The 55,748-nt window shown below is 37.0% G+C and overlaps 2 protein-coding genes across 2 annotated transcripts; one reads left to right on the top strand and one right to left on the bottom strand.

Annotated features, from left to right (window-relative positions):
* The first annotated feature begins 2,624 nt into the window (after positions 1-2,624).
* LOC135083199 (photoreceptor-specific nuclear receptor-like) lies at positions 2,625-42,768 on the top strand. Its single transcript, XM_063977933.1, has 11 exons — positions 2,625-2,812; positions 14,746-14,871; positions 16,046-16,160; positions 20,898-21,001; positions 34,669-34,783; positions 37,809-37,948; positions 38,982-39,072; positions 39,730-39,838; positions 40,395-40,509; positions 41,096-41,215; positions 41,755-42,768. The coding sequence occupies exons 1-11, from the start codon at positions 2,752-2,754 to the stop codon at positions 41,991-41,993; spliced, it is 1,335 nt and encodes a 444-aa protein (XP_063834003.1). The 5' UTR covers positions 2,625-2,751; the 3' UTR covers positions 41,994-42,768.
* A 1,885-nt stretch (positions 42,769-44,653) lies between these two features.
* On the bottom strand, positions 44,654-48,520 carry LOC135083339 (serine protease inhibitor 77Ba-like). The gene has a single exon (XM_063978073.1). It carries the CDS (start codon positions 48,258-48,260, stop codon positions 47,019-47,021), a length of 1,242 nt encoding a protein of 413 aa, XP_063834143.1. The 5' UTR covers positions 48,261-48,520; the 3' UTR covers positions 44,654-47,018.
* Between the last annotated feature and the right edge of the window lie 7,228 nt (positions 48,521-55,748).

The following is a 55,748-nucleotide window of genomic DNA, read 5'->3' as shown; positions in this document are numbered from 1 at the left end:
GTCGTGCTTTATTGAACTGTCACTGAAGACCGCGGTTCAGGGGGTGAGCGGTAATTCGGGGGCAAACGGGGGGAGACTGGGGGTGGGGGGTGGCGGGTGGAAATCCGTTTCACGGAACGGAGTTTGGCGATTGACTTGTGGGTAGTTTTTGGGTTCCCTTTGAAAGGATTACGTGGAATAAACTCGTTTTGATTATGTGACGTATTTCTTTTTTGTCATGAAAAATAAAGCTGACAAAATCCAATAGGTTAAAAAGCGACTCTACATAGTACATCAGTATTAAAAATGCAATCGTTATTTAATCACGCTATTAATTTAAACACCTGCATTATTGTCGATATAATTCTAGGCAGCGACTTTTTTATCCTTACTTGACAAAATCATGTTTTTTTATAATAAAAAAAAAATGTTTTCGTAGCTAATATAAAAGCAACAAAAAATCATTTTTATGAACACGCGTGGAGCGCCACGAAGTCAATTTTTGGAGAATGTACGTGAAAATTTAAAACTATTAAACATGATGAACTTCACTCGTGAATTAAAATAGTTAAATGTGAAACTTGTGGGCACTTTTACGCCTAAAATGCTTATTATCAATGAATGAATAAAAAATGCACTGCAGGTAGGTAAGAATATAATTTCCCCTCTCGACAGCTTATACCTACGACAAAATTACCTAAACAGTGAAATAACAAAACGCTACGTGATCTCGCGCCAAAATCACCGTCTGGCCAATGACAGCGCGGGAAATATGTTGACTTTTCCTCTCTGACGTCAGTTTTCGCGGGAGAGAGTGTAACGCCACGCCCTACGCGTTCTTATTGGGTGAGATATCAAATGTCATTGGTACTGAGCTTTTCCGACGAGAGATAAAGACCGGTGGGTATGTATTTCTGTAATATCAGCCTATGTAAGCCATGTACAAAAGATGATATAAATAGCTGTAATTTTTTTATGGCGTGGATCAAACTGAAGAAACTTTTGCGTTATGTTTTTGCAATAAAATTGACATTTTTCTTCCAGAGAATCGACACTGGTTCATATAAACTGTTAGGTTTTGCAAAATGATCATTATAAATTGGGGAAAAGCCAGCAATACACTCATTACTAAAACTATACAAGCTACACATAATTACTAAAATAGTTTTTCACAAATTGCATGGGCACTTAAAGTATACATACACAACAGGGATCCTGTTGAGTACGAAATTAAATTGAATGTTTAGCAAAAGTGCACAGGTTGATGTGTGCGAAAACCAGACTGAACTACCCCAACTTGCCAATTAAAGTTAAGTCAATTGATGCGTAAGTAGATGCAGTCTGATTAAATTAAACTAAATTTTCTCCAGCCATTACCGTGTAGTGCCCATCGAACATGGTGCCAATCCCCGTCCTGTAATTGGAAAGCGAAATATCTATTCAATTTCGCGTAAAATCTACGGCGTCATTATTCTAAATGGCGGCCGAGGCAACACCGCCGTAATGCCACAAATTAAAGCTTAAAACGGCCGCTTAACAGCTGACCCAGAAACTGTCCCCCTGTATCACCCCCCAGTAGGGTGGGACACTTTTCGATCTGTTCTAGGACACCCTTATTCGCTTTACAATAATTTTATTGACATGTTCACTGTCCAGTCCCATATATTTTTGTTGAACATCCTAAGTCCTAAAAATATTCTTACAAATTCGTTTTTATTAGCTACGTCACACGAACAATGATTAAAAAAATAAGATACAGAAAAAATATTACCGTTTTCTAGAAAATGAAAGAGAAATATTTCCCGTCATAGCACATAATCATAATTATACAGAATAAAATAATTATGATCTATCAAAGTCTACATCTATGATTCTACGCATAAAAAGGTGAAATCTCATAAAAATATCTTCTTACTTAGTCATGTAAAAAGTTGTCCACAAATTGCTCGTCTCAAAATAATATGAGTTGATAAATTTTCCCCGCGTTATACAAATATTTATTTTATCCAAAATCAGTCCACGAAAAGGCACAAAAAGAAAACCAATCTGCTGGCCACCCTAAACTCTCCCAGTCGCGTCAGACGCGAAAAGCAACGGGGCGGGGCCGCCACGCCTTCACCCAAGCTTACACCAGCGAGACCGCGTCAAAAGTGCCCCGGTCGCCGCGACGGCGATACCTTCGCCCGTTTAAAAAAATAAACGTCAAACGTGAACGCGCGCTCGCTAACCAACTGTCAAAATTTGCCGCGAAAATTGTTTTTTAAATTCAAAAAGTTTGCGTTTTGATTGAAAAAAATATTTTGGTTTTTTGAGGTGACATTGGAATGGATTGGGGTTAGTTATTAATTATTATAATTTAGCAATATCATAATAAATTGTTGCTTAAAACAGTGATTGTTAATTTAATATTAGTATTTGATGACTGACAGTCTTGAAAACATTCTATCTTTTCTATTTCCTTCCATATGATAATTAGGTTTGTTCAACTCTTTCATTTTTCACTTTAGCCTTATGTTGTTTGAACACTTGATCAAATAGTACTTTATATAATAATGCGGATAATATTCCTACCATATGCCTATTAAAAGTAATTTATGGTAAAGTAAAAATTAATAGCTTTTAATTTTATTTACTTAGAAGAATTTCGTATTTAACTCATTCGTGGAATCAAACTCGCAGTGTTAAACAATTTGTAATGGACAGTTAAAAAGTACTTACTGAAACAAGTGAATAGTGAAAAATATATAAAAAATCACTTTAAATTGAGAAATAATGGAAATAGCACAAACTCCTCTGCAGTTAACACAAGATCATCAGGATGGGAGAATGGCAGGTAGGTAATAATCTAATTATCTTAAGTTTAGGCCAGTAGAATTAAACACAAAAATTGATTAAATCGGAAATAATTCCTACAAAAGATTTTTTTGCTTTAATGGCTTCATTGGTTGCCCATTAAGACTCTCCTAAGTTTTCGACTTCGACGGAGTTGTGCTTAAGTGGTGGGGGCCCCCGAAAGGGGCGTTTTTTCGGTTTTCCGGTTATACCGCGTAAAGGACTTACCCTATCGAAAAGTGGTCTTCATGACGGTTAAAGAGCACTTAATCCTGCATTGAATAAGACCAAATTCATATGTTTTGGACAAACCATTCTCGCGCTAAAGTTCGGCAAAGTAGAAAATATACGTATAATTAATGACCCTCTCCACGTCCAATGGCTTGTTACCCACATGCTTCCAAGCCTTGTAAAGGGTCGCCTTAACCAGTGTAACCCTAACAAGGCTCACGAGTTTGATTCACTTATCCTTGTTCGTCCCAGCCGTTCCTTAACTGCGGTTGCTGCACCTCTTCCTGGCACTCTCCTGAACGACTCTGTGTTACCTAATGTGGCTGCCCCTCTTCCTTGTACCCTCCTGTACGATTTCATTGCTTAGCCATATGCCTGGTCCAAGGTTCGACGCCACAAAATCAACTTCGTACGAGTGAAAATAGTTTAAATACTATTTCCCGTGCTTGCAACATTTTTCTTTACTGCTTCGCCTCTATTAGTCGTAGAGTGATTGTATATATCCTATAGCCTTCCTCAATGTATGAGCTATTCAACACAAAAATAATGATTTCAAACTAGTAATTCTTAAGATAAGCGCGTTCAAACAAACAAACAAAAAACTCTTCAGCGTTTTAATATGAACTTGTTGTTGTTGATTTTTGGCGTCGAACCTTAGACCAGGCATACGGCTAGGCAACGTAGTCATGCAGGAGGATACAAGGAAGAGGGGCAGCCACAGTAGGTAACACAGAGTCGTTCAGGTGAGTGCCAGGAAGAGGTGCAGCAACCGCAGTTAAGGAACGGCTGGGACGAACAAGGATAGGCGCATCAAGCTCGTAAGCCTTGATAGGGTTACACTGGTTGAGGTGGCCCTTTTCAAGACTTGGAAGCCTGTGGTTAACAAACCATTGGACATGGAGAGGGTCATTAATTGTACGTATATTTTCTACTTTGCCGAACTTTAGCGCAAGAACGGTTTTTCCAAAACATATGAATTTGGTCTTATTCAATGCAGGATTAAGTGCCCTTCAACCGTCACGAAGACCACTTTTTGATAGGGTAAGTCCTTTACGCGGTATAACCGGAAAACCGAAAAAATGCCCGTTTCGGGGGCCCCCACCACTTAAGCACAACTCCGTCGAAGTCGAAAACTTAAGAGAGTCTTAATGGGCAACCAATGAAGCCATTAAAACAATAAACTCTTTTGTAGGAATTATTTCCGATTTAAAAGCTAATTCTACTGGACTAGTTATCTAACTAAAAAATATTGAAAGATTTTAAATAGATGGTTTTCTGTCACTCCTTCGGCCTTCACGCAAAATATGAACCACGGAAAACCCTGGTTTTAAATAAATAAATAAAATATACTGGACGGATGTTGATGAAACTCACAACATAATAGTAATCGCCCGTGACGCCCGTTAGTTTCTTAATTGAATATAAAGATTGAAGGATTTAATTAAGGATGGATGTTTGTTACTCTTTCGGTCTACACACAAAATATACTGGGACGGTTGTTGATGAAACTGTAAGATACGAGTATAATAGTATCGGCTGTCGCCACATATCCGAATCTACCTAGATAAGGCAAAGGGCGATGGAGCGTGCTATGCTCGGAGTTTCCCTGCGTGACCGATCAGAAATGAGGAGATCCGTAGAAGAACCAGAGTGACTAACATAGCCCGCAGAATCGCTAAAATCAAGTGGCAGGGGGCGGGGTACATAGTTTGTAGAGCTGATGGCCGTTGGGGCAGACAAGTTCTTGAGTGGCGACCACGAGCCGGAAGACGTAGCGTGGGCAGTCCTCCCACTAGGTGGAACGACGATCTGGTGAGGGTCGCGGAAGGTGCCTGGAGGCGAGCGGCGCAGGACCGGTCTTTGTGGAAATCCTTCGGGGAGGCCTTTGTCCAGCAGTGGACGTCTTTCGGCTGAAACGAACGAACAAACGAAGGTATCGGGAAAAAGCCAGAATAAAATACACTGAACCGCAAAGAAACAGAGTCAGTTAGTCTATATCTTCAAAAGAACCTGACTTAGAGCTTTTTTTTGCGCTCCAGTGTCACTAGTAATTTATTTGATTTGCAGGGGTTCGGAAGGGTAAAAATAATTTTATAAACATTCACGCATAGCAGGTGTCCATTTACGGAACTATTCCTACTTCTAGGTCCTACCACAGAATAATAATAAGTTGAACCTACTAACTACAACTAGGTACCTACTACCAAACATACTTAATTATTTACAATACAAAACTTTGTAAAAACCTTATTTGCGTAGCTGTTAGTTTTATGTTTGTTTTTTAATTCTTCACTCAGTAAATACAAGTTTTTACTTGAAAGAGAAATTAAAGCAAAAGTAATTAACATTTAAAACAAGAGGTTTAATGTCAAAATTTTAACATTAGGCGAACTTAATGCCTTAGGGCATTCTCATCCAGTTTACCTTCGGGTTATGCAGAAAAATTAGTTTTAAATGCCGTTTAAATTATTACAACAGAAAATATTTGAAGATTGAACTCATATGGCGCCCAACGTGTTAAGGATGAGCTATACATCTTAGCACTGATATAAAGTCCCATGCAGTGGCAGAGTTAAAGTAATACAAGGATTTGTAAAAGCTATTTTAAAAAGCCTATTTGCTGAAAATTATTACTTTTTAATTACTATTTTAATAACCAAGCAAATAACTACACGTTTAGCGGCAGTTTTCAAGCTACCAGCGCGGTCTGTCCGAAATGAACAGTGAAGTAATAGAACGCGAAATCTCAGAAACTGTTAGACCGATTTAAAAAAATCTAGGTGTTGGGCACCGGGTGTGCCCGTTACTATACCTATATAAATTTAATTGATTTGGAGATATTCACTTTTACTATATTGAAACACGTCTTTGTCTAATGGTGTTTAATGAACAACTGAAGTAAAAAAGTAAAAAAACAAAGCGTCAAAATATAAAAAACATTCCAAAAGAAAAAAATACAAAAAACGCATATAAAAAAGGTCTGTCGCCAACACTAGGTATTTGTGTTAGATATCCCATTGCCCCATTTATCGAGTAAGGCTATGTGCCATCACGTTACGAATAATAGGAGCAGAGTAACGGCCGGTTCACACATGTCTCCGTTTTACTGTTCCGTTTTATCGTGTACGTTTTTTTTTTCGTCGATGGCGTATGTAGTTGTATGAGCGACTTCACACATGACACAGTATTCTGTATTCAGTAAAACAGTAATACCTACATACATCGACGAATAAAAAAACGTACACGATAAAACGGAACAGTAAAACGAAGACATGTGTGAATCGGCCGTAACAATGAAAGATAATGCGAAAACGGGAAAAAATATTCAAACTATTTTTACACGTTGTACGAAGACGCGGGCATAGCTAGTCTTTTACCATTTCGTCTGTGTGTCAAAATATAAGGCAGAAAACCCAGCCTTTTAATGGAGTAGCTGGAATTACTGGAATATTCCAGAATCAGTACATTAAATTCAGTAATTACTCACAAACATTTACAAACATTCTAATTTTGCCTAACATTAGCACACAAAACGCAGCCCCAATAATATCGTAGCTAATAATTCAACTAAAATGCAATCCCAACTAACTACGTCTATCAACCACTCTACCAAACTGAGTTTATTTAAAATAGCCGATTCCACATTCCACTCACGTTCTGCGTACCTCGAGGTCTATTTGACTGATTTTCAGCCTCTCCATGATTTGCCACTTTGCCCGGTCAGAACGCGCTCTGAATTTTAAACAAGCAATAGACTGGGAATTTCATTTTCATTGGGTATAATGCGATTCGCACTTTGAATATTAGCTTTTTAGGTGCTAGGTATGTTTTTGGCGTGATTTGATTTTCTTTAATTGGTGGGAAGGGGCGTTATTTGTTTGGCAAGTTTAGACAATAATTATTATAGTTGATTTGATCAAATTAGATCAATATAATTAACTAATCAGGTTAAGATTAGAGCTTTCGCAATCGAAAGTTTACTAATGAAATGCCTGGATATCTTTAAGGGTATAAGTGTCTACTTACTTTGTCTATGTCTATAGACAATGATTGGTGATTAGTTTCTTTGTCATCTAAATAGAATAGGATCATATGGCCTAGCATGGCACCCCTCAGCTCTTTAATACCCTACCTTTAAGAGCTTCAAGCGAAAGTGAATTGACACCTACCACAGGTCACAGAAATTATAAAATGGTAACGCGGGATGCGAGATGCGATAGCCTGGCCAACGAAGTTAAAGCGGGCTCACTGGACCTCCGAACAGCCGTCTGTCAAAGGGTGCCGGCACTCCTGAGCCCTCCTTGTTGGCTGGATAGGATGCGAGACTGAGTCCGTTTTCACCATCAATCCCTAATTTTTAAGTGACCCCTATAGTAACACATAACAGGAATTTTGTTTTCATAGGGGTCACTTAAAAATTAGGGATTGATGGTGAAAACGGACATGATTTCTTCAAATAATGGCACCTACAGAGCAGATTATGACCACCTTAGACTGCATCTTAATCTTAACATCAGGTGTGATTGCAGTCAAATACCTGCTTTGTTCTGCATAAAAAAACTAACCATACTTAGGTATTACTTAGGTAGAGTTCGATGGTTAAAAGTTCTTGGTATTTTTGCAAATTCATTGCTACATTTTGATGACAAGTTGTGTGATGTGTGTGACGAGCCCTAGATAAATATAGCTTTGTTTTAAGATTCATGGAATTTGAACGTGGACCAGTGGTTTCTACAGATATATTGTTTGATTCCAAATATAGAGTGATTCTGAGTTTAGCGACAGTGCCTCAAATGGCGAAATCCTCCTTCTCCTCTTAATGGGTCATTCCACCGGCCAAGAAAATCACGTGTCCGGGGCCAAAAAGTACCCGAATATCATAATATTTTAGTAACAAATATTTTTATCTAATAGTATAACTTTGGTTCTTGTTGTTAAACTACAGAGATAGTTAATAATAGTTAATTAAGTAATTTAAAAAAAATCGTAAGTCGTCAAAAATTGATTACCACGACGTGTCCGCGCTCCCGATTTCAGAACAAATTTGCTCGTATAAATTAATCCGTTATTATTACCGCTTTCAATGCTTATGTAATCGATTACTGATTAAATAAACATTGATAAATTAAATACGATATAACTATATGAGTAAAAGGTTTTGTAAAATAACAATTTGAAGTTGTGTCCGGGCGTTAACCGTGATTACCCCGACACGTCACTAATGTGCGCCTACGTCCCTAGCTACGCAATTTAGAAACGAGCTCTATCCTCCCCCGTGAACCTTTAGTGGTGGCCTGCGTGCCGAGGTGATCGGTAATGCAACTCGTCGCAGGATTTCGGAGTTATCGAGATAAGAATATGATTACCCCGACCTTGGTTCAGTGCACGATTGATTTACTCTATCCTGTTTTTTTAGGTTTCTTTACATGGAAAGTTCTTGAGAATGTACAGGAATAATGGTCCATGTAACCGCATTTTTGTGTATTAAAACATATGGGATTCAACTTACAGATTGGGCAGGGCTCAAGATAAACCTTAATTTTTTGACTACCCCGACCTTGATTACCCCGACTTTTGTCACCGAGTAATCAATAATACTGTAATTTTACTAATGAATGATTAACTAAATAACGTTTAATAAGCAAAATTAACCTTTACTAAAATGAAATCCTATCTCCTATAATACAAAATATTATCCCTCAAAATTGGCAAGACCCCTGGACTCGACCTTATCACCGCTGAAATGCTGTAAGCCGATGTAAACTCCGCCGTTAACGTCCTGACACCTGTCTTCGAAAACATCTGAATGGAAGAGGAACTCCCAGACGACTGGCATAAGGGGCTTCTAATTATTGTGCCGAAAAAAGGGTAAAGCAAGGGTATCAGTACCGGAAGACCCAAGAGATGCGATCTGGAATGAGGAATTGCACACCGTTGGTGCAGAGGATGTCCAACGAGTCCACAATTTCACTTACCTCGGGAGCATCGTTTCAGAGCCTGGAGGTACCGAAGAGGACATCACTTCGCGCATTGCCAAGGCCAGAGCTACCTTTGCACAACTTCGAGCCGTATGGCAGTCACGGAAATTGACACAAGCAAGAACAAAATATTCGGGTCCAACGTCAAACCAGTTCTGCTCTATGGGCGTGAAACGTGGAAGGTCACTAAGGTTATCTCGCACCAGCTGCAGATCTTCTTCAGCCGCTGTCTTCACCGAATTCTCCAAAATCTTCAAACGACGAACTTTTGGAACGCTGCCACGAAATACCGATCTTTCAGCAGAATAAACGCTGCAAGTGGAACTGGATCGGCCACACTCTCCGAAGGGACCCCGATCACATCCCCAAGCAGGCTCTAGATTGGAACCCCCAGGGAAAATGCAAACGTGGTCGCGCCAAAAAACATAGCGGCGCACTGTTAAGACTTGGAGCGAGATCAAACACGAAGCTCAAGACCGAATGCGATGGAGGACTGTAGACGCCTTCTGTCCCATATAGGAGACATAGGACATTAAGTCACTAATATTATTATGTATAATGTATATGTATGTTTTTTACTCTTTTACGCAACAACTACTTAACAGATTTTGTTGAAACTTTACAATATTGTCGTTTAACATCAAAATAACAAATGGCTAGTTATAATAACATTTATTTTACCATAACTTAAAAAAAACCTTAGAAAATAAAATATTTTGTTTTATTTTTGATTACTCTGACCCCCAACTTTGATTACCCCGACCATGAAAATTTTGATGTCGCATAACTTTTTATTCCTGCTTGCTACAGATGGGCCAATATAAAAAATATGCTCGTAATAATGTCTATTTTGAAATGTTTTACCTAAACTTACTCTAAATTAAAAAATAAAAAAGGTCGGGGTAATCAACAAAATAATCCAGATCCGGAGAATGACCGTAATATTCCTCTGATTAAGAGGTCTTTTAAGGGCTTACAGCGTCAAAAGGAAAACGATGCCAAAATGAAATGGAAAACTTTGGGTTCTATTGAATTTTTAGGCACAAAATGGTCTTAGATCAATACTGGAAGGTTTATTTGGATACATATTGTTTGATTCTAAATGTAGAGTGATTCTGGGTTTAGCGGCTGTACCACGGAGGGCGAAATTAATCAGAGGAGCTCAAGGGCTCAACGCGTCAAAAGAAAAGCGAATAAAACGGCAAGCGACAAAGTTTCCCGCTTGTGATGCTGGCTACAAGTGCTGTGGAGTCACTCTACATGAGTTTATTTGGTGCTATTTGTTGCCAAAGATAATGCCGGAGATTTTTATAGGCCTAAAAAGTGTTCAATGAAGAATGTTCACTAATTTTGTTTTTTAACTTTCTGTATTCTCTGGTAAAAATAACAAATACACGTGAAAGAATTATTTCGATACGTCAATTAGTTTCCAAGATATTGAATTTTAAAGGTGCGGGCGGCGGCCGGCCCGCCATTTTCTGCGCGTGACGTCATATTACAGTGACTGGCTCAAATTTGTATGGGTGGAATCTTGCAAGCTGAATTAAGACCCACTTCCGGACAACCGATTAAGCTGAAATTTCGCATACACATGTAATTTGGATGACTATGCAATATTATGATGACATGGAGCTGATCTGATGATGGAGCTGGAAGGTGGCCATAGGAACTCCATTATAAAACGACTTAACTCCATCGAGTTTGGGCTCGTTCGTTTTGTATTGACGAGTACTTCAATTCTAAATAGTAATCAGGGACTGATGATGGAGCTGGAAGGTACTTCGCAATAAAACGACACAATCGCATCAAGTTTGGGTTTGGTTCAATTTTAATTTCTGTGATGGGTCTGGGTGTTAATATGTATGTATTTACAAAAAAAAATGTATTTAAGTATGTTTATATCCGTTGTCTAGTGAGCGGACACTGTGAATGTACGTCACGCGGGGTCACGTGACCGTCGGCGGCACTCGATATTTAAGTGAACTTTGAATGCCTATAAAATCATAACTACTTGATATTTTTGAATGAAATAAAAACCAATGTATTTGTATATGTTAAAGCTTAACTGTAACAAAGGTTTCAAGTGATTTTGCATACCTAGTAACATTCTCAATTGTTTTGTGTCAAAATCGGTTTTCCAAGATTATCTACTTGAAACCTTATTAAACAACCAACAAAGATCCAATAAGGATTTCTACAACCTAACTACCGAGGCTACAATTTTTTCGTAGAAATTGTAAAAACATTGATGTTAAACATAATTATTTCGATTATAATTTTTCAGGTTTCTATTAAACATATTCCACTAAATTGTCTGACGTTTTTGATAGGATAATAAAGCTTCAAAAAACTTCGTCGCCAGCACCGGGTAGAAACTAGTACTCAATACTCAATACGTTCATTGCTTCCATATTCCATATTTTAATAAACAAAAAAACTCTACATGAAATGCTCAGGATCACAACCGGCGACTCCACCCCACCCCTGTTCCTTTAAGTACCATCCTCTCACAGAGACAAACATTGATTTATCTTGATACCGGGATTTACTCCGCCCTGCCTGACTTCCAATTTCCCCGGAAAGTTTTTATGTGCCTTATAAAATTCCCTTTTTACGTCCTTCCCGGATTCCCGTTTCCACGTCTGAAATGTATTGGGCTGTTATTCTGATGTTATGTAACGAAATGGTGGTGGAATCTTTTCTATTTGGAGACACGGTTTTATCGATTCCCATGTCGCGTTGAAATCGAATAGCATTTGAGTTGATGGGCGTCTTAGCACTGTGATCAAAGTAAGCTTGAAACTTGATTCGAACTTAAGAATACATTTAAGTTCAGGGTGTGATGGGCTTAAATATTGAATGAATTGTAACATCAAAATCAGGTATTTGCTGGCTTGATTTCAGACATCATTTCATAATGCGAGTTGGTATAGTTTTTATCAACCATAGAAAATATTACTTTACATTAACGGTAACTAATTCTTCAACTATTTGAGTTTGTGGGATAATAATATTAATGGTCAATCAGCAGTCAACACATCATTTGGGAAAATTATGGGAATCTGGAAAAAACAATCTGAAAATACATACGAGTATTTTTGAAAAGGCAGTTGTATACAGTTAACATAACAGTCCCATGTTTTATCAGAAGCGTTACTTTATTTTAGGAGCCAATTTTCTGTCTCTACCTACATTCTATCTTCTGTTCTTCACAAATTTTATTTTGCAAACCCATCGCCGGGTCGTCACAGCCAGTTAGTAATAATTGTGAATCACAAATGTGTTCATTATTTACCTATATTGAGTGTCAGGGGCAGTGCAGTCACAACGCAGGGGGCGGTAGAGCTATGAATGGTGTAGACGTGGATTTATTTGACGTTTTATGCAAAAATGCTACTAGTATGTTCGCGGTTTGATGATAATAGCTTGGTAGACTTTTTCCAGGCATTTCTGAACTTGATTCAGAGCTGAAAGAATAGTTAAGCCGTCGATTTTATTAAGACAATAGGTATTAAAAACCAAAAAAATATTTTGAAAATGGATATTCTTGTGTGTGTGCATATTGATATAGTCGTAGAGTGGTTACGATAGAGTATAACAGAACTAGGATCTCTTGCCATGGATGTCGTAAAAGGTGACAAAGGGACATTTACAGAGAACATCATATTTGGGCAGTGTGAGGAGTGTAGCTCTAATACTCCATTTGCCTCTGGTAAATTAGAGAGTCGTGTTTTTGCAGTGGATGGATCAATAAATTAATGACGTGATAATCATGACAAAATAAGATTACCTGATAAAGGTGATGTTGTAACGTTAATTTTGTCAATGTCTACTAGAGTCGCGACTCTATCAATAAGATAATTCGATGAGGGCAGCCAGTTGTCGCCGGCAGCGATTGTACAAATTCAATTGTGCGCTATCTGCTCGCTTTTGGGTAGCAAAAAGGTTATTGTTTGATTGAACGTAATTACATTTGGTTTCATTTAATGATGGGATGAAATAATTAATAGACCTACAATTGCAATTTGGTTTTGTAAGCCTTACAAAGTTTTGGCTGTATATTTCTGCTGCTTTAAAGTAAAGCAGAGATAGGTAGATAAGATATTGAAACAGGCATTATAAAAGAACAACTAAAAAGCTTGAATAAAGGGCATAAGCTAGAATAAGACAAAATTGAGTTTGAAATCACATAAAAAATATTGTCCGATTTTGCTTACCTTTTTAATTTCTGAGATAGGTACTTATTATAAATTCGATTGTTTAAAAGATTGTAGTAGTTAGATTATTAGAGATTCCAAAAGTAACATTCTAAAGCATAGCAAAACAAACGAACACTTGTCATACCTTAAACCCATGGAAACAAAACCCAATGAAATTCCATAAATTACAAATCAATTGGCCTTTCCAACAATAATATCCCGGACCGAATCGAGCCCTCGTAAAATCGACAGCACATTAAACTATAAATTTTTGCTGCAAAATAGCCTGTATTACAAAGACATAAGAACCCACAAAGTTTAGCTTAATGTGCTGCCGTCCGTACAATCGATACTCCATTGGTCCCTGGAGACAGCACATAGGTATGCGGTGCGTTTGCTATGATTTACGGATTAACCGATGCTGTGTTTGTAAAGATTCTGACTGTAATGAGGGATCAAATAAATCGAATTTATTAAAAACATATTTTAAGGGCACTGAAGAATCCATTTTCCAAAGATTTTTTAGATAAATCGAAAAGATTGTTTGGGAAATGAGAATCAATTAATAATCCTACCTATTTAAATATTTTAATAGTAGCACTAAAACTCTCGGATTGTCGACATCTTTTTCTTGTAAAAAAATTCTCCTTTAATGTTCAAAGTTGGCGCTGCTTGAACCACAAGCTATTATAAGAATCAGTTTTAGTTATTTGGGTAATATTAGATTTTAGTATTAAAAAGTCACTTTTTATTGCTAAGAGATTTACTTCGGAAAACATTAAATGGTATTTCGAATACCGATACCCTTAAAACCACATTTATTACCACCACATTACTTAATTTGTAAGCGTCTACCAATCACTTAATTGATTTGTCACATTACTCAAAACGACTCTGCAATCACATCTCTTTGATACCTTGAAACCATGACGCTAAAGTTCAAAATCCTGCAATTATTATTTCCAAAATCATTTGAGGGGTCGCTCAGGGACCCATACTGGAACCCTTGCTTTATTTCATAATGGGAATGCTATTAGAAGGGGTGTGATTTGCAATGGTTATTTTATTAGCTGGTATTAAACGTTGATAGGTTTAATTTCTTAAATTCAGACGCTTTACATGCAAATTTTATTGCACTGAGTTATCATTCTGCACTACTTTATTTAATACAAATGTTCATTAAAACGCCAACGTAGGTCACTCTTGACTTCACCACTTTCTTTTTGTACTTTTTGTGAATATAAAGTCATTTCAAAAAGGTTTCTACTACTGGAGCCTTTAACCGTACAAACATCTTTTTGTAACATTTAGATTTTTAAAATCAAAAAAGTTTCAAAACTATTCTTATCTGTAAGAAGTAAATACCTAACTCTATTTTAGGTTTTCATAAAAGCACCGACGCATTTAATTTTTAAATTTCGCGTTGCATAATTTAATTAATAAAACGAACAGGCAAATATGCGTATCACGTTTAAACCTGTGTAAATTAATAACTGACGCATATTTATTCATATTTTCTTCCGCAGACGACAACACCTCCCCCCTCCGATGGTCACCTCCCACATCGGCCGCTCTGGTGGCCGCAGCCCTAGCACCACCAGCGCTGAGACCCTGGTTGCCAGACCCGCCTACGAAGAAGGCGAACCACTTGGGTAAGACAGGTTGGCACGTCCATGTCAATTTGCTTATTAATTTAGTAATCTGTAGTTATTTGAACTTGAATAGTGCTGGATAGAAATCCTTGAGGAGGCCTTTCTCCAGAGTTAGGTAGCATCTTCTTTGGCTGAAATGATATTTCCATTAACCTCTCCAATTAAGCTGAATACACACTCTGGTGTTAGGAGAGGGTTCAATAATAGTGTAGCAGATCAGAAATTGAAATTCGGACGAGTGTTCTTTGCATCTCAAATCGTCAGTCCAACACTGACACCGCTATATTGTCGCCGTAATATACCTACTGGTCATCACAAAAATCGGCCCACCTACGTTTTACAGGAAAACTCGTTTCTACTGACATAATCATGGTGCCCCAACAATATTGGTGTTATTTGAAAGCCCAATAAATTCCAATAAATATTCTTAATAAACGATTAACATAAACGCGATATACAATAAATGTGACTTAAAAAAATACCTCACTTTGGGCTCACCTCTGGGATCAATTAGACCAATTTTTATGGTTATAAAACCAAATAATGATCTCACGTGTCCTCTTTAACAGATGGATATCGATTAATCCCAACTTAACAGTTTTATAGCCATAAAAGTTGGCTCAAGCGTAACTACCTATTTTTTGAAGAAGTGACTCTGGATTCTTCTACAGACACATTTTTGGGGTAAAAACCTTTCCTTTAATGAAATGAAGTTTAGAAATAGGATTTTAAATGGTGCCAATATTGGCGGGAAGTGGGGATGCATACGTTTGAAAGTGCTTCTCGCGGGAGGGTCGATTTTTGTGATGACCAGTGTAGTTTAAGTCGTCTGTTATTTTGTTAAGGGGCTGATTTTTTAACTAGCCAGTCAATTCATCTGAAGAAATGTGAATGACAGTTTAAAATAGTCAGCTTGTGACCACGGCTGTAGCTAAGTCAGCAAACTGAAGTGCGCATATAAGTTATAACACAAAATGAGTGTTGATTCCTTTTTCTCCCAGATTTAAATGTAAGCGAACGCAAACGTTCAAAAACTTGTCGTTATAACCGTTTGTTGTTCAAAAGTGGACAACAAACGGTTGAAATCTTGGAACGTCGTGATTGTTCTTACTCTGAAAGACTCTACTTATTAATGAAGAATGTAAGAACATAATATTATGTACTTTGCCACCAGGTTTGGTCTGCGTAGTCTGTGGTGACACCAGCTCCGGCAAGCACTATGGAATCCTGGCCTGCAACGGCTGTAGCGGCTTCTTCAAGCGATCAGTCAGACGGAAACTTATTTACAGGTCAGTAGTGCTCAAAATGTGTAATAATAATTATCTTTAACAGATACATCTTCTGTAAATGTACCGGCCGGTGATATGCAATTTTCTAACAAACTTATATGGTAGTATGGTGTTCAAAAGGGGACTGAATTTCTTTATCCATTTCTTTTTAGCATCACGCGATAGGTTGTCCTGAAGTAAAGGTAGGGCATACTATATTGGGACGTGTATTTATACCAAGGTCCTAATATTTTATACTAATAAAGAATTAGAATTTGGTAGTCTGAATTAGGACCGAGCAAGTAATAAAAATTTACGAGAGCAAGTAACACAATATCAAACGCAAGTCTCAATAAAAGTGAAATATTTTCGCTTCTTTTTGTGTCTTTCTATAGCTGCAAACAGACTTACTTTCACAAAACATGACCGTTGAAAATTGACAATATGACGCACTATATCCACGCTATATTGTCTTCTCTGATAATGCACACATACGTATTAAATACACTCACCTGTTACGAAAATGTTCCCCAATTTAGAACACACGAATATAGTGTTTGCACAATTGCAAGCTATTGGCTATTTGAGTGAATATCGCTTGAAATAATAAATGAAACCTCAATTTCGACAGTTTTGTTTGCCGATCTTTTGTGTGGAATCATGTCAGTTTTTATGGATTAGATAGAACACTAGCTGTGCCCTCAGTTCTGTACGTGTGAATATCATATTAAGAGATTTCTAATTTATATGAGACAAGAGAAAAAGGTCAAGCTACATTTCTACATAATTATATTAAATAATGATTAATTGTCTATCAAAAGTGTAATAATAATTATAAACGCGATACAATCAAAAGTTTTACTTCATATCAGAAAAAAGAACGAAGATGTAAAATATAGTTGTGGAAAACCCTGAAAACATTATCATTGGAATTAGGTATTCATAATTCTTGGTAAATGAAAAAGAAAAATTATAGTCGTTATAACCCAATCAAACACTTCCCAATTTCAGTGTATCACTAACATTAATTCCTGCAATCTTTACGAGGTCATCTGTCCACTTTTTGGTTGCACGTTCTACGCTGCGCTTGTCCGTACGTGGTTTCCATTCCCTTTCTGCCAACCGCGGCGGCGCTGAAAATCATTGGGGGAGGCCTATGTTCAACAGTGGACGTCCTGTTGTGACTGAAACTCAAATTACTTTCGTCATCATAATATTAAATGATGATCACGATGATGGTTCAATGACTAACATTCATTCAGTTTTTCTTCACCACTGACCCGTATTTTACACACCAAACCAAACACTGTAACCGATTTTGATGCCCGAAAAAGAAAGTTAGTCAAACACCAAGCAGGTCACAGATGTGACATAGTTGACACAGACACGCAAATATTCATTATAGTGATATTATATCAGCTGTGTCAACATTCGGAAATGAGTTTTGTCATATAGGCCGCACGATTCATAATTTGTCGATTAATAAGTTAAGAAGAACTCGGTTGTGGTTGTCACTATTTCAGCCACTTGCAGTCCAGTACTCCAGTAAGCCTCACCATTATGACAGTTTATTCTGATTCTTGAGGCTTTGGTTGATAGAAGCTATTTAAGCATACGAAGTTAGGTGTGCACACCTAAAGTGCAACACTTAGATCTAAAGGAGATTAATTCAAAAAAATCAGTTACAGGTTTTGATCATCAACGCAAATATTGCAAACAGCAAAAAGAAAGATTTTTGATACTCAGAGTATCAAAAATCTTTCTTATTGCTGCATTTAAAAAGCATTGATCTATACAGAAAACTCGTCCAGTGCACAAGGTCGCAAGAATCAGTTTTCCGCCTGAAAAAAGTGTTTTTTGAGTTAACCTGCCTGGTTTTTGTCAATTAATGTTTGTTAATTATTATTTGTGATGTCCCTTTTACAGTACCTGAACCTTATCTAATCAGTACAACCATTTCACACAAACAAACAACATTTGACCCAAAATATCTAGCACAGCAGGTGTTTATATCCACCATGCTTTGCTCCTTTATAAATACAAATAAAACACTTGCCAACAAAAAAGCGATGCATCAAAAGCGCCATCAAAAAAGTATTAAATCAAAATCAACCCCCGAACCGGGTAATCCCCGCCAAAAGTGCAGCAGGTCGCGTCTGCGTGGGTCGTACCCACTTAATCCTCGAACACATTTCTAATTCTTGGTGCATCTGTGACCTGCGGGTAGTTTAGTTTTTGGTTAACAGTGCATAAGAAGGCGGAATTAAACATATTTGTAGCAGCTCATGTAGTCTTTTATATCCTACTGATATGACTTTTGTGAGGATGGATGTTTGTTACTCGTGCATGCAAATACAACTTGACTGAACGGATTTTATTGAATTAAGTTTTTTAAATTCTATTGAGAACAGTAATTTCATGCTTGTTATTTGAACTACAGATTTTTTTTAAAAATGCAACTATTACTACAACCACTACAACTAAGAAATGAGATGCCACAGTGCTTTATGTCACTGTTACCTTTCTACCGATTTTTTTTCTAATTCTCTACTCTCCACTATTGTGAAATTTTCCTTTTTTTTTTCAATTTTATCTCAATAATCACTGCATGAAGTCGGTCTATTTATAAAATTCGCTTTCCGCTTCGCCTCTATCCATGCTCTCTACCACCGCACCCCAAAATCGGGGGCATTTAAATGCGTCGCGGACTTAATTCGCATTTTATGACAGTCTGGCTACGATGTTCACTTTTTAGCGTTTAACTGAAGTTTTATGCTACACGTAGCCAAAATATTCAAAGATTGTTTATTCAAAGAGACAAAGAAAGTGGTCAAATTAAATAGAGAACAGCTATCTAGATGAGTAAACTCCAGCGCAGCTGGCGTGTGAAAATAATATGACGAAGGTTTTTAAACAGACAAACGGCTAAAGATTCTGTGGTGCTAGTCAGAGCCCCGATTACGGTAATTTTTAACGTCTACAATCCAGACGCGCTTCTTCGATTCTGCGATACGATTGGTCGTTCAACAGCGTACGTCAGCTGTTTTGACCAATCGTATTGCAGAATCAGAAACGCGTCTGGATTGGAGACGTTAAAAATTACCGTAATCGGGGCTCAGATTTGCATAAGCAGAGTTCCGTTCCATAATAAAATTGACATGAAAACTCCTTATGCGGATAGGTAACATAAATATTACCTGTATTTCAATTTTACCTATCCGCGCATCGCGTTAAAATCTGTTTAAATTAATTATGAAAACTATTGAAAAACATGATTTGCGACACGATACGCCCTAATGGAGTGAATTGTGAAAAAATATTAATATCAATCTACAAACAGTAGCTTACATATTGTATTAAATCGCAAGCGCTGATCATTTACCTAGACCATTATTAAAAACCGTTTAACATTTGGTCCTTTCAATTTGCGCCCCTAATGTTATCAAGTGTGCACGCACCCTTACGGTCAAGTGTGACATGTGTAGCTTCTTTATGATCACTAATTGATTTTACTGCGTTGTATGATTGCGTTAAAAATGTAACATCCACGGATAAGAGAGGCAGATGTGTTCAATTTGATGATGCTAAGTTTGAATGAGAATTACAATTATTTTGATGATCTTACAAAAATCAATCAAGAAGGTTGAACTTTTTGTGCAATAATAATGCAATAATCTTATTCAATCTTTTTTGTAAAGTATATTTTGCAGGTTTCTTAAGGCATTTAGGTACATAACATTTTAGACTTTCTGTGTTAGGCCAAAACTCACCCGAAAAAAGTTGGAACGAAGCTAGTACCTACATAATTTCAAAACAGTAATGCAGTACTTTAACAATAGGTACCTACTCTAAATGTACCTATATCTGATCAACTTTGCTATCAAGGAAAAGTATTCTTAAAACCACGTGTAACCTTCACATTATTAAAACACAGATATTTACTTTTATTTCATTTTAATGCAAAAATCTTCTTATTGATACGGAAACAGCTTATGCACACTGATTAAATACACGAAACGATGAAACTAAGATATAAATAACCATACACAACCACCGCTTACGACAGTACTCAAAGTATTACAAGAAAGCAATCAAACCGAACCAAGGAAATCCGAGGAAAAACTACTCAATCAAAGTGGGTCCGCATGAATACCGGAATCTGCTGTTACAGAAACTAATAAAGATTAAAGATATTTCATTACTGGTAATCCTGCGATAATAGGCTTATGCGGAATGTTGACATTTGTTGCAGTGGTACAGAGACCAAAGGGATGGCATAGGAAGAGTTGTGGGCCCAAAACCGCACCCTGTTTTACGCCACTTAAGCTCTGGACGCGTCACGCTTGGCGGATTTGCCATTCATGCTCGGACCCCGCAATCTGTTGTGGTTCAGATGAAATTATCACTGGATTTTGGAAAAGATTTTGAGTTTGCTATAATTTTGTTGTTATTCATTTAATATACCCAAAATATTGTAATGCATAACTTACGGACTACATTAATAATTATGATTAAAGTAAAACTACATCTGAAAATGTATTTCATTTGCCCGCGACATCGCCCGCAAAAATTTTGTTCGACACCGACATAGTTTTTCGTGTATTGTTTTCGTAATTAGCGACCTGATAAACCATACAAATACCTATGGTGATTTTCGCCCCGTTTTCCTTTTTAGGGGATGAATACGTAAGTTTCTAGTAGTAGTGTTTAGGATAATAATTATTGTTTAAAAATTAATTATTGTCTCTTCTTACACAGATGTCAGGCCGGTACCGGGAGGTGCGTGGTGGACAAGGCTCACCGAAACCAGTGCCAGGCGTGCCGGCTGAAGAAATGCCTCGCCATGGGGATGAACAAAGATGGTACGTTAAACCACAATATACCTTATTAGTGCTTAGACAAAAAGTTTCCTTTCCTCGGATAAATGCTAAAATTAATTACTAACTCTCAAGCGTGCAGTGTAGGCCAAATCCTCTATTTGCCTCTGGAAGTTAAGAGGTTAATGCTCCTGCAGTACTAAATGACTTGATGATAATAATGATAGTCAAAATTTGCAATTTAAAAACACCATTTTTTAATTTATCAAGATATTTACAAAAGTTTAAATTATGGAGAAAGAATGAAAATTAGATTCGGAAAGGACAATTCTGGCATAAATTTTGAGTTAACATAAGCCGCCGCAAAGAGCTGTGTTATAGTTACCGAGTTTTTGACTTGATAGAGTCTTAAATACTCAGTACTCGGTCATTGATTGCTTCCCTAAAGTTACCGAGTTGATGTAAACAATTTCTCATCCATCTCTACAATACCTATCCCATCCCGAAACAAACCATTCCCACGTCCATAGACAAACATGTCATAGCCATCACAACAAGCGTGCCCCGCTGCTTCGCTCACAGGCGTCGGCGAAGCGCGATATATTGATAGAGACAGCCGAGGGTGGATTGGGCTGACAATGTAAATTGTTTAATCATGCTACTGGTTGATGAAGAATAAGTCTATGCTTTTAGATGGGGAATAACGTTATTAGCTAAGGCTGGGTTGCAACATCTTACTTTAACAAACGTCAGAAGTATGTCAAACTTCGTACAAAATACACCGGTTACGGTTAATGTAAGGTAGTGCAATGACTTTGTTACCCGACTGCGCCAGAAGGAGGGTAATTATATACAGGGTATTAAAGGGACATAATTGGGTGAATATCCCAAACACGTTTTTTACGCGGCGGAGCTGAGAATCGATGGGAGAAATGTAACTAGAGCGATGATTTTTTTTCTGTATATAGTTTATACAGCGTTTTACACGATAGCAAAGTCTTCAGGACAATAGGTAGTTATTTTATGTACTAAAAAAATTTTCAAAGACCCAAAATCTAATAGCGGTGGCGCGTCCTAACTCTATTTCTACTCATAAATTGTGTTATTCCTTCTTTCTCGGGGATTCTAGTAATTTAAAAATAGTATAGCCATAAAATACATTAAATAAGACTTCCAAATGATATGAAAGAAATGTGATATTTCATATTTTAAGTGTTTTAAATAGCCTTTCAAAACTGTCCCACGAAAAAAAGCAATTACAGTGGCTCAATTTCGACACTCTCTTACTTCTCCAAAGAAGCTTTGAGAGACGTAGAGTTCTTCTTCCCTGCATCACTCAACTGTGTCCTCCTGATCGGGCTATAAAGACTTGCGACTTGTGGTATTGTTTTTCCAGCAGACCCGTAAATATTTGTATCAGCGGCATAGGAATACAAAATTTTTCAATTTCGCTGGCAAGTGTATGAGTGAAAGCTACTTACTTAGATGCTAAACGATTCTTTAACATGATTAAAGTTTGGTGTTTTGTTGTATCTGCATACAGAAATTATTGATCAGAATTATAGTTTTCTTTATAATTTGAATTTTGTAACAGTTTTTTAATTCCGGTGGCGCAATTTCGGTGGCTCCGATGGCGAATCTATTGCCGGAATTGGTCTCATTGGCTCTGGATCATTGTACCTAGGTCTACTAAGGTCTCAGTCATAACTACAATATCGTCAGTGAATCGAAGTTGTGTGATGTACTCGCCGTATCTTGATACTGAGCTCGGTCTAGCTCAGAAGCTTGAAAACCTCTAAGTGGGAGGTAGTGAAGACTTTAAGAGATTATGGTGTCTCCAACTCTGAACCCTCGCAACAATCAGATAAATTTCGAGTTCTGATCTTCGGGGAGGGCTGATATGATGAAGTTTTCATACAAATACTTCAGAAGTTGCATGTATCGACAGTCAATTTGACGCCATTAAAGAGACTGTAGCACAGCCCAGGTCTTGACCGAATCAAAGAAGGTACAAAAAGGCCAATAATAATGACTGATTATAGTCCTCAGTCTTCTGCATAATTTGACGCAGCCTTAAATATGTATACGTAGTATTACGAACGTCTTTTCAAAAATGAGGTTGTCTGGGAGACTGGATGTTGGATAGCGAGAGTGTCATGTTTCAGGAAAAAGCTGCCTCACCTGACTCTGGACCATCGCCAACGTCCATTCCATTCCAGTCTTTAGCACCACCACCATGTCTTATTTTTTGGTTTATCGACCAATAAACATGGTGGTATTTAAGAGAACTTTAGTACTAGCATTCCATCTGATTTCATAAGCTCAGTTGTGATTTCATTATCTCCTGGTACATACCTTGTTGTTTTTAATAGGGCATTCTAATCTCACTCAAGCTAAAGTCTAGGATATCTTCGCTAAAGTGTCGGAATAATCTCGATCTTTAGCCTAATTACTAGTAGTGCTTCTTAATCTCTCCTAGCAGCTTAGGCATTTACCAAAATGGTTCTGCTATCCTCGTTATTCATGTTGGTATATTCAATTTGGTCCTCGTAAATACATACTTTCGATTTATTACAAAAAATCGTCTCTATAATACACTTTGTATCAGCGTGAGGACTTGGATAGCTATTTATACATCGATACTAAGCAGAATCTTAAAAACAGATGAGAATAGTCCTGAAACAGCTAAAATTTCCCTAGTCTCGTAGGTTGCAATCTATTCTGCCACTCGAGATGAAAATTCGTGGGGCTTTGGAGCTGGATTGGCACTGGTCGTGGCTTAGGCTTCATCAGTCGACAGCTTTTGAGCATCTTTTATTCGGCATTCTTCTATTTCGGTGATGACTTCTTCTTCTTCCTCGGTCCCTCACTGATGAAGATCGCAACCGCAGATAGTGTTCCTTCATAGACTGCGGTCATAAGCTGTGTGGTGATCGGAGAATGCAAATGTGATTAAATTGCCGGTTCGTCTAAAAATGATTACTACATTTTGATTTTTGCAGTACTATTAGGGTGCAGCTCAGTACGCTTTTACAGTTCTGGCATCTTTTGCTAGGCCTTCTCTCTCTATGAGGCTGGCTGGATTTAGTCATCCGTTTCTTAATTGTACTACTTTCATCTAGCTCATTGTCGCTAGGTTTGCATAGTTTTCCGTTAAATTACCCTGTCACAAATATGTAATGTGTAAGTTCAGTAGCTGGTATAGATCTAGAAATATCTTCATACTTAATCTCCAGTTCGCATGGTCTTTAGCGAATAATTAGTTGCGTAATTCTGAGTATAGGATAAGTATGATACCATCATGAAAACTTGGCTAGCCTGGACCAATATTTTTACTTATGGAAGATAAACCTAACACCAACCTGGGGCAGTTGGTCGCCCTCCCGGGACTAGAGTTGGTTTCTGGGTTTGAGGGTCATGTATGATGTCTTTGTGATGACTCTAGAATAACGGGGCTGTTGGCGGCTAGAGCCAGAAAGTTTTGGATTTGTTCTCTATGGAGGGATTTTGCCGTTATCACCATGCTTAACAGGCTGGTTGGTAGTTCCAGTATGGTAGTATAATACTCGGAAAGATGCTGCAGCCCTCCCTCCAGTATTTTGATTCCTTAGTCGGCTATTACGACTCACGTGGGAAGATTTGATGCTTTTTTAGGGTCACAACACAGGCCTGAATATTGTTTTTAATTATAAACATCTTTACTGGATAATAATACTTAATTGATTACAAATAAATAAGTAATTTGAGACAATCATCCGTAACATTCCGAAGTCCGCTGTATAAATAAATTTCGGTGGATTGGTTCTTAATTCCGGTGGCTCAAATACAATTTCGGTGGCTCTTGATAATTTCAAATTGACATAATCTCGAGAAGTATTAATAATATTTTGATCTCTACCATATCATTGAATAATACAAGTTATTTACTAATATTTCTGCCACAAAAAAGTTTTGGAAAGTGGAAATTAAAATTCGCCACCGGAATTAGGCAAAAAACGAGTTTGTTGATATTCACCCAATTGATTTATTATTATGTTGACAGACAGTGAGTAGTCAATTTTTTTTGGTATCTTAGTTTAGCAGTGAATATAAATTCCTTTCTGAGTTCCTTAGAGTATCTGTGAATATTCTATCCATTAATGGTTTTCTAAGACATTTTATTTGGTCTTCTTTTAAGGTCCTCTAATCTAAAAAAAGATTTCAGAAATCCCACTATTAGTAATATTCATGAAAGTAATACTGCAGTGACACGTAGGTATGACTAATTTGTAAGGTTTATTTCAAAAGATTTGAATCTTCAATATCAAAAAATATCCCCTCAGAATACAACATAAATAATGACAATACGTAGATAGTTACTGATACTTTTCCTCCAAACACACTTTAGTTAATTGGTGACATCCAAATCTTTAATCCTTTCGCGTCCATAACGCCAGGAAATGCAAAACTAATGGCTACAGCTCCGATGAACCCTTCCACAATGACCTAACCCATCCTAAAAATCTTTTTGGATAAAAACTCTTTGTTGAACACGCGTCGACACGTGCCACTACCGCCCTGTATACAAATTATGGCTTACCCTACGCCTTACAATGGACCCTAAACGGTTAAATTTTTTGGGTTAAGTCGCGCATACGTTTGTTAGTTTAGTGCGATTGGCCGAAGTAGTTTTATGATGCAAATTGTAGGTTTGTTTTAATTTTACAAGGCTGTGAGAATGTTTGCGGAGTTTTAACTTTGTACTTTTGAAACCAATTGATTTTATAAACTTATTTTACTCAAAAATAAAAGTGTGTCCGTGAGGCAAAGAGGCGAGGATGCTGGCTGCATTTCCTCGCTGAATGGCAATACTAAGCCTTTGCACAAGGAAAGAGCCAGCATTTAGATTTAATTATTTTGTTTAGAGTTAAGTTAGCCTTAATTTAAAAAAAATCTATTTTTATTTATTTATTTTCCATATAAATACACACAGTAAACATTAATATTTTCTGCCAAACTGTGACACAGTTTGTCGGCAGCAGTTCTCACAATACTGTTATTACATAGCCTCTAAATAACATTATACGTATAGGTACAGACGACGGCACGCCAAGTAAAACACTTAGGTTGAATTGCACCACCCCACCCCAATCGCGACCACAACAACCGGTGCCTTCTATATGGAGTTTGACAGACCCTTGACGTTTGTTAAAGTTAAAGTAAGATGGTACAACCCACCCCAAGGCCTCTTTTCTTACTGATAAAATGGTGACCGCCGCTGACTTTTTACACTAAATAAATCTTAATGTTAATCACAAACATAAGACCAGTGTTTAAACCAAAACACTTTGTAAACACGCACTCACACTCGCATACACATACACACATACACATAGGTACACACTACACAAACACTCACCTTTCATGGTAGAAACATAACAATTAGCTTTTTAACAGTATCTATTATTATTCTGTGGTATTACACACAACATAGGTAACCGTCTGAGGACAATAATACTCGTAAGGTCATGGACACATCGATAAGTAGTGCTTTCGCAGAGTTCTCTTAAGGTGGTTTTTACTTATTATGTTTTCATGGAGGTCGTAGGGCAATTCATTTAACAGAGTAGGTACTAGCCACCTTCTTTCTCTCTTTCCATAATAGTTTTTAATCTTAGGCACAACTAGCTTTGGTTTTTTAGATTGACGGGTTGCATATGTATATTCCCTCTCCTGCTTAAATTCGTTTTTATCATATTGTTCAGTCAGAATTGTTACTTTTACTTTAGATTCTATTGGTAGTATTTTACACATTTTAAAAAGCTGTTCATAGTTTCCCTTTAGCGCGATTTTTTCCTTGGTTGATATTAAAAGCTTAAGTAACCTTATTTGCAATGATCTCACTTTATTAATGTGTACAGGAAAAGTAAGGCCACCATCTGTTTATCTATACTTATAATAAATCTGTAGAGAGGTCAATTCTGGATATGAAATATATTTTCAAAATAACTATCAGGGGATGATTACTGATCGATACTGATGCCAAAAATGCAATCAGTAAAATTTTTGTCTGTCTGTCTGTCTGTATGTTCCTTATAGAAACAAAAACTCCGCTATACGCCGCGTCACCGCCGCTGTCAAATTCTAAAGAATGGCGGCCCGACTCTGCTCCGCCATCATGGTGGAAATAGAGCCTTAACTCTTCAATATGTATAAAAAGTCAATATTTACTAAATCTTCATTATCATCGCCAGTTTTATCTGGACCGCAGAATTTAATGACAACTAACTATGTCCACCCTTTAGTCTCGCCCTATTACCCGTGGAGTGTGGTCTATTATTATGCTCTTTGCCTTACGGCTATTCTCATTGTTTACGTAGCTATTATTGTAAGTGTAGTGTGGTTGATATTTTTCATGTTAGGATAATAATTGTTTTAGTTCCCTATTTTTCAGATAGAAAATATACCTACGGTTAATTTACAACGAGTACATACACCTTTGATTCATTTTTCTACTTTTGACACAAACAAACAAAGTAGTAAAAACATCTGCTCTAAGGAGACAACCAATATCTAGACTAGAAAGAATAGTAAGGACGACAGCATAATACTTGAACTCTGTGACGTCTGCCTTATGCAGTTGTTATTGTTAATATTTTGTAGCAAAAATGTGTATTTATTGTCTTGAAACTTGATAGCACTTTTTGTAAACATATTTTAGGCACACTCAAAACTTTGCATAGCATTTTAACGAGCGTTCCCACAAACCCTTCCACGTAATGCCCTTAAGCCGAATCTAATAAGTCGAATTTCGCTGCTGGTCGTCGCCACACCCCACTCATAATGAGCGGATTCCCGCAAACAGATAATTAAGCAAAAACTACAAAGCGGAGCCGTTGGCGTTCACACTTTACATTCAAATGAGCACCCCTCGTTACTGAGATGTTTAATCGCAACTCCATTAATGCAGAAATTGTGAAGCTTTTACCAATTTCGTCATTGTAATTTAATGTCAGTAATTTTCATTGACAATTTTCGTTAGTTTCGGTTTGAAAATGATGATTGGGCTTCAGAAATCATGCACATCTAACTAGAAAGATATAAGAGTCAATTTGAAGATCAATTGTAATAAAGACTAACAAAAGAAAGATACAGAATCAACTTCGACGAAACAACTAAAAAGAACACTCAATTCCACAAACAAAAATCCCGGCAATCAAACTTGGAACTTGAATTTCCATTCCTCCGATTACCATAACGTATAAGTACACCCAACAATGAAACGTTGATCCAATTTAAAACGAAAAGAAAGTGTCAAAAAGACGCTCTAAAGGAAGTAATGAGGGCGCAGAAGCGAGCCCTGAGGCACGCCTGACGGGGACGCCTTTATTACTTTAAGCTTTGTATTATTTTGCTCTCGGGTCTCTCCCGTGAAAAGGAAAGCTTAATTCGGTTACACTTTGAGACGTCGCCGGGTACAATCTAATTATTCCAACGCTGGGATGGCGGTTCACATTGTCAAAAGCCTTAGTGCGTTCGGGTAACCAAATTAATCAGCGGTCTCGTAATTTTCAAGTTTGTTTTGGATGTTTAATTCGTGCAGACTAGACGTCGTGTTCTGTAAACAAAGTTCGGACGGATTGTTTGCAAATGGAATTATATTGGGACGCATTTCAAAGGTCCAATTTGTCAACAGTCTGTTGTTTATCAATTGTTTTGGGCAAACAATATTGAATATTATTTAATTTTAATCATATTTCCTCTTCTTTGTTATCTACGTAGTATTTTTCGGCTACAAACCATTTTATTCAGGGTATAGAGAGTAGAAGGCAGAGAATTAAAGATTCATTTGTAAAATTAAATGCTAATGGGATGATTTTCTGTTTTAATCCTCGACTGTACCTTCTTCGTGCTTAGCTTAAGCGCTGACTTAAATAGTACATTCGTCGACAACGTTATGAAATATTATTTGGAAAATGTTGTAAAATTCTCAACTCAATATGAAAATAAACGTATGTAAACTAAGAAAATAAATTGTCATCTACACTAATATTAGAAAGAGGAAAGATTTTATTGTTTGTGATAATGTTGATAATCTAAGGGCTAAGGGCAATATCAGTCGGGTTGGTCTCATTATTCTTGATTTAATTAATAATTAAAAATTAAACATGATATTCGATTCTAATACTTCATTAATAGATTTACTTGGAGTAACAGCAAGGTGGTAGGCCTACATTATTATAGTCTTAACTTCGTGGTTAGTCAAAAATCGAGCTATCAACTTTTGACTCCCAGTTTCTATTAAAATGAAATTGTGCACCTGCACAGTTGCCACTGGTCATCATAAATTAAACGTTTAAACCTTAGTGCCCGACTGTACAATAAATCCAACCTCGCGTACCCTAACACTTAACTGTTTATACCGGAGTTAAAGCTAGAGTAACAGACACTGATTAATGCGATTTTAATCCTCACATAAAACCCCCAAATCCAACCCTGTATTAATGGCCAGTCCGCCTCTATATGTCACAAGTACATCCCTGTCACAGCGGAATTTAAGCCCTATGTCTTCACCATTACCGTTTAATCTTCAACAAACTTTAAGTCCAAATCTGTGGATATTTAAATCCAAGACCTCTAACTTTTAAGTCTGACAAGTGTGAACTCAAATACGAAAGGCTTAGAGTTGCGTTTTCAACTGTCAAAGTATTAGGACTAAAACCAGCGATGGAAATATAACCTTTAATCCGATACACTTATAGTTCAAAGCTGTGGAATCAGGATCGATAGGGATGAGGTATTTTGACAGGAGTCGATTGTTATAGCATGAGTTTTTGCGTATGAGTGAGCGAGATGAAGGGATTTCTGTTGGCGCGACTCTGGAATGGGATTAAGGGTTGTCCAAAGCAGGCACCTGATCTGAGTTTGATTTTATTTTTCAATTACGGGGTGCATCTGCGAAGGGCAAAGGGTTCATTACGGATATTTCATTATGGTTGTCTGTTACGAATTGGGAATCAGATGAGATTGTTTTCGGATTTGATGGAGGTATCCGATAAATTGATACTGGGTAAGCTGATGTTTTTTGTCCGAACAATTCATATCGAATATTTGGTTTGTAATATCGAATTGGCTAATCAGGTTTGCTAATACTTTGAATTGTACTTATATTTCTCGTCCTAAACAATTTTAGTCAACTAAATTAAATCTCTATTCAGATTGCAGATTTTTCGTTGTCAAATCTCTTGAAATGTAAATAATACTGATATCCAATTATATCTACCCGTAAAATCGATTTAAATATTCTACTTTATTGTTTCTAGATATTGTATAGATCTGATCTAGGAAAAGAATAAAATAAGTACCTAATTTGCGATATGCAAAAACATATTTCATCTTAATTAGGATCAGTGATTCTAAAATTCATGTGTAGGTAATGTTTGGCATGAAATCAAGAGATTTTGAATTTGCATAGTGAACACAGGCGAAGCCACAGGCAGACCAAGTAATGCTACAAGTTTAAGCAACACGCTTAAGGTAGAAGAAATCTTTTTTAAGCTCCTGCTATAGTGTAGTAACTATAAAATTACAAGTCTTACGGAATCGGAGTTTTGGAAGATGCCTATCAAGCTGGTCCCTCCAGTGACTCCATAATTGAAAAATAAAGACAGCAAAACTATAACCAGACCTCAAAAATCATCCTGACAAAAGTCCATGTATCCCGTTCGCTCGCTACCAAAACTATCGCGTCCCGTCTTTGTCCCGCGCCACCGGAAGTGAGATCTCAAAGATGGCTGCCCCGGATATGGGAGGGGCATCTGATTTATAGTGAGGGGGGAGAGGGGGGAACTATTGTTGTGTGCGTATGTGTGGATGTGGATTGGGTTTGATTTAACTTTCAGCGTATGAAATTCAGGTTTGAACGTGAATTCGGAGCTTTTAATAGAGACGCTGTGATTGCGTTTGCTGTGACTAATCAATAAAAAATTATGCTTTTTGATCAGTATTCAGACTTGAGCGCCACGTGAAAAATAAAATATGACAACTTATTTATTTCAGCTTTGTGTACGACCGTCATAATTCGATTTGCTGATAAGTTGATAGAAATAAGTATGTTATATTAAGATTGTAACCCTTTCATACTTAACATTATTTTAGGCTGAGAACTAGAATAATGCTTAGAACATTTCTTAAGATTACGAAAAGGTAAACATTACACATTTTAAATGTATTATAAATATATGTATCAAAATAAGTTAGGTAGGTAGGTAATACATATTCTGGTTCCTTTAAAAGTTTAAATGTTCGTAAAATTTTCGTATTCAAACTTAAAACTAAGAGAACTTTCTTTTGAAGGTATTTGTTCCTTTAAAACCATGTTTTTCTTCAACCATCCAAATAATATTGTCCCCAATCCATGGCGTCATACTACCTCCTCCTACACATGAATAATGCACACGAATCTATTCGAGCAATAAAAGAAATGGAAAGAAGAGTCGAAGGCGAAAACACTGCCATAAAAACGTTTTATGGTCACCATTACTGCGGCTCCATTTAATATCGAGAGTCCGTGATTCGTGTGTGTCATATTTTTTATCTATACCTACTTAGTACTATTTTACTAGTATTATAAAGTGAAAAGATTTGATTATTTGAAGGGGATAGGCTCCGAAACTACTGAACTGAATAGTTTTTTTTGTACTATTAGAATTCTACAAATTATCCCTGATGAACACAGGTCAAATAATACATAATTTCAAAAAGGGCGGTACGAAGTTCGCCGATTCAGCATTGTCAAATACAGGGCTTCACGTAGATCTCGAACAACAACATGGATGGAGCGGTATTTAAGTATGAACCCGAAAATAAACCTGGACAAGATTCGAGAGTTGTTTTTTCAACAAAAAGAGTTGTTTCCCGAGGGCCTGAAAAAGGTCTAAATACCTATAAAACTTTTAAAAATTCCTACATCTCATTTTTAATCCATTCAATAACCAAAACTGTGTAGAGCACTGCTTTGTGGTACACAAGGAATTTATTTTGTACACATTGTAGTGTACAGAACATCTATAGATCTAATAATGCATTCATGCTAAAGTCTGAACTACTAGCCTGAAGTGCCTAAGTGGCATTATCCTAGGTATTATCGTGGTTTGGTTACCTTGAGCATTGTATTTACTGACCTAAGTTCATTTTGAATTGAAGTAAATCTCCCAGGGCTGTGCAACGTCGAGACTGTAGCAACATGATTGATAGTGACATTATCCAAAAGTGTGGGATACCTACTTGAAGTAGGGTTGCCTACCGATATAAAATGATGGAATTTCTATAGGTAGATTGAGTTAATTCGAAATATTAATAAGGAGTTTCAGACTCACAGAAATGAGTAAAGAGCAAGGAGTACCTAATAAATGATTCAAATTTATTTTTCAATTGTCTGAAAGTAATATTATTTCTTCTCATAATCCGACTAGCGATGGTTTTTTCAAGGAACTAAAAATAAATAATAATTTAGGTAGTATTATTGTACTACTTACTTGTACCTATCATAAATGAGACGTGGATAATAAATACAATCAAATATGCGGATTTTGTACTGAAATAAGTACCCACCTACAAAAATATACATAAGCTATGTATTCAATTATTTATTTTCATTCTATTTTAGTCTTCATTTTAGCATCTGTCAAAAAAAAATCACAGAGCGATTTTGCATTGACTACCACCACAGGAGTTTTAAGTTAGCGGACGAAGAACAACAAAGTCAACCTGTGTGATTGACCTGTCTTGATAACCTGTTAAAGTAGTGAAAAAGACAAAACCTATCAACCCTATACTACCCTACAGTTACTGACGTCACGTCCAGAAAACACGCGCAAAATAAAGCAACAGTCTCAAGCGACCGGCGACCCCTGCAGACTGGGGTGGATGCGATGGCTTTGTGTCCAATAAAATCATAATACAGGGTGTCTGGGTTCTGAAAACACTGCAGAAAATAAATAGGTAATCGATGTAGCCAAGGCTAGGCTTTGGAGCTGGTGTTGTATGCTATCTACCAAATAAGCAATACAATTTACAATTGCAATTTTATTAAGAAAATGTAGGTAGGTACAGAAACACAATCCTTTACCTTCCGTACTAGTACAAGACTGTGTTACGGCAAGGTAATGATAAAATCGTCCTAGGCATAAGGTACATTTTGAAATGCGTGCGTTTGAGTTTAACGCTGGCGTTAAAGTATAAGGATTGGATAGACAGACAAGCTTTGCTGTCTCTGAAGTTAATTATTTCTAAGCCCTGGGTTGCACTTGCACCATCTTATATCAAACTTCAAACTCCATGCAAAAAGCACTGAAAGTTATAGTTACAGTTAAAGAAAAATAGCGCAACTCAGCCTAAGTATTCTTTCCATCGAGATAAAGTAGGCCTACTTTTCATCTCTTAAGTAATCACTGAGACTTTGTAGTCTTAAAATTAACAATTTACATGTAAAATAACATTCACTCTTGTAATATGACCCTGCAATTTTCGACTCGGATAGTTAATCTTCCCTCATTTGTTACGAGGGTTCATAAAGTTAGACACCATTGGTTGTAAACTCAGATCATAGAAAGAGAACAATACGGAATTACTTACGCTATAAGCTAAACTTTGCTGCACTCCTGAGTTCGCTACAATGTATGTAGATTTATGATGGTTGATACTATGTCCTGTTTTATAACTTTCCCTGTATCAAAATCCTATGAACTACATCTTCCCATATAAAAACTTTTCATTTTTTAGGACCATCTTCAAAATAATACAAACTTTAATTTTTTTTTTTGGATTTTCATCAAGGGTATATTTTTAGTTTGTCAGACTAGCTAAACATGGCATAACAAATTGATACTAACTTAGGTTTTAGTGCAACAACACTTAGCCTTTAGGAATTATTAAGCACTATCCAAGGCACTTATTTTTTACATATAATTCACCTATTTATTTATTTATCCGCTCATGCCACGTACCTACTTACATCAGTACGTAAGGCGAAGCGAACTTAATGCCTTAAGGCATTTCTGCCATCTAGTCTTAGTGTTGAATAAACTGTAAAATCAGGATATCCCGATATTTGCCCAATGACTCCAACCTCCCACCACCCAACCCCTAGTGGGGTAAACGTAAAGTTCAGTGAGGTGCCGGTTCGACGCCGGGCAATAAAATCTAATGGAAGACCCACCCTAGGGGGTTGGGTTGAATGTAGGAAGTATGGGACATAACGGCTTTAGATGGCGACAAAAAAGATAGTTGTTTTTCTTTGATCTTGATTGCTACATTGCTGGTATAATTATGTAGGTACTGAATTGCACCTTATTGATATTTTATGTTAAACATTTTTCTTTCTAATTTCGTATAAAAATTATCGTTTTGTGCGAATCTATAAAATAACTAGGTTGTGCAGTTAAGACTTTCGGTCTATCTCTTTTATCAAGAACCAAACAAAATAATTTATATTTAAGCACATTCATAAGTGTTTCATTTACTACATTCCCACTTGCACTCAAGTCAAGCTAATCAAATACATATTCATTCATATCACAGCAAGAGGCTGGAATGGTAACGTGACCCACAAATCATAGGCCTGAAAATTCAAAGTACAAAATAGATCTGATTAAGCGACTGGCTAGGAGTTTAAATGCCCAATCAAGAACACAGTGAACTCTTTAATTTCCTAACAGTTATTATTCTCGCAGCGGTGCAGAATGAGCGGCAGCCTCGAAATACAGCTACCATCAGGCCGGAGGCTCTGAGGGATATGGATCAAGAGAGAGCGCTGAGGGAGGCCGCAGTTGCTGTAGGAGTTTTCGGGTGAGTCATTCAACAGTTCTAACAGATTAGCGAAGCAGAATGAGCTGCTACAAGGTCTAAAGTCTGGTTCAGACACGAGCTAAACGCGCAGTTTCTGGTGATTCTCATTGGCGAGGCGCTGAGGCAGTAACCGTGCGATTAAGTAGGTTCGATGCAAATGTACGAGAACTGTCCAGCAACCGCGAAATTTGTACCAAGAAAGGGCATTAAGAGAGACCGCGGTTGTCATAGGAGGATTTGGGTGAGGCATTCAACACTTGTAACGCTTTAGCGAAGCAGAATAAGCAGCTACCATCACGCTCATGGCCTCAAAAAATAGGAACCGAGGCGTTGAGTGGCCGCGTTTTTTGTGGCGGTGTTCGGATGAATGAAGCAATACATACAGCCTCTATAAGGCTCCAGGCCTAAAGGAACTTATTCGGGAGGATTGAGAGCCGCGATTTCTATGCGAGTCTTGGGATGAGTAACTCAACACTAGCAACTAAGCCGCCATAATATTGTGTTCTATTTTTTTAAAGACTTGGTATAAAATTGGTAACACTTAATTGAGCGATAGTAAACATGAACATGCAAAATAAAAAAAACTCACCATTCATTCTGCCCGATTGCTGCGAAGGTTTCTTTGCTTCCGAAATCACAACCATTGAAACACTACACTACCGTCATTACACTTTTGTTACCATTATTTTCTATCAATTTAAAGCACAATTTAAACTTTTAGCGGGTATGATCTTTATACGGTCGTCGGTCATATTCCTTATACCTACATAGGCAACAACGATGTACCTAGGTGCATGTGTCCCTACAAAGGTATTATAAGATTTGAGAGGTGATTTAATAATGTCTAATGCCCTTTAGATTTTCCTGTCGTTTCGATGGTTATTTCCATCTCCACATAATTGTTAGACAAATCAACCTACCAGACAATGAAACCCCTTCGTCTGAAATAGCACGCCATGACGTCAGCGAGTCACAGTCTGATCAAAGGTGGCCACGGCTGACCGAGTGGCCTGTCCTGGCATGTCCCACCCTTTGCCACGTCAGGTGGAACGATGGAGAATTATATACCATGTAGGACGCGATATTTATAGAAATATGCTATCACTTGATGGCCCAACACTACGGGATTATATTAAACGACCCTCACTAATTAAGAGAAAACTAGTCCACGTCTATCTACTTGCCCACAAAATATTTTAGAATTTCTTTGGCTTTTTCAAGGCGAGAGTGAATAGAAGGCACTTACAGGGCAAATACCTATGTATCATCCTAGACTGCATCTCGCTTATCATCAGGTGCGAATATGCGGTCAAATATTATCTGCATTGTTCTGCGTAAAAAAATATTTTGATACTTTCAGTCTGACGCAAAATTAACATTGTTTGCTAATTAAAATATGTAGCTGCCTACTTTGAAGGCACCTACCAACACAATTGCAGATAATAATATTAATTTCCACCAAACTCCTAGCTTTTTCTGCAACTTCAAGCTACGTAGGATTCGTAGAACTGACTTAGGAATGACCGTCAAATTTTAAATTAAAGCAGCAGTTATGCCTGTGGATCACCTCGATTTTCAGAAAACGTGTGAAACTCAAGCTTGTGTCCAACGCGCATTTTTCCATTTGACAAAAGCTAAAAGGCTATGTTTGTCGCACAAAAACCAGCGTCAGTCCAGTCCAAAGCTTTGACGATGCGACAGAGGACTGACGGCTGTCTTTGTGGCTCGTCTCTTTGACAAGTTTAGCAAACTCCTGCTAAACATTGCTTTGTGGAATTCTCGGACAAAGCACGAGCATTTTCATAACTTTTGTAGGTTTAATATTGCGCTAATGTAGAGTCGAAACAGTTTATTCTTTGACCGTCTTCAGTTATAATTTGCTTGCCTTTTTCTGGAAAAGGTTTTCATGGCGTAGGGTATCTAATAACTAGTTCCTAATTATAACTGTTAATATCTTAGGTCAGCAGCCCCAGTTGCAATCAGTACAATCACGATAGTTTTTCGTTGTGGTAACTACTAGTCACTGTAGCATAGGTTTTTCTATCGGAAGAAAATTGCGCTCTTTCATTAAAAGAAACGTTTCTAAGTTTCGAGTTTTCGGTACTATGACGGGCTAAGTAGTCATTTAAAGTTTCATGTGCTAACGATTATGTAGGTATTATAAGTTGGTATATCATAGGTACATATCCATGTAGATATTTTCGTCTTTATGTCTACCTATAAGTACATGTGACTCTGCCAAACCCTTTATGTCTAGAACAAAAGCACAATTGAGTTGCTCCAACTTCGGCCCTAAATTACGCCAACTAATTTCCCTCCCCAAGCAAAATACCTCTATAAAAAACCTCTTAAACATTCCGTCCCCTCAGACGTAATAAAATACTATGAAATGGGGCCAACTATGAATACTGTTATGTTATTATGATATAGCGACAACGGTAAGCACTCCAACGATTGCGCGATTTGACTGCCAAATGTGGAAAATTGGAAGTGGATTGAGTTTTCGCATAGGGATGGGTTTAAGTCTTTTGAATGTTATTGTTTTTCACTTGTACTTTACTTATACGGTCTCTGTGGTCCAGTTGTTACATTGTGTAGAGTGTTTCATGTCTCTACATGGTGCAAACATTATTTTGTAACAAAGGTAGAGTTAAATTACAGTTTGTATTTATTCTGAGTTTGGCAATTACATACCTACGTACTTATTCGATTCAAGTGATCAAGTGTTACATTTTAAGAATTATGTACTACTAGGTATATGAAAAGCCTATGTAACCTTAGATTATGTATTTTTTTTAAATGGTCATTGCGATATTCGAAAAAGAAACGATGTACGAATATGAATAAGTTTTGATCTAGTTTTGATTCGACTTTCCTTTGTCCTCTGCGCGTAGGTCATCTGGAAGAGAGGATTTATTTATTTATTTAGGTATATGTACAACAACAGAATACAATACAATATTTAATACAATAATTATGTGGTGTATACCTAATAAAATGTATATTTACCTGGCTTTTTTCTCAGTCCCCCAGTATCCCTGGCCATGGCGCTATCCCCGGCGCGCTACCCGCTGCTGTCGCCGCACTACGCGCCGTTGCCGCCGCCGCCGCCGGACTCGTCGCACGAGCCCGCTGCCGACTCCAACCGCCACAGTGACAGCGACGGTGAGTAGTTACTTAATAGGTAGATGCTAAAATATACGAACCACCAACAACGGCCTTCACATAGAAAAGAACGCCTAAAGCACGATCGCTCGCTTTTAAATCTAGTCGCTGCCCGCTGCCAGTACCTACTCGTAATAGGGACAATAAGATATCTTTCTCGCACTACGCGCCGCTGCCGCCGCCGCCGCCGGACTCGTCGCACGAACCCGCCGCCGACTCCAACCGCCATAGTGACAGCGACGGTAAGTCACCAATATTTGCCAGCACTGCTATAGGCCATACATAGACTTGTTTAAGAAATGGCATCTGCTTCGTCGAGTTCTCTGTGGTTGAGGATTCCGGGCGAAGCTCGTGTCCACCTTCAATCTGTAGGTACGGCTAGCACGAAAAACTTTCGAGTTTGAATTGTTTGCGTATTCGAATCGCCATCAAAAGATTTAGTACAAAAACTACAACAGCGCCCTTGTGAACGTGTCGTAAAGTGAACTTACTCGTAGTATGACAAATGGTTGTACGAAACTTATTTAGAGAATCAAAATTGTCACGTTATCGTTTAATTCGAAGGTTGATTGAGTATCGAATTTTGTCGAATACGCAAACGACTCGAAGATGAAAGTTGTTCATTTAAGGTACTGATCATCACTTTCCATTCGATGCAGCTTTAACGTTGTGGATTTAAAAAATGCCACAAAGTGAGATGAACTCCCCCGCTTTATTCATCCAGTGGCGGTAAGTTAGTAGGTACCTAATGCCTGCTGAAATCTACAGGAAACGGTGAACCGGTTAATTGTTTCAGCCAAGCAACTGCTAGACTTACCTACGTCTAGATGTCTAGTACTTTGGAGGCTACACCTCTGAGGAACGCCACAAAGCATGATCTCTCACGTTTTTTCATCTAGACCAAAGTGGCGTGTATAAAATGTCCAAGGATGCTACCGAAGACTTTCAAATTCTTTTTCATAACTCACTGAAAGGATTGCAATCAACTTATGATCAATCATTAAGAAGTAAATGGTTTTCAATCTTTTTACAGATGACAGCATCGACGTGACGAACGAAGAAGACTCCACGTCGTACTCCCCGCCATCTGTCGCGAGCTACCCTCAAAGCTGCGTACCTTATAGGTAGGTTGACATTTCATTACATTAATTAACTCTACTGGAGTCACAGAATATCTGGAACTGCGTTAATTTAGAGGTCATAGCAAACTTATAAACTCGGAAAGGGATCAACATCGTGTCGCCTTTCACGAGCTGTCATCACCTTTCGTGAGCTGTCAACCGTGAGGCGAGGCGTTTACGGTACGATGCGTATGTATCGTTTTCAGTGTGCGTTGCAGTATAGACTTTCATAGAAATAATACTGACCGCCTCGAGTTGATACGGTTACGATACCTTTCCGGGTTGATAAGTGTGCTACGTCCTTTAAGGGGAAATCCCTTAGAAAATTAAAGAAAAACTAATTTTATCTTAAGGGAACATATTTTTTTGCCAGACTTCAAGACTTGCGAAATATACTAGTATGTAGGTAGTTACGCGCTATACGTTTTCCAAGTGTTTTACCCGATGCATTAATTTTGGCTTTGCCAGTGACTCCAAGTCGGACGTAACGTAAGGTAACAACTAACAACATTCATTTATTTACCCAAGTGGGATTTCCTTCAGAATGAGTATCAAATTAATTAAACTATCGATATACATTAATTTAAAATGAGTAGGTAAGTAATCATCTAAATTCCTAGTTAGCTACAGTTTTAACATTAAAATCAATTTGTTTTCCAGACCTTTGGGAGTAGAAAGTGCAGCAGAAACGGCAGCCAGACTGCTGTTCATGGCAGTAAAATGGGCTAAAAACCTGCCGTCCTTCGCCAGTCTTGCGTTTAGAGATCAGGTAAGAGAAGACTAGCTTTTATACAGGGTGTTCCTGTAGGTATGGATCAAACATTTAAGGACAGATTCTACTATGCAGATGAAAACTTTCCTGCAAAAACAGTAGGTACCTACCTATCCAAATTCTCAAACATAATTGGTACGTCCCCATATTATTGACAGCCTGTATTTTAAACTTATTAAAAATCTATCTGCTTCCTCTGAGAGTAATTTGTCTTCTGTTACTTATACCCTTGGACGAATAAGTAAGGGTTGTTGAAACCATCAGTCAGTTTGTAAGCTTATTTACAAAACGATCTGAAAAATCGCGATTCTCACATTTCGTAAGGCTAAGGAGTCATCTTTGGGTAGAAATAGTGATTCTATGGTCACTATTTCTACCCAATTTAAATTAATTATTATTTTTGGGAAAGGCACAAGATAACTATGAGACCAAGTAGAAGAACATAGTTTATCACGTAAATAAAGTTTAAAACTTTAAGTGGAACGTTAAAAATAAAATTCCTACCGTCAACAACCACGTCCTGTAGTAATAATAAGCATATTCTCTCTAACAGGTCATCCTCCTAGAAGAAGCGTGGTCGGAGTTGTTCCTTCTCAACGCCATCCAGTGGTGTCTACCACTAGACGCAGCTTGCGCAGCGCTCTTTGGCAGCGACCAGACTGACCAAGGTTGGTAGTGCTTCTTAACCGTTTGTACATTTACCATCAGCGACTAGACTTACCAAGGTTGGTGTTTTGACAGTCATAGTCATAGTCATAATATTTCATTGCATCATGTTGGTACATACAATTAGGTCTTACAACAGGTCTTCAATTAGGTTTTTCAACAGTTTTGCCATCATCGACCATAGCATAGCTTGATGAGCTTTAGCTTCCGGCTTTGTGAGGACTTACAATCGCTTCAGTAGTTTTTGCGTAAAAGTGTAACTATCATCCATGTCGTCAAAAAATTATTTAGATTGCTATTCCTTCTAATTACCAGTGTCGGGTTAATCCATATTCCCTAAACCTTAGGGCAACACGTCTTGGGGGACTCCAAAAACAGCACCAATTATCAAATCTTATCCAGTATTTCAGTATCCCTTCCTTTGCTTCCTTCTTCTTGAAATTTCTATCTTCGTCTACTACGACGAAGATTTTTTGCCCTTCAAATTCTAATTCTTTATTGCTCCATGTGGTATAGGTTTCTTGCTGCTTATGAACCTAAGTAATATATCTGTATTAGTAAACGTATCAAAATTATATTTTCCAATAGAGAACGGCATCAACTCGGCAGCGCTCCGACGTCTTCGGGAAGTCTTAGCGCGGTACAGAGCTGTTCTGGTGGACCCAGCCGAGTTTGCCTGCATGAAGGCCATAGTTTTGTTTAAATCTGGTAAGTTTTAAGTAAGCCGTTACTACAACAAATATTAAGCAGCTTCGGAAAAACTTCCTCCAGAGATAAGTAGTTACATATTGACGGACCTACTTATTCATAAGAACTGACGAATACTGACGATGCTCTCCAGAGCCCATCTGGAACTAGAAATTGTCAGGGGGTTAAAGCCAGTCAATGTTGATGATCAGTGATGGGTATCACTACAACTCCTTTGGACAGTATGAAACGCAAAAACTTAATAAAGGTTGAGAAAACCCATTCAAAGCAAAAATTGTAGATCTAACGCCCGTATTCACAAACATTACTATGAGGTCTCACAGTGCGCGTGGACGCACAGGGTGACACACGAACCAATCACAGAGCTCTATTCAAGGCTGTGCGTTCTATTTGCTGCTTCACTTAAGCATCGTTTGTTAATACGGGCATAAGGTTCTAGCGTAAGTAGTTACCTAGTTATTTCACTTCAAAATACGCCATAAGTAAGTTTCTAGCGTATTTCACCTCATGACTAAAATGAACGATATCCTCGTCCACAGAAACACGAGGCCTCAAAGACCCCCTCCAGATCGAGAACCTCCAGGATCAAGCTCAAGTGATGCTGATGACCCACGCGAGGACCGCCCATGGTACTGCCCCCGCCAGGTTTGGAAGACTTCTGTTACTTCTGCCACTTCTACGTCTAGTCAGCCCGCAGCAGTTGGAGAAGGAGTTCTTCTCGAAGACTATTGGGCAGACGCCGATGGAGAAGGTATTGGCTGATATGTATAAAAATTAGAGGTAAAATATGATCAGAGTGGAGACATTTCTTTTTCTTATTCTGCCAGTTTTATGCAGTGGAGAAGTGTTAAAACATGGTTAGCGAGGAGGTAGTGCTTTTCTTCTGTCAGTCCTTTGCAATGGAGAAGTTCTTTAAGGATAGGACAGAAGCCATTAGAGATTGTCCTGGCAATCTTGCTTCTTTCTTTTATGATTTAAAGGGGTTGTTCAAAGACAGGTTACTTATGTGATGATACTTATTACCTATCTTCATTCTTCTGCCAGTCCTATGTAGTAATGAAGTTCTTCTCCGAGAACAGAAATAGACAATTAGGGTGGTCGAAAATGAATCAGTGGTACAGAGTAAACCACGTAAAATAACTTACTACCTGCCTTCTTTTTCTCTTGGTTGAATGACTGGAGTTTTTGCTTCTTCTTTTGTTATTGATAAGACGAAGTTAAAATTTAAACTAGTCGGTTATTTAACTTGGTATTCAATTAATGTAAATAGTTTCGCTTAGATTTTAATAAATGGCCTCAAATTGTTGGTTATTCATTTAAATAAGATCATTGTAAAAATATTAAATAAGTAATACTTAGGTAAGTAAGTGTAGATATTGGTGTATGTGAATTGTATCTTAAAAGATTTGCCTTCTTCCTTTTTGAAATCATGGAAACTAACTTTTTTATCTGATATTAAAAAAGCTTCGCGAATTTGTTTTAATTACTTAGGTATTGAGTCCTAATTAGTTTTAAAGTACTAATTTAATAAGTGTAAAGTAAAAATACATAGTATAGAGAAAAAATATGTGGATATTGTAGATAATTATTAATCCAAACTTAGTAGGTAGTAGATTCTTGTAATAAATAATAATATGAATGTGCCAAATACGTTTGTAGTTTCCATATTACAATAAAATGTTATTATTTAAATTTAAAGTAGTTTAATATGTGAAAAACTGCCAAATTGTGTAATATGCGCCAAAAATGTAACTTGATATTTAATAAACTAAATGTAAAATAGATAACGAGTATTTATTTGACAAAATGGGAACTCCATTAGTTAACCTAAATAGGTAGTGTTAAGAAAAATCTAAAACGTTAAAATAGCGGTACCGTTATAGCCAATGAGATGCTGTCATAGTGACATTGACAATACGTCAATGTCACACGAGAATCAAACGTCAGAATAGAGGGACGCGCGGAGACGACTCCGCGCGCTTTTGTGCTAAGTGATGAATTGTATCTAAATTAAGGCAATATAATGTGAAAGATGAGTATCCAGTGTTTTATTTATGAGAATAGATCGACCGGCCTTTAATAGTAGGTACACTCACTCCATACTTTCTGTCAAAAATAAATTGCCTGTCTAGGCCTACCTTGATAGGCATAAAAGGTTCCCGTTAAAATCGTTGGAGACGGAACAAATGAACTTTAAAAAGTAAAAAAGAAAACAAAGTGTGTAGATAAATAGATAAACAAACACTACATTGAACACACAACACAGTGAAAGAAACAGATAGGCACACAAAAGAGACGACACAACTAAGGCGGTCTTATCGCTATGTAGCAATCTCTACCACACAACCTAGGGAGAGGACAGTTTAAAACGTTGTTGTCTAGCTACATAGGTAAACTAAAGAATAAAAGTTTTTAAATTTAGGTTGGTAAAACAAACTAGTTACTAGTTACGACTTACTTACTAAGCAAAAAACAAAGTCCCTTTAAATACTTTACAAAATAACAAATTCGACGTCCTTATGATGATGGGCAGAAGGTCATTGCATAAGCCGTAGTTGAATCATTGGTGAGGTATTCCCAGTACGTTTCTTGTCGCAAGACTAAATAAATTTTCCTGTTTTGAACGAAACAATTCCTTTGAATCCCAAGCATGACTATTTTAGATTAGGCTTACTTCTTATTGGTGTCGCAGGCAGCGTGCGAAATTCGGAAACTTTCAAAATCACTGAGACGAACATGCACGTAACAAAATTATCACCCTGTATTATGTAGTTAGGTGTTTAATGTTTCTATTTATAAGCAATATTTTTGATAACACTAAATAAAATAAAAGCTTGTGTTATTCGAGAAACTGCCTTGGCTTTGGTAAATAATAATGGTAAAACCGTACTTAAGCAGATTTTTATTGATTTATTTTTAAACCTGTTTTTCTGTCTGAGTAGTCTCTTAAAACAGATTAGTTGGATGATTTTATAAAATTAGGTTGAAGCTGGCATTTTACTACTAGAAACACATAATGTCTTAATATCAGTTAAGTTCCCAAGTGACAAAAGACAAGACTGGTAAAAAACAGTCTTAAAGAAGAAGGATGTATCGCTACAAAGCGGATTGCGGTGAATGCCCGCGCCCCGCTTGATGATGCTGTAACTATTCTGAGAGAGCAAAGACCTCCATTAGGAATTACCAATTGCCGAGTGTAGAATAGCCTATTGGTACGATCTCCCAATTTATGCTATCACCGTTACAATGATTTGCATTTTTCTACTAAAACAGTTTTTGTCAGAAAGTGACCTCTTGAAAAAATGCAATGCAAACATTCGTTTTTGAAAATTGAAAATGTCAGTTCCAGCAATCCCTCATTGTTTCAAAAAATGGTTTATATGCATTCTAAATATACAAAAATCTTATTGAAATGAAAATATAAAATAAGACATTAGGTATTTTAAACATTATATTTTATTAATTAAAGGCACTTTTTATCACACAAATATAAAATCACAACATTCTTACATTGATTACTTACATGTTACTTTTAAAATAATGTACATTCTCTAAAATAGTCAGCGTCGTCAGCTAAGTACTTATTAAAAATTCACTTTTGTAGCAAAAACGCAAGAGTTAAGAATTATAGAACTAAAAGAACATACGGTGACCATAAAACGACATCTTCAAAAACATGAGTATTTATTTCATAGGGCATATTAAATTAAAATTGGCGCGAAACTAACAAGCAATCACGTTGAAATTCGTAGAAAAACCAAGTTAGGAGGAAAATAACAATATTTAACTACTACAAGCATAATTAGTTGCTTCCTAGTTTTGCAATGCCTTATTTGGCTTCGGAAAATAACTGTAATTTAACTAGACGTGCCCGCGACTTCGTACTTTTGCGTGAAAATAGTTTGAATATTTCCCGTTTTTACAGGATTTTTCTTGTCCACGCTTATTGACTGTAATGATGTTAAAGCCTAAAACCTTCCTCGATAAATGGGCTATCCTACACAAAAATATTTTATTCAAATCGGACTATTACTCGTAGTCCCTAAGATTAGCATGTTCAAGCTAGCAAACGAACAACTCTTCAGCTTTATAATATTAGTAAGTATATATGTGTATTAATTCTAAGACATTTATTTTACAAAATCAGAGTATTTTAAACTAACGTCGTAATTTTATACTAAAAGACGTGACGTGACACGATATTATTAATTTTACGTGCAAGTGACACACATTTTTGTTGAAAAATCGCTTTTATTACAGCAATTTAAGATGCCACTTAGCTTGTCGCGCCTGTGTTACGTTTAGAGACAAGGTCACCATTATGAAATGTGTAAAAACCAATCGGCCATAGGTATTATATTAAGTATTTGTTGAGACAAACTAGTTTTATAATGACCACAACATTTTAATAAATGCAAATATTGATCTTATTGGTACTGCATAAATATTGATAAAAATTCTATAAATCGTTTCAATATGGTAAAATTATAGACACAATTTATTTGTGAATGGTCATTGTTAATATTTACACTAATTAAAATAGGTAGTAATTAAGATAGTAGTCAGCGTCAAATAGTTCGTGGCACCGAAAGTAGCCAATAAGTTGGCAACACGTCTTTGTTACAATGGAATAAGGTTGTTTTATCAACTTTTTGGCCACTTTGGGTGTCACGAACTATTTGACGCTGACTGTACTATTTGGCCACAGTTCCGGTCATGTCGTCTCGTTCTATCGCAAAGAATCACCATTCGATGAGAGCGAGAGAAAAAACGGGAAGGAACTGTGGCCCACTGTAACATAATTTTTTGAGACTTCCTTGATTAATCTAAATGACAAAAATATGCATTGAAAAAACTCCTACTGTTTGAAGTCGGTTAACAGATCCAATTGAGATTCAGGGAATAAATAAATATATTACAATTATTACTAAACAGATTCTTAGTTGTGTCCATAATTATTAAATCAAAACAATATCTTAGAGTTAAACAATCTATTTTTTGCTACAAAACATACGAAAATACATCTTATTGCAAGCCATTACATGCTATTTCAGGAAATAATATTCTTATTTATGTACAAATACCGTGCGACCTCTGATCTTTTTTGATATGAATGAACACAGGCGTCTCATTACAGTGTCAACAGACAAGGTTAAAATAAAGCTATGTGATGATCTGAGTGACCGTGAAATAAATATTGTCATGTTTTTATAAGGAACATAAAGATCTCATAGATAACAATCTCATTTTAAATTATAAACTGTTCTCAGCCAAAAAGTTGTGACAATTTTTTTGTGACAATACCAGCTGATTTTTAATTTGTGACCTCTAGGCACTTTGAGTAAAGTCTGATTTTGTAGTGTACTGTTACATGCTTAGTTTCCGCTTTGAAACAAACATTTTGTCCTAATTGTTCTGGTTGTTAGATACCCATTACTTACAAAATGATCTATCAGAAGGTGGTTGGTAATTCTCTAATGACAGATAAAATTAAAAATATCATTTTGCTGGTCAAATATAAATAATGTTAGTGAGTAGTTCATCAGATACATTTCTTCATATTAAAATTAAATTATTTTCAAGAATCCAAATTGAAAACCTCAATTTCATTGAGACATTTGATTTGAAAACATTAAATAAATCTGTTTATAAAATTTTAATTGCTAATAAGGATGGATTCTCATCACAGACGGAACGGAATGTATTTTTATCCCTAAGTTGTGGTTGTGACATTTTTTATGGTCTAGTTTAAAAATAATGAGTAATCTCCACAAATAAAGGATGTAGATAACATTATTTAAAATCAGTACAAAGATGGTTCTTGGTAAAATCCACCGAAGACAATAGAGTTTGTCACCCTCTCAACAATCATGTAAGTGAAAGGCCGGTTTGCTTCAAAACGGATGACACCAAAGCGATTACTGAATTCTGCTGCAGTCACACCAGTCGCGACAGTTCCCACCTCCGTCACTTCTATTTCTGCCTTGTGTACCATTTTCGACACGTACAGAGGGGTTCTTGCTATTTTAGATAACCTGGCTTGCTCCGAGTCAAACAAATCAGTAATACCAAATTGTCTCCTCAAGGTCTCTGTCATATCAATAGTCGATTCAATCTTGAAACGAGGTAGGAAACAGTCCACCTCGTCTTCACCGTAATCTTCTCTTGCAATCCTTAGTTCCGTGAAAACTTTGTCTAACGTTACATTCTTGAAGTTGAAGAACATGTTTTCTAGTGATACTCCGGGATGAGGGACCATGACAAGCATAGACAGACGATTCTCTTGACCGTACGGCAACTCAATAACGCGAGCTTGAAGATCCTTGAGGTTGGCAAACGGATATGTATGTCTATTATACATCATGTTGACTTCACCAATTTTCTTTCCATCGCTGCTGTAGAACGGCATTTTTGACGTGCTTGATGAATTAAACGGCACGGTCCATTGTCCTTTGAAGTACAGGGCGCTCGTCAACACCATTATGGAGTTTGAAAATAGTTCAGGCGACACTAATTTAGGTATCCTACCGCGCGTTGCAGTTTCAATAGCCTTGTTTAGGCTGTCAGCTGCTAATTCAGCTTTGCTGAAATCTAGCGCAACCAAGTTGGTGTCGTAGAAATTTTTGGCTAGATCTCTGAAGTCTTGTTCGGGAAGGCGTTGCTGATCAATGAACATGGCATTCACCTTTGCAAGATCAATGGTAGCTGTTTTGACTTGTAACCACTTAGCTAAATCTATGTACTCCATTTTGGTAGTGTCTTGTGTCCTTCTCGTAAGACGAATAGCGTTGTTTATCTGGGCTAGCGTGTTTCCAACGGCGCCTTCCGCCACGACTGCTAAAATGGTCCATACAGTTATAGGAGATATAATCAGATTTTTCTCCTTCGGTTGCGCTTTCGACGTGTGATATAAGAGTTCGAGGGAAAAATTGCCGATTTTTTCCGTGAGTCCATTGTGCAAAGTCGGAATTGTGGAATTACCCACAGACTGTCCGCAACACACTGTGATTAAAAACAACACAAAACTCAGCACGAGCACCTTCATTGTGAGTATTTTTTTGCTAACACACACTAATTAACATTAAATTTGTTTATTTTAGAGTTAATTAAAACAAAACACGATTTGTCAGCGGTAACGCAACCACGAACGCTGCAGGTTCGCGACGGTATGATTACGATGAGGAAAACTGACCGGTTTGATGCCAGGCAGACCTCTTTGTGTGTTGTCGTGGCCACTACGTATTTATTTTATCCGGTTTTATTTACATTTACAAACTTAAAGCTGGGCACAGTAAAATACCGATTTGAAAATTGACATGCCAGTTTGACAGCTGACGGTGACGCATCATGAGGACTGGGGTCCGATTCACCGTTTCGTTTTATTTTTAATTGGAAAATGATTTTTCTACTTTCCAGTTTTTTTTTCAGAAAACTTTGCTTTATTAAAAAATATTATATGTAATAGTGTAACTACCGTATCCATGATGATTATAATACCCCCAAATACCTACGCCACATACTTTTAAATATTTCATGCACAAAAATAACATTTCTCCGCTGTGAAAGCGTGTAAAACTCCAATTTGTATTGCCGTCAACATGCCTTCATTAAATTTTGGTTTGTGATGTTAATTAACTAGGTACCTACCTGAGTAGGTAATTTTAAAAGGCGCGCGCGTTTTGGTCGAATCAATTCGGGCGAAACCAAGGATAAAAATTAGTTAAGTACCTACCTATTATTCATGCCTACCTAGGTTTCTACATTTCGCACCTTCGGTAGAACAAGGGCACAATTGTCAAAAATTGCAAAAATGAGTTAAGTATGCAGAAATACTTTAAAAATGTGTTTTCAACTGTTGAGACAAAGACACCCGTTTAATTCCTTCAAAAAACCGCCAGGGGCAAATAGCGGCTTTGTCTTATTGGCGCTTTTATTTTACTGTTCTGACGCGACAAAGTCTCATTGGTCAGTTGCGCCGTCAGCGGGGAATGAAGTACTTGTCATTTGGAGCGCTAACGCCGCAATGGTAAATATGCCCTTTGATGTTTTTGGTTTCGGGAGTGACAAGGCCACATCTATCACACTTATGCCTAGTAAGTAATTAAAAAATTGGAGGGAAAAAGTCGTTCAGACAGTTATGCCCTTGTCCGTCCAACTTTTTTATATTCTTAGGTCTTAAAGTCGAGTGCTATTTCAAAAAATGTGCTTAGAAATTTAACAATTTAACTAAAACTCCATTATGGAAGGATTAAATTATAATTAAAAACAGTGTAGGTACTGAATAAAACATAAAGAGACTATTTTTTTGTTTAAGTTTATGTTATTTTTATAAAAATTCTATTATTTGATAAGTAATTACGAGCGTATTTCCAGAGTTTTGCTAAGTAAATTTGTTTTGGAACAGTAGTTATAAAAGAGTGAAGCTGGATGCGGCAGCGCAGGACCGTTCATTATGGAAAACCTTGGGGGAGGCCTTTGTCCAGCAGTGGACGTCATTTGGTTGAAACGAACGAAGACTGATTAAAGAACTAACGGCCGCCCACGACTTCGTACGCGTGTAACTCTAACCCCCTCAGGGTTGGAGTTTCGTAAAATCCGTTCTTAGCGGATATCTACACCCTATAAGGAACCTACCTGCCAAATTTCAAGTTTGTAGGTGTTATAGTTTCTGACATTTTGTGATGAGTGAGTCTATCAGTGACCTTCCGCTTTTCTATAGATAGATACTAAAAAGTCATGTTATCTCTAAGTTTTATTCACTTTTTTTGTGTGAAGTTACTACACGCTTTAAAATTAATAAAAAAAATACATTATTTATGCAAAAACACTGCTTATTTTTATTCCAACATCATCCTAAATTAAATCTCAAATTGGTCATAACTACAAAATAATTTAGATATTGGTGGAACAAGGGCATAATTGAACCCCCTCCTTGAAAAGAAAATTAATATAAAAAAAACTAAAAGCTTTTTATTATTGCAAGCAATGCGCGTAAAATGTATATAGTATATAGTTTATGTCATGCAAAGGTGGACCACTTTACAGGAATATTATCAGAGCTAGACCATATTAAATCCAATAAAAATCTTAAAATAGCTCTCCTGTAAAATTGCAAAAAGTGCAATTGAAGCATTGGGAGCAACAAGGGCGTTCGGCACCGAAAGCCCGTTTTGATGTTATTACATCAAAACATGCACTGTACCATCTAGTTTAACATCCCAAAAACTCGTTTCGATCAGCCGCTCCCTGATGGCGTGAGAATAATTTATGTCACAAGTGGCGCTACGCCCTTGTTGCACACAGTAACAAAAGTGCGTTTAAATTCGACCTGTATGCAGTTTTTGAAAACTTATTAATGTAAAAAATGACTCAAGACTAATTTTGAGTCTTCCAGTTACTTGGCCCTCTTTGAGATTGGTCCACGGACCAAGTCGCGAGACTGAATTTTCAATTATATATTATTCCTCCGGCAAATGGACTCACTCTAAGATTCTAGAGTAGATTTGTGTTGATTTGGTGTTTAATTTATTAACAAAAACATTGAAGATTCACCTTTTTAGCTCCGGAAATTGCGGCAACCAGTTTAAAAAAGAAGAAAATATTTAAAAATTAAATCCGGAGACTTGGTCCGTGGACCTTGCTAAAAGTGAGCCAAATGAGTGGTTGAAACTGGTCCTGACCTACCAAGCAGGCCTGGAGGATCAGGTTGGACCTTCCAGGCTAGTTGCAGCTGATTCGGAAGATTCCCTTCAGTCTAGTGAATATTTTGATAAATCTGATTAAAACACGAAAATCGGAAAAAATATTAAGAAAGTTGAATATTTTAACGGTGATTATAATAAATACACATGTTTAACTTACATTTTAATTAAAATTAATAAAATAAGTATTCATATTGTTATTTATTTTCCATAAAAAATAATAATTAAATTAACGTCCTATCTGTTTACCAGTTTGGTGCAACAAGGGCGGATAACACAAGTAAAAAAAAATCGCATTTTAAGATGTTTCCGATTGCTTTAAAATAGTTAAAATACCTTAATCTTATTGCTAAATCATGGGACTAACAAATAATTAAGTAAGTGTAAGTCAAATTATAAACATTAAAAAAATATAAGACATTAAAACTTTCATTGTCAATTTTCTCGAAACTCAATTTTACGAGATACGCCCTTGTTGCACCCAATGCTTCAATTGTGCCCTTGTTCTACCGAAGGTGCGATTTACTTAACTAACTAGTACCTTACATTTTTATTTAGTCATCAGGAACGGCTGATCTGCAGAATTGGGGACTAACTCAGAAACAGTGAAAACCCAAATAATTTAATACCTTCGCACTTTATCGTTTGGATTATTTTATCACATGAATTTTAAGTGGCCATCTTTCACTAATGACGTCCCAACGATTGCGCCCGCATCGCATCATTGCATTGACGTCATTTCCAAAGAAAATGTCTCCGCGTGGGGAATCACATTTTAAAGTTACCCTCATTAGAGATGTCTTTCCCTAATCTGTGTACAAATAATTAGAGCAGGAAAACTATTAATTATCCAACAGCTGACGAGACGACTGACGATGACTAATGTATTTTCTTTGTTAGTAAACTTTAATTGCAGTAGGTACCTACTCGACTGCACCAGAAGGAGGGTTATGTTTTTTATACATAACGTTCGATAGGCATAAACTGTGGGCATAAACTATAATTATAACTTAAAGAATTGAAGTGAACCTTCGATTCCTTGACGCCTCACTCCCATGCTCTTTTACTTCAGGGGTTTTTTACACGCGTCTGTAACTATTTTATTGCAACCTACTTACGCACGCATTTGTTCAGATATTCTGGAAAAGGCTGACTGAAAACATTGTCGTAGAGGTACCTATATTTCAGATACACAAAATAGGTTAATCCCCTATCAAGATGCTTTGACTTGAATCTTACTAAACAGTTAAACACTCAGGGACTTTTCCTAAAACAAGTCAGTCAGCAATTCACCGCTTACAGTAAAAGTAGGTAGGTAGTGAAATTACATAGTTAATTAAAAGAGTAAAATGAAGGGACTCCCCTATTTCCCCTGCAATACGCGTGTTTTTTGGATGCAGTAAGAATAAAAAACTCACTATCTTCTAACAAATTGGACGATAATAATTATGATCATTACTAAAAAAAAAGTTAATTATAACCCGATCGAGATAACTGAGCACCTCGCTGGAATGCCTCTCCCTCGCACACTTCCCCGCGTCACAGAATAAGTAATAGTACAGGTACAGAAGGATTACTCCGCAAGACGATTTAAATAAATGCGAGTCTTGCTACGACGCGATACAGTAGAATTCAGCTCGCACAGCACTACGTACCTACAATTTTATTCACCTACAAGTTTTGTCTCTTTCTATCGCGTGCCTCTGAACTCTTCTTACGCTGTTAGGGTTGCTGTCTAGTGAAAAAATAATGAATCTACTTATTTGTAATGAGGTACCTACGTATGTAGGTAAGTATGCATTCATTAAGGAAAACCTTGGGATAGGCCTTTGTCCAGCAGTGGACGTCATTTGGCTGAAACGAACGAACGCATTCTGAGCAGTAGTCATAGTAGGTTAGGTTCCTATACTATCCTAAGAATTATTGATTACCTACATGGCCAACATACCTTTCAGTATCTTTGGGAAGCGAAAAAAAAAAGATAAATCTGGTAGATTTCTTTTCGAATTTAAACACCCGAACGCCGCACAATATTTCTTTCTCTTTATGTCCATTTTTAAATAATACTTCGATCATAGAATTATAATCATACTACAACGCACGCCAGCGTCCTGACGGGCGCGCGCGTGACACTCGACTGATTAATAATAACCGCCGGCGGGGCGCTTCGCTGTAGGTAATTATCGGATGTACCGCGCGGAGTGAGCCAGGCCCCGCGTTCGCCCCGGCGGCCGCCGGCCGTACGAGCGTCGATGTGACGTCACGGCCGATAGGTGTGCAGTTAGCTCGACCGTGTTGTAAGTTACTGAGTTATCATTTAATTTATGGTTAGAGTTCTTGCAATAATTCGCGCTTTAGGTATGTAGTAGTTTAAAAGTATGGAAATCCAGACATACAAAACACAATAGGCATCAAACAAACGTTAGGTGATAGTGTCACCATAACAATAACAAGGATAAATTATAATTTCAAATTGTAAAATTATTGAATAAGTACCCAATTGCAAACAATGCTGTTTCCTTCCTCATTCTATGTGAAAACAACATTAGGTAGGTAATTAGTAATTACATTCAAGTGACTATGTTTTTATAGTTATTATAAATAAAATAAGTAGAAAGGTATGTTACTATTTAAAGTACCCAAATTAAAAATAATGTCCGCTTAAATTAATAAAGCAATATCCATTATTAGGTAATAATAAACTGTCTGTAACCTATTCACGCTTAAAATACTAAACCGATTTAGATAAAGAGACTTATCTCTTTATGTGGCTTTGGAAGCGTAACACGCGCCCTATAAAATCTTTCTGTGACAGCTAAATATACTTACAAAACAAAGCTAGTTTGATAAATATAATAATAAATCCCAACGGGATTCAAACCCGTGACCTAAGCTATTGCGTTGCGGCGAACCACCAAGTCATACTAGCTAAGTAAGGCCGTCAAATTATTGTGTTCAACATTTATTTTTATTACATAATTAAGATGTCTGGCATCTTAACTTATTATTTATAGGATAATAATACAGCAATGGAGTCATTCACCTTGAGCAACTCGTCTGTTCGGTTATACAGGGTGGAATTTTGTGTGCGTCAGAATGGACGGTCACTACCCATATTTTACATCGAAACAAATCTTGAAAGTTGCTCTCCAGTTACTACTAGTTGCTACTAATCGTTAAATAGTTGCTACCCTCGATTTAAAGAAAATAATCTACTTTCTTAGGTGATGCGCCATCCTAGCATCAGAATGGCTGGTCACCTATCCAGCGAGAACAAACTGCGCTAGATAAAAGAGTTTGTTTTATAACCAACAGTTGCTACTAACTGCTACCTTTATATGCCACGTCTTGGAGCTCATAGCTTTTAAGGCTAAGAGCACTTTCCCTTAAAGTGTCATTACAAAATTCCACCCTGTATACCGGGGCCTAAGTAATTAGTCTACTACTATCACTTTTTGTAAACAGTGACTGGGTCATACATCTCTTTAACAATGAAAACAATAGAGTTCATAATCAGGGGAAGCTTATACATAGTAATTTAGTTTAATAAAAAAAATCGTAAAATAAAGTCTTACGAGCGCCTGCCATATTTCGTAATGCAATGTTACATCAATGTAGGAATGCTATTGCAATTTTAGCTCAACTGGCTCCATCAATCGTGAATATAAAATTCTTGATAAAAACGTGACACTTGTGTGTGTGATAATATTGAAAATGACCATTTGGTTTCAGTTATGTCAATTTAATATTATTAATACCTACTGAATAATTGTTTTATGTAAGTATTGATTTTGTTTAGTGATGTACCACTGTAATAAATGTTTTTTTTCTCTACCAGCCAACGGTAAAAATATCAGTCACACTTTTAGTTAAAAAAAAAACATGCGATAGAAATGAAATACCAGAAATACTTTTTATTAATTTATTCATCTATCATCATCATCATCAAGCTTTTTCTTCCCCGTCACATACTCCCTATGTCCTTCAACTAGCACTCGTCCTATGGCTTTCACCAACTTCACTTTGAACCGAGCTACGTTGACCAGTTCATCGTACTCTATGGTCCGGATGTCCCTGTCGATGTAATACTGGAATGTTCGCCACCACATCTCTCTGACTTTTAGGATTTGGGCTGCGTGACTGAAAAGAAAGGGATTTATAAGTATAGGTCTAACGTTAAGAGTAGGCGCACACCGTTGATTTTTAGTTGGCCGATAGTTGTGCCCGATTTTAATAGCAACATAATTACGCGCGAGCTATAAGGATGGGTAGCTTGGGGTCATTGCACGGGATTCTACGTGCTCACGGACCAGGCTTTAAACTATCAGCCGACGAAAAATCAACGGTGTGCGCCTACTCTTAATATTAGAATATTATTTAATTTTGACTTAGCTGTATTGACTTGTAAAAACAGACTAATTATATTTTTTACACGCCGAATATCGGTAAGACATGATAATACTAACAAAACCTACTAACACCAAAAATACAGGGTGATTTTTGTATCAGTCTCCAAATTTTCAGGATCGACTCAGAATCAGTAACTTAATTGATTTACGTAAAGAAAAAAAAACTTTTTTCTCCATATTTAATTATGTATCTTCATCCGCTGCACGCGGTTTCCAAATTGACTCACGTGGAAAATTTGCTTTGTTCATGGAAAAATACGTACACACAGTTAACTGCAAAGCTTAATAGATATAATGGTGAGCGAAAATAAGCAATAACCTTTAAAACTTAAGATATGGGCACCCGCGAATTAGACTTTCCACGTTTAAAAATAATTACGTTAAAGTTGTATTGTGAAATTGTTCTAGAGCTTATTAAAAAAA

Source organism: Ostrinia nubilalis, chromosome 23 (genome assembly GCF_963855985.1).
Source record: "Ostrinia nubilalis chromosome 23, ilOstNubi1.1, whole genome shotgun sequence".
NCBI classification, from domain to species: Eukaryota; Metazoa; Arthropoda; class Insecta; order Lepidoptera; family Crambidae; genus Ostrinia; species Ostrinia nubilalis.
This window is presented reverse-complemented; position numbering and strand designations above follow the sequence as displayed.

Coding starts and splice junctions, on each gene's coding strand:
- LOC135083199 (XM_063977933.1), top strand. CDS start 2,752: ATGGAAATAGCACAAACTCCTCTGCAGTTAACACAAGATCATCAGGAT. Junction 16,161..20,897: donor AGACGGAAACTTATTTACAG/GTCAGTAGTGCT, acceptor CTTCTTACACAG/ATGTCAGGCCGGTACCGGGA. Junction 21,002..34,668: donor CATGGGGATGAACAAAGATG/GTACGTTAAACC, acceptor TTATTCTCGCAG/CGGTGCAGAATGAGCGGCAG.
- LOC135083339 (XM_063978073.1), bottom strand. CDS start 48,260: ATGAAGGTGCTCGTGCTGAGTTTTGTGTTGTTTTTAATCACAGTGTGT.